The sequence below is a fragment of the Chrysoperla carnea genome, chromosome 1 (genome assembly GCF_905475395.1).
Source record: "Chrysoperla carnea chromosome 1, inChrCarn1.1, whole genome shotgun sequence".
NCBI lineage: Eukaryota > Metazoa > Arthropoda > Insecta > Neuroptera > Chrysopidae > Chrysoperla > Chrysoperla carnea.
The window spans coordinates 11,853,252-11,924,137 of record NC_058337.1 but is presented as its reverse complement, the minus strand read 5'-3'; the positions used below and the strand labels follow the sequence as shown (position 1 = coordinate 11,924,137).

Here is a 70,886-nt window from a genome sequence, read left to right as displayed (position 1 = left end):
TGTGCGTTCCTGTGGCGTCCAAACGCGTCGGGAGATTTTGAGGATTCTTACGTCAATCGATTTGTCTTAGTCTTGCGAGTGCTACTGAAGATATGAAAATAATGAAAATTTAATATGGCGACCACCAGACGCCATATTGTGAAAATAAATGAACTTCGATGAACTATGTCAGGTAGGGTATCATTGAATATTATTAAATAGACAAATCAATTAACGTCATAATCACTTAAAACGGATCACGCGTTTGTCTCTAGAACGCCTCAAAGGACCAAACATACATACATAGGCTGAAAATAAAAGTCGACAAATTATGGTATGTGGAGCATCGTTGAGCAGGTATTTGAAAATTATAACTAAAAAGGGTAACAAAAAAAACTATTTAAAAAATCAAAAAATACGAATGGGTTTAATATAAACTGAAAAGAAAAAAACAAGTCTAGCAGTTTACATAGCGACCTCAGTCGGGACCCATTATTGGGAAGATTCGAGTCGATGTAGATTTTAATGGGTCCCAACTGTTAAGGTCACCATGTAAACTGTTGGACTTGTTTTTTCTTTTCAATTTATATTTAACTCAGACGGGTTTTTTAATTTTTTTAAACGATAAAGGTATGTAGTATTATTGATGCTACTCTAACGGAACACGTCACTTGTAAGCTCTCTGTAACTAGAATTGATTATTTCAAAGCTTTTCGAGTTATAGGCGATAATATTTCTTGAAATTGCTGTGCCAATTCTAGAGAAGCAATCTCTTACCGACTAACAGTGTTCATAGCTTCAATTTATCGAAAAGTTTGACTTTAACCGATTTTTTTTTGTATTTTGTATGGGAATATCGCATCGTATGTAATATACCTTTTGGATCTATATTTATTATGCAACTTAATTTTTAGATAAATAATGTAAGTATGGCTAAGATAGAAACAATTGAGTTTAAGGAAGATCTTGTTCTCACCTGTAATTTGATTTTGATCTTCGGTGTTATTTATTAGTCAACTCAAGTAACTAACTAATAAGAGGTATAAGTACACTGTAAATTAGAAACTTTTTCTTATATAAAGAAGTAACATATTTTATTTGAAGCATTTGATCGAAAATGGAATATTTATAAATTGAATACTAAGAAGGAAATACAATTTAAAAATCAGTCATGGTCATTGTAGTTGAAAGAATATATGCCAGCCATAGAAAAAACATTCAGATAAAATTGTTGACGAGTTACACACAGCTGAGACGACCAAAAGTAATAATTTAGGTTTAAAATTGAATTTAATTGTACAATCTTGGCGCACATTTTAAAGTATCTTTATCTACTTTGTTATAATCATAATTTGAGGCGAAAAATCCCAGTTTTAACTTTAATTTATTTATGTGACTACCAAAACCAATTATAATTCTGTTCTGGTTAACATACATAAATAATTATAAAATTTTGTGGTTTTTGTATGCATTCTGACTATTAGGGTTATCATGAAACAAACATGTGTTTTAGATTTAAAAAAAATGATAGAGATACGTCTAATACCGCAAAACATTGTCAGCAAACACATGTCCTAGAAAAACTAATGTTTGACCTTTTAAATGCATTTTTTGTCCGACCAAGCTTTTCATAGTTGGTATACTTTGGGAGATTTTGGGATGTACCGTTTAAAATTCCACAACTTGAATATATGATTTTTGATAATTGAATGATTCCCTTAAGTTATATTTAAAATAATTGAATCATCTGATCCAGCGTCGGAAATTAACAAGTCTCGATTTACTGTAATTTTTAGGTATTTTGAGAAAGAGCTAAATGGTCAAAAACTGCCAAAATTTTTCAATTCACAGTTATTGAGATATTTGAGATCAATGCATATACAATGGAATCGTGAATAACAAATAATCCATATATTTTTAATTCCATGCATATACTCCATCTCTGGATTCACAACAGACTGCTCAAATTAAAATAAAATCTAAAGTGAGGCAAATATGAAGTATATTTTTCAACAGAGAAAATTTGATGAGAATAGCAGTAAAAACCGGATTATAAACACATTTTTTCAGTAATTTCTACTACTAAACTGAAAATGATAGGTATTCGTATGTAAGTATTTCAGCCCGCAGGTTCAATCTACAAAAACGAATAGTAAACCCTTTTTCTAAAACAAGACGTAAAATCGGCGAATGAAAATTTAAATAGCGAGTGCACTATTGGAATAAAAAAATTTTAAAATCAACTCAAAAAAAAAAAAAAAAAAAAAAAAAAAAAAAAAAAACAGAATTAAAATAATAGAGAAGGAACAAAAGAAAAGCAAAAGAAAAGGAATTTAGTTTTTCTATGATTAAAGATACAGGGGAATACCTATTCTGAATAAGAAGATACGGTAGTAGACCAACACACCGGCGTTAGTCACCGAATTGGACAAAGATGAAAAATTAATACAGAAGAAATGCCAGTGTGAATGACTGCTTATAGAAAAAATCCTAATTATGCAAAATAAATATCGATTGCGTAATACTACCATCTATATAAATGAGGATATGCCAAATTATTGAGTGAAGTACGTAATAAATTAATATTGCAGTTTACCAATGAACTGAAAAAACAGGGTGAAGAAGCATTGATTAGATTTGATAAACGTATATACAATTTTCGATGCATCACAGGTTACAGCGCTATTTGCAAACTCTAATTATAACGCAAACGGCTAAAGAAGAACAGGCAGTTATTGAAAATTGGATGAAACCAAATGTAAAAATTCAGAGAACGGAAAAATCAAAGAGGACATTATATAAATGAATTTTATATGTGCAAATTCTAAAACTCTCAACATGGAGTCAAATACCATTATATCTCAGATACACTCTCTTAAAAATGATAAAAACTGATGATGGCGAAGAAGTTTGCACAGACGACAAATCTACGAAAGAAACATGTAAAAAGAAATTACCGATTTCGGAAAGCACATTTAATCTAGTTCACTGAAATACAGAATGAATAAATAACTTAAAAAATAATAGACATAGTTCTATATCTGAATAAATCTAAAATAATTGCGGTGTCGAGAACACAGTTGGAAAATATTAAGGTATTCGGCTATAATGTAAAACCAAAACAAAGCCTTACGAAGATAATTTTATGGGAAGGAATTTCAGGAAGAATGTATTTTCAAGGTCACTATTTAATATTTATTATCAATACATAGTATAAAACAAAGTCGCTTTTTCTGACCCTATGTCCCTTTGTATGCTTAAATCTTTGAAACTACGCAACGGATTTTGATGCGGTTTTTTTTAATAGATAGAGTGATTTAAGAGGAAGGTTTTTATGTATAATACATCCATATTATAGTAGAGTAAGGGGTTGAAATAGGGGTTGAAAGGGATATGCTTCAAAAACTAAAAAAGTTGTGCATCGATTAAGCTCAAATATTGACACGATATACAACCAGCTTAAAAGATTTATTGTTTTTATCTACTTTTAACCTTCGGAGGGTAGAAAGGTGTAGCGAGAAAGTGGGAAGGAATTATCGAATATTTACAAATATACCTAAGTGGGGTATCAAATAAAAGAGCATGACGTGTACATTACAAAACTGTTATCCCACGCAAGGAAATGTGGAGGGAGAGGTGCAAGTGGGGATGTTGCCCAGCAAAGCGGGTAGTTCACAGCTAGTAATGAATATTTAAATTAAAATGTTGTGACCTGTAATGTTCATAGTGTTCCTTTGCGAACACAGTTCATTAAAAATGAGCAAAAAGTGGATTCAAAAGACCTCAAAACACTAAGATGTTTCGAAAACTCCAAATAAATCTCTTTCCGAAAGACTATATCCTACCTGTTAAACAGCAGTATTTGAAAGGTCCTTTATGATTAGTTATTTTACCTACCTACAATGTATAAGGTAATAGTAGTATAAATAATAATGATAAGCATATATCTTTGCCTTAAATTCGATGGCTATTTATTCACTGGAATCAAAACGATTATTTTTAATTTAATTATTTTATATTTGGAAAAAAATTTTTTGGATTAGTTTGGGACATTATTATTAAGAGCTTTAATATCATTCTCTTGAAAAGGGTCTTTCAATTTCATGATATGTAAATTATAAGAATTTTCTTAGCCTGCATCTTAATACATAAGGTATTGACCATTAATATTTCCAAAAATTCTTATTTTTGTCCAACAAGGGAAGAATTGTTCTTTTTTGAAGTTTTGAGCCGATTTACTTCAACTCCACGTTTCTTCAGAAAGAAAAATCATTAGTTTACCACCCTTTAGTTCAGTTTTATCTGATAATAATCAAAAGTACTTGAAACGAGTATAAAGTATTATTTGTGTAAATTGTTTTTGAGAAATTCCAGTAAGAAACCAGTAATATTTCTTAATTTTGAAAATCTAAACATTTATTTCATGATTTTATCTTTTAAAAAGAAAAACATACTTAAAGAATTTTCAAAAAGAAGATTTGGCTTACATTTCACATCGTGTTGATTTGAGGCGTGTAATGTATTTTAAAGGAGATTTTGTTAAACAAAAACAATTTTAGTTCAAATAAAACAGTATTTGAACAAACACCTTATAAATAAATTTCGATATTTGCCCTTATTTTCTTGATCGATTTCTGTATTATATAAATACGTATTTTGACTACGAAGTAGTCATCATCAGTATGAATTAGCTAATCGCAATTACTTGATTATAATTAATTTGTTGAGGGTCAGGCAGACACATTAGCAACGAATAAAATATCCTATTTACAAGAGTTATTACGATGAGCGAATTCATACTGATGATGACGACTTGGTAGTTGAAATACGTATTTATATAATACAAAAACTGACCTAGGAAATTGGGGTAAAAATCGAAACTTATTTCGAAAAATTACCGAGTTCCCATTTATTATCTTTGATAATACTTATAAAGCGCTTTATAGTTTTATTAAACTAAACTATTTCAAGAACTATTTATTTTTTGCCCTCCATTCATTTGATTAAAACTTTTGCAAATATGCGAAAATAACGAATGCACAGAATTATCGAACACTCTATAAAATAAGTACGGAAAGGGAACCGTATTTAAATTATACGTTAACACATAGCGCTGAATAAATTATTACATGTAGCTCGTGTAGAATTATGGATAATAGTTAGTTTCTCTTAAATAACTTTACCGTTTTAAAAATAATAAAAAAATTAACAATTTTCATAAATATACCTAAACAAATCTAGATATCAAACCTTTATTTTTTTGCAATAGTTAAGAATTGGACACTCACAAAAGATGAATTAAAAACTTGCATCCTTTTAAATTGATTAAAACTAACATAACATAAAACCAATAAAAACTATCACAAACATAAAATATTTATGAATCGGTATCCATTGAACATAACAATCACTTAAAAACACTGTATGATAAAATAGTATCGTAAATAATGGTACATATTGATGATGTATGATGAAAGTTGTTTAACAATACACAATACTACATGCAAATAATATTCTTGCAACAGCAATATTTAAGTACATATATATAGAGTACTCGATGCGATGTATAGCTTGTAATCACATATAAACTCACAATTTGTTTTTTTTCCTATTTCAAGTATGTATATGTGTTTGATAAGCGTCACGACGCACGCCACTCGAATGATAACGATATACTACTCTAGTTATATATACTTCTTACGAGAATAAACTGTATGTTTTTGAGATACATTATGAATTATTTTACACAGTTGTATATATATATATATGTGTAGAGAAGAGCATATAGACTCTACAACGACCACCGCAGTACGAATATCTATCGTTCGTTTGTTCGGCGGGGCCGGAGATCCCTGTTTAACGTCGCCGTCGCCGTCGTTAACGTTCACTCACGTTTTTGTATGTGTACAGATGGCGCGCGCATATTCTTCAGGTCTTCTCCAACAGAAACAACATACATTTGTATGCACGAACCAAACGAATATGTTATATATGTTCGTTATCTGCTACCCCCGGTTGATACTAAATTTACAAGGTTACATATTATTTTAATAGGTTAGATCGATTCGAACTACCGAAGAAAATGAAAACATTTATGTACGTCAAAAATTTTCTTGTATTAAAAATTTGTTGTCATTATATTTTCTTTATATTGGATGAATTTTATTTAATTTTTTTGTCAATGAATTATAAAAATTCAGAAAATCGCCCAAAAAGTAAAAAATAGCTCTGAATCAATATGCACTTTTATCAATAGTATATTTTGACTGACTTTTTTAAATCTGAAACAACTTTTTTTATGATCTTTGGGAAGGTACACCAGTAAACAAAGATTAAACCACTAAATTATTTTCTATAGCTCCGATTGATCTGAAAATTGGGACGGTTAGCAGATAAGTCCACAAGAAGAAAAAAGTTATATGGCGTCGAGCGGTGCATATGACCAGGGGTGGTACCCACCCCTTCACCCAGAGGTGGTACTACACCCCTTCTAAGGGGTGCAAAAATATAAGTTGCAAATGACAACGGGGCAGAATAATGAATTCAAAGATAAAAGTGTAATTTAAGTATATTTCGAGAAATCAAAAATTTCCGAGTTATTATCCATTGAAATTTGGAGTATTTATCGTTAGATACCTAAAAAATTGAACGTTTTTGAAAAAAAGTATTTCATACACTTTTTAAAGCACTATAGTCCTTGAAAATGAAATTAGTTTCAAGCCATTTGCACGGAAATTAACGCAGTTACAATGAAAAGAATGATACTCGTACCTTTTTTTATGTTTTATTCAGCACAAAAACTGATGCATTTACCACGTAATACTTGCCTATTTCCAATTTAATTAATATTTGCCTCTTTCCAATTTAGGTACTGACAACATGCTCAAAAAGTACTATTAGTTTCGGATATGCAGGGTGTCCCGTAAGTATCGCAAGTTTTTGTTGTATCAGGTAGAAAATAAAATTCTAAGACGAAAAGTCCTCTTCCATTTTTTGATCCGACGCACGGATAGTTAGCTACTAATTAAAATAGGCAGCCAATCAGAAGCATTGTAATTAAAAATTAACATCACTCAATTCTGACTGAGACTGACTAATTAATGAGTTTTGATAGATTAAAAATAAATTATTAAATAATTATTATTATTTAATAATTTATTTAAAAAAAAAAAAAAAAAAAAGTGAAAACAATTTTTGTAATGTCAGTTGCGCTGGGAGTTTGTTTTATTTGCCGGAATACACTTCACGAAGGTGAAGTAAAATTAGTGAAAACACGAGGTATCCGTTCGTTTATCGAAGTGAGTGTGAAACGTGGCCTTAATGAAAATTCAGATTTTTTTACAAACATTAAATGAAGACAATGTGCACGATTTATGCAGGAAAAAATAGACCTCTCAACGTAATGTTATAGCATCTGCTCGTCGTGGAGGTGATTCAGTTCCTCAACCATTTTCCACAAGATCATCAACAGGTTCCATGAATCTGCGGAGCATTTTCATCAGTTTCGACAATGGGATAAAACCCGAAACATGTTAACATATTTTTAAAATAAAAAGAGTGGAATTGCAAATTATATATAAATAAATAAATATTTTTAAATAATTAATTTATAAAAAAATTTTATTTTTTTTAAACCAAACTGCAGAGCATTTGTTTACTGTGTAGAGACAATATACCAGACGATTTTATCAAGCCCCAAACAAAACTGCCTCAATCGCGAAGAAATAATATACGCAAAGTTGAATCAATGAGTTTAAGGCAAACAGATCGGAAACAAGCAAATTGTCGACGTGATGAATGGGGACAGCAGACATCGTGTTTCAACTGTTAATGATCTCATAGCTGCTAGTGTCAGGTACCACTCACTATGTTACAAAAAAATGTACACTATGCCATCCAGTGTTAGAACGAAAAGAAACCATTCAGTACCAAATAATGTTTCAGAGTGCATGGAATATATATATATTCACACCTAGCTGATAATAGAGAGGAATGCCAATTTTCTTTGACTGACAGATATCCGAAATATAAAAACTCACCTAATGGAACGTTACGGCGAAAATATTAATATTACAAACGTTGGCCGCGGCCGCAGTCATCACACAATCGTTTTCTTCACGAATGTTGGAAATAAGATCCTTCACGACAACTGGTACCATGAAAAAAAGAGTGATAGTACAAAAAAGCGATTGAGGATGGTAGAAGCGGCAGCCGAGATAATTTTGCAAGATATTCGCTCGACTCTTTATGACACCAGAAAATATCCTGGTGTCATAAGAAGAAGAGCAAATATTCTTTGCCATTTCTGTCGGGGGAAGTCATGCCAAAAGGTCCCTGTGATAGAAATAAACTAATACGAGAACGAAGAAGAACATATCGAAAAACGTATGACTCTTGAATAATACTTATTATCTAACGAAGAACTGTTTCAAAATTATCAACCGGGATCCTCAAAAAAGAGTAAATTTTAATTTTTTTGTACCTGTTGTTGTTGGTAACAAGCCACAAGTGGTTTTAATCTATGGAGGGGGGTACTCACATTATGGACCTGCCGAGTCCGCCCACCCGGCACCTGGGGACTGGAATTTTTCGGCAAATTCGACTAAAAAATTTATTTTGCTTTCTTGTAAGTGATGTATCTTGTAAATGGGGCACTTTTGTATACTGGTGCTGTAGAACTTGCTCCTTGCTTTCAATAAGATATAGAAAAAGTATAGCTAATTTTTCCGAAGATTATTTTTTAACTAATTAATGGATCTATACTGTATTCATTAACACCGCAGCAATGTGATATAAATAAAATATTAGAATATTATGTATCAATTTTCAGCATCCGTGATTGAAGAAAGTTGGTGGGAGGCAAAGGGGGATCGTTTGATTATCAAGCGTTTTTATTGGATAAGTATGAAATATTTGACCATTTTCATGATGAAAATCTACAATGTTATTTTATGGTGGAGGCTGTGGGAAATTATTTAAATCGTGAATTGTTATCGAACGGTAGGTGGTCAAACGAAAATTGTGAGTGGTCAAAGGTGGTCCTAAGATTTTGAATCGATTGAGATCACAATTAAATTAAATTTCGTTCATGGGGGTGCGGTTATGTTCCCTATAATTTTCCCTATGATGGTCATGATGAAGGCTACGAGAAATAAAATTTTGAATTGTAAATATTTTCCGAACGGAGGGTGGTCAAAAGTGGTCCTACGATGGTTCAACGATTTAGCTCACAAAGAACGTAAAATTCGTTCATGAGGGTACCATCTTCACAAACCTTTCTAATGGAAGTGGTATTCTATCAGTTAAGAAACCGAGTTGAATTTTTAGTTTAAAGGTGAAAGTCAAAATCAAGTCTGTATATGATGGAACCTCGATAAATTTGCTTGTCAAATAATTTTATATCAATATTACGTTTCTATTTAAATGGAAAGCATTATGGAACATACAAAATTCTTTTCAATCAAATGAAAAATAATCGATCTTGTAAACCGTTAAAGATAGAACAATAGTTTAAATGAAAAAGTTATTCCATATAAAAAAAATTACTCCTACTATTAAATTACCATGTTCTGTCGGACGTTGGTTACCATGGCTTTCCATGAATCACGAAGATAGGCCATGTTAATTAGTTCAAAAGTCGATAAGTTCTGTATGTTGAGGGACTTTATAAACATTTTTCTTTTGCCGACAATTTTCCCGATATGTACTAAATGTTCTATCGACAAGTACCAGCCAGCTCGTGTAAAGGTACATCTCATCGCTAAAACTTTGCACACTAGTTAAATTAAGTACGTCTTCCTGTCGATTTTCCATGTTATTCATGTATGACCAAGAAGTGGAACAAAATATGATTATGAATATGCAACTATAACCATAACGTATCTATAACGTATATCCAAACTTCTACATAAATGTAAATTAAATCCAAACAATAAAATTATTAATTTTCAATGTTGTTTAAAATTGCTTTTGAAGCTCCTATCAACAAGGTTTACGAATGAATAAAATAGGAAAAAAAAATGTAAGCAAAAAAAGTAGTTTTCATACTTTAAAAGCATTTGGCAATTGAATGAAAATTGAATTTAAAAATTTAATGAAGCTGAAAATTATTTTTATTTAGTAATACGAAACTGGATATAAAAAGCAATATGCACCTATTAATGCATAATTAATATTGTGTATCAAGTGCTGTGTTATAACTATAGTCGCACAGTGGAGTATTTATATCAAACTAGCGGACCCGACAGACGTTGTCCTGTAGAAACGTAACTTCAATTCATTAATATCTATACTATGTTGAGCTGCCCGCTATGCCCGCTAAACCCACCCGTTAGCTCATCCCAACAGGCCAACTAAACCCAAATTTTACTCTTATCTATTACCTCTTTTCTATCCCGCTAAACCCCATCCCATCAACCTTCGAACTAGCTGGAGCCTTTAGTAGTGGAGCTCGCTGCTAAAAATGTATATTACATAGTTAGTTGTAATAAAAAAGTAATTTTAATATTAAATAACACCTCAATACTAATAAAAATGCATAGTATACAGTAAGTCGCAATAATAATGAAATATATTATTTATATGCGCTCCCACCATTTAATGAAATTTAGTTTTTTGGTGCGGAACCCTCAAAAACAATTGTAGCGGGCCTAATGGTGAATCTAAACCATCCTCGAATCAACTTGAACACACACACAAAATATCATCAAAATCGGTCCAGCCGTCTAGGAGGAGTTCAGTGACAAACACGCGCACACAAGAAATATATAAAAGATTTCTAGGCAAAATATAATGAAGGGATTTTTATACTCAAAATTTATTTAAAAGACTTCTTAAAAGTGAAACCTTTTATTTGACAAAAAAATATAAGTTTTTTAGTCATATTCGTCTTCAAACTCAATTATTCCATTTTCTTCTTCAAATTTTTTTTTGCTTCGGAGCCATTTTTTTTTATCTATGCTTACTTTTGTTTCCACGTAATGTGATTTTGGAATTATTAGTTAAAAATTTTTAGTAGAGTAGAGCTATCTTAATCTTTATCTATATGTTACAAAAAATTTTACCGGACAATAAGAGGTATATAAACAAAAAGCTTTGAGTTTCATAAATTTCATGAAAAAAAGTTACCCTTTTTTATTTTAACAGCAAATTTGAATCAGAAATATTTAATTATATTATTATATTATATCATATACTCATACTTACCAAATAAACGAACGAAATCAGACATGGCAGAATACGCAACAAAACGAATTAAGCACCATAAAACATACGTCGGAATTCTGGAAATCAAGTATTCAACCTGATAGAATATTTGAAGTAGCTCTGGTACGTTTGCGAATCGGACACACCAAGCTGGCCCATTCATATATTATGAAGAAGGCTGTTCGACCTCAATGCCACACATGTCAAACACCGTTAACAGTGTACCACATTTTACTTACATGCAACAAAAACAATCACCAAAGACAAGCACTACAACTACCCATGAACATAGAAGAAATCCTAGGAGATAATACTGACTCTACTAACAAATTATACAACTTCCTAAAAACTACTCAACTTCTAACAAAAATATAAATATTACGTAACATAATATTATATACATATTTTCCTTTTGTTATCTGCGCAAATAACCCTCACTGTTGCAAGCGTAGTAAAATATATATATATATATATTAATAGAAACATTAACAGTAAATACTAACAAATAACGCACAAACCTTCGTCTTAAATTTTTTTTAAAATCTTTACTTAATTACACCAACAAGTAACACAGTAAACATAAATTGAATGGCACGGTAAATCGAGAGCAACAACAATAATAACATGCATTCGTAAGAGCAGGTAGATTGCGGCTGTTTGTGATGGAGTGGTTATTTATCTAACTACACCAAAAAATGACTTTCAATGCAAAACAAAAGAGTTGGGTTTTCTGATTTTGTCTGAAAATTTGATATAAATAATCCACTGTGAGCCGTTTCTGTTAACAAAAAACTTGTTGAAAATACAACTGTTCCTATGCTCTCCGTGTTAACTCCGAACTTATTAAATTTATCTGGAATAAGACACGGTAAATGGTTTCTCCGGCCCATTATTGGACTGGACATCCAGTTATTTAAGTGGAAGACGGCAATTCGTTAATTTGGAATCTTCTTCTTCTTTTATCTATTTAGCAACTTCAGGAATACCCCAAGGTTCACATCTTGGACCGTTCCTTTTTTTGTTATATATTAACGATATCAAACCATTCTTACAAGGTTGCTCCTTTATGTTATTCGCAGACGATCTTAAATTATTTTTGCCTATTTCCTCTGATAATGACTGTGCAATTCTTCAAAACTGCATTAATCAATTAGATAACTGGTGCGAAATTTATCAATTATATTTGAATTACTGCAAATGTTCCATCGTTAGTTATTATAAAAACAAATCCCCAATTTTCAATCCCTACACAATTAATAGTCACACACTGGCTCGGTATGAGAAGGTGCGAGATCTAGGTGTAATTATGAGTCATTATTTGTCCTTTGCTCATTATATCGATACCACCTGTAAAAAGGCTCATCGAATGCTAGGCTTTATTTTTAGAACTTCTTCTAACTTTACAGGCATGAACGTTTTACTTACCTTGTATCTTGCATTAGTTCGTCCTATCTTAGAATATGATACATTAGTTTGGTCCCCGCACTATGAATGCTACATCGACAGAATTGAAAGCGTACAAAGAAAATTTTTGAGAATGATTGGTTTCAGACTTGGCTATACATTTGACGACCATAATTATGAGGAGTTGTACAGTAGATTTTCAATTGATTTGTTGAGTAAAAGACGAGATACAGCTGATATGGTATTTCTATATAAATTACTTAACAATACAATAGACAGTTCCTAGCTCTTAAATTTAATTAATTTAAATGTTCCTAATGTGAACTTAAGAAAAAATCAATTATTTAATGTTCCATTTGCCAAAAGTAATTATTTATTTCACAAACCAATTAATAGAATAATGCGTAATGCCAATATAACTTCTGTGATTCCATTGATTTTTTTCAACAAAATTTATATACATTTAAGAGAAGTATACAAATAATTCTTAGCCATAGCACTAAAATTCATTGCTTTAATGTAAAAGTTTTCACTTTCTTTTATTTTATATATACAAATTTTTTTTGTTCTTTTAAATTATATTTTATAACAATTTTTATTGTATTTATTGTAGATATTTATATCATTTTTTTTTTTTAATTATTGTATTTATTTTATTCCTACATTTATTGTATTTCTATATTTTATATTTTAATTATTTTTATTTATGTACATACTAATTATTCTTGTAAAGGGTTAGCTGTCCGTTTATAATAAATAAATAAATAAATCGACTTCAAATTATTATGGTAATTGTATTATAATATCAAGTTCAAAAAAAAAATTATTATCTAACATAATTAATCTACGGAGGCTCAATTAGTCGAGTGCAATTAGAAATTCAAATGATGCAACCCACTATTAGTGAATAGATTTTGATTTTTCTAGATTTTCTGATTTTCTTATACTAATAAGTAAAAAGTTTACTTATCGAAACCTGCCGCTTCCGTTTTTATACCCTGTGTATATGAATCGCAAGTTTGTTACGCTTAGAAATATTGATGATACGAACAAAATTTTGGCAAAGGTGTTCATAAAAATCACCCAATTAGTCAATTTCGCATGTGTTAAAGATGTTAATAAACACTCAATTGCCGTACCACCTACAAATGGTCCGACTACCAACAGCGAACACGAAGAACGTCCTGGTGCCCGGCGGTCGACGCGTGTACGACGACCAGTGGTAAGATTAGATGTATAAGATTTTAGGGTTCAATATTATAAGAGAATTATACAATAAGTTTTTCATGTTTATATAATTGAATTTTATATATATTGTATATAGTATATTTATGTTTTTTAAGCTAAGCCAGGGAGACTGTCATGTATTGCTATGGTTATGATATTTGTATGATATTTGTTTTATTTAATGTCATGTATTGTAATTAATATTAGACTCTATGATCACTGTATGAAGTACACACAGAATAAACGCGTGCTACTTTCAACCGTTCTATTTGGTACATGATTTACATCAATTATCCAAATCCCTCCATATCATACACAACAAGCAGCCTACAAGAGCTATGGCTATTGACCGGAATGGAAAATAAACGCCGTTTTGTGGAAGTTCACAAAATAGCTAATACTTTGGGTTCGGACAGATCGACTGCTATTCGTGGTTTTCATGCCTTTACAGGGTGTGATACTACTTCTTATTTCCATACAAAAGGGAAGAAATCATGCTTCAAAACGTGGTTATCACACCCTGAAGTAACACCAGCTTTGAAACAAATATCGCAGCCATTACAAAGTCTTCCTGAAGGAATAATGGCCATGCTGGAAAAATTCACTTGCTACCTATATGATCCTCAAACAACACATTCGTCGGTTAACTTGGTACACAAAGAACTATTTGCAACAAAAAATAAATTGGTAAACAGTATCCCACCAACATTGGCAGCATTACAAAAACATGCATTCCGTGTTGTATATCAAGCGGGCCACTTATGGGGCAATGCCCTTACTCTTGATGATGCCTCTGTGCCATTGCCATCCTCTTGGGGTTGGAAGACGTTTAATGATAGCTGGGACCGCAGTGGTCGGAAGTCAGTGAAATATGGCGTGAATTGTCTTACTTGGACCATTGCGGATGTAAAAAGGCTGCGAAACAATGCGCTGCACGTGTCGGCGAGTGAATCTACCCTGCACAGTCCAATGCATCATATATAAAGGCAGCTGCAAAAACGAACGGTATATAATTTTTTACTTACTGTTTATAAATTATATTAGGTATATTTTGAACTGATTTAGTATGAATTTTCTCTTCTTTCAGTTTAACCATATCGGACGAAAAAGAAAAAGTACGGATAATAAAGGAGTACGAATAAGCGGAAAAATATGATATTTATTATATGTATATATATTTCTCTAATTCCTCCAAAAGTTGTTAGAAATTCCCTGTGACCACTCCGAAAAGCATTCTAGGTTGAAGTTTTTGTAAATTGTGACCAAAACAAATTGAGTGTGTATCGGTACGAATTTATGCGCGAGTTCAACTTGCACTAAGCCGGTTTTCACAGACGTCATATCATGACAATACCATGAAAAATCATTTGCTATTTAAATTACTGAAATCAGTGAATTCGTTTTGATTAGACAATGCATCACATTACGTACAATGAAAGCTTTTAAAACCACCACTTTTTTGTAATGCGTATAATTCAAAAACTACTCGACGGATTGTGAAGAAATTTTTTTATTTTGTAGGTAATATTCTCAGGTTTTATTTAAATAAAAAATATTTGACCTTTATCATAGAAAATTTAGCTGTTATTTTCACTAGAATGAAAAAATTAATTGAAAAATTACACAATTTTCTTAATATTTGGCCGCCATCTTTAATTTTTCGAATGGTATGTTTTTCTTTTGATTAGAGGTGTCAATACGAATTTTGATTGACACCTCACTCGCTTAAATCGGTGCAACCGTTTTGAGTCTGTAAATTTTTTAAATTATGCACCTGCCATTTTGGAAAATGGCCGCCATCATGAATACCAGTGGATGAAAATTGTATTTCCTCGAATGAAATCATTTATATTGGTCCCTAGTATCCCTGGGCGAAGTGGCTTGCTTTCTGCATAAAATGCAGTTTCATTTTGCTAAGCCCTATGACTATTAATTGTTATTCTTTAATTGTTAAAAATTGTTTAATCGGATAGCTTTATTTGGTTAAAAAAAGTGATATTTAACTGTTTCTGGGCGGAGGGGTATATAAAAATTGTATTAATAGGGTTTCTGGCAACATTAATCTATAAAATTTTCTGAACAAGAATCAATTATAAAACTGTGGTGCTTGGACTTTGAACACTCAACTCTATCGAGCACCTGCTGTGAAGTTACTATTCTTATTTTCTAAGTTACTATGATTTTTTATGACCAAGTTGTTCCATAACCACCTTACATAAGTTATAACTAAATATTCATTAAATTAAAAAATAAATATTCGCTGCTTCGTTCAACACTTCATACAGGAGTACTCATAGGGTCCATTTTCAAAATGGACAAAAATAAAATCATAAATTAAGGAAATTTGAATTTGCAGGAAATACTTCGAGGTTTGTTTTTGGGACATTGAACAGCGCCCACAAAATATTTAATAATCAAATGTAGATCTTAGAGTTTCAGTGTTGAGTTTTGTTATTTTTGTTTATGTACTATTTTATTTCATTAAATTTATTTCATAGTATGCATGTTTTAATGTTTTACATATTTTAAGACAAAAATAAATTGAATAGTAAAGAAAAACAGTTGTTTTATTTTCATAAATGATTAATTGCACGGCATAGTGCCAAATAATTGTATACAAGTAGAAAAAAGATACTAAAACAAATCTGAAATTAAGGATTTCTATTTATTGTCTCATAAAAACTATTAAAAAGCAGAATGTTCACAAATAGCTATTAACGTGGATCGTATCAAAGCCAGATGGTCTCCAGAAGAGTGTCGGCTGCTTGCTGCAGCCGAAGCAGAAGCGACGGTTTCCGGGGTTAAGTTTATGAATCAGCATCTGATTCAAGTTTTCCCTGAACGGACTCTTGAATGTATCAAAGGTAGGAGTCGCTCTGCTTCTTACAAAGAGAAGGTTTAAGATGAAGTGCAAGCCCTACGAGTTCGCACGTTAGAAGCTCAACCGATTGCCCATGATGCTCACACTCAGTAGTTTGATCCCCTGACGAATTCCCAACATCTTACGGATTCGATTCGTTCACACCTATGCACGTCTTCCATACAGAAATCGTAAAAAAACTCCATATTCCCTGTGCTTATAATTATAAACTATGCCAAATCAATGAAAATCCCGCGGACATTTTTTTACAAATTAAGGGGCAATGCACAGAAACTTCGTGCAAAAATTCTATTACGGCGTATTGCATGGATGGTCCTTCGAAACATGAAATTACGTTTCATGTCTCTACAAATGACACTCGAGGTGTTTATCATTCAAAAAAAAGGCATTTACGGGGACCTGAAAGACTTAATGTAGTCAAAGAAATACAAGCTTCTTCCGTCTATGCTTGGCAGAGAAAAAAAGCAGACGAGCTTATGGAATTTGGAGATGCTGTCCCTGCAAACATTTAATTTGCTCAAGATAAGGAATTAGGTGTGGGTTCCGTTACTGGCACCTTACAGGGCATTATTAATTATTTACTTGATTTAAAATATAAACAGAAATTTTGTGGCTTTATCAAGGACGTATCAGCTGATCCTTTTTTTGTAATATATTACAGCCCTGAGCAAGTTTCTCTGTACAAAGAATTTTTGAAAGAAAATAAAATTAACAATTCTAATGGAATTTTAAGCATCGATGCAACAGGGAAAGTAGTACAGGCAATAACAAAACCTGATCATACAAAAAAAGTTATTTATTTGTATCAAATGGTTATTGGGTGGCACGGAAAAATTGCACCAATACTACAAATGGTATCGGAAAAGCATGATGCTAATATTGTATCGTATTGGCTTCGTGAGTGGCTCCGTTCAAAAAACCTTTGTGTCTCCCAGAAGTTGTGATTGATTATTCTTTCGCATTGTTTAATGCCAATTGCTTAGCTATTAATAATTGCGATTTGAATTCTTACGTAGAAAAGTGTATGAATTTCATATTCTATTCAGGTGACAAGCTAAATTATATATTGCGGATTGATATTGCTCCTTTCATGCATATATTTGGTCGCTCTGATTGTTTTAAGAAAACAACACAAACTGTAAAAGACTTTTTTTTAAGATGTATTGCTCTTCTTAGTCAATGTGACAATTTAATGAAATTTCTTGAACTTTCAATAGAAATATTAATTTATCACTTTCAGAATATGAGGATTTGGTCGCTGATAGCGCAAATCACTGTTTTAAGCTCAAGAAAACCTATATAAAAAAATGGCATCAACTGAAATTCAACCATTTAAATCTGAAATTATTGATGAACAGGAATTTGACACCACAAATGAAGGGTTGCTGATGGAAAAAGTGATAAAATATAATCAAAGATTAATTTATCAATTGATAAAGGTTTTCGATCAAATGCTCTTTACTGTCCAAAATTTGCAGAGAAATTACTTGGCAAACTAAAACACTTTCCTCTCTGGACAGCAATTGTTCCTGGATCTGAAAAAGTAGCAACTTCTGCAAGAAGTGAAGAATACTTCCGCGAACTTAAATCTTTAATATTAAGAAATCATTTATCCTTGAGAGCGGATAAGTTCTTGATAATGCACATGAGAGCCATTAATGGGTCTATGAAATTACTTTTCGAATTAGGTAAATCAAGCCAAAAAGTCTCAGGTAATGATTTAGAAACGGTTGCCTCAAATAATTCAATAGAATATTTAGATGTTGATAATGCGCCTAGAAAAGATGATAATTGGTTCGAAAATAAGGATCAATTGCCAGAAAAGAACGCTCCAAAAATAGTCCCATATAGTAATAATTTAGTTGCCGCCAACAATTCAAAAGGAATTTTTGACGCTGATGATGGGAATACGAATAATTACCAATGTCCAGAAAATGATGCTCATGTGCGTGAAAATACAGGCATTCAAACTGAAAGAGATGAATGTTTAGAGGAAACTGCAAAAATCGAGTATGATTTTTTGGACGAATTTATATATAATGTCAAAGCCTAAATAGTTCCTGCTTCTTTCCGAAAAATGATACAGTTCTTTAACGCGCAGGTGTATTTGTCCTTACCCTAAAGCAGTAATAAAATTAAATGTTTTTACTTCTTAAGAACAAGCGATCACCCCTAATTATGAGCCAAACATGCCACATCTAAAAGAAAACCTGTCCTTTATTATCTATGCCATGTAAGAGTACTCTGTGGGTTAATTAACATTGCCGAAAAGAAAACTTCTCGGAATACTGAGAAAGTCGTGAGTTGCAGTGTCTGAAAAAGAAAAACCAAGTTTTCTCCCTAATATCAAAGGTGCAATTTTGTTATCTATACCAGGCAATAGTACCCTATATAGACATAATATTTTAACTGAAGCAGAATTTCTTTAGAACCTTAGGAAAGTCGAGAATTGTAGTGTCAGAAATAGAAAATCTTAGATTTCTCCCTTATTTAAGAGGTACAATTTTTGTTATTGATACCAAGCAATAGTACTCTATAGACATAATATTTTGGCTACACAGAATTTTCCTGGAGCCTTGGGAAAGTCGAGAAGTGTAGTGTCAGAAATAGACAGAAATAAATTAATTAATCATATCGCTCCGAATTTTGCTGAATGTGTAACTGTGGTTGTATGGAAAGCGTAACTCATACGGTTTTATAACATCTTAGCTAAACGCTCACTACTTACGCAAATAGTACCCATGGTACACAGAGCAATCTTGAATTTCTTAATTTCCTTTATTTTAAATCCTTTTTACATTACAATGACCTCCACCGGGGCCTGTTGACCGCCTGTCGGGGATGTGACCGTGAACATGGAATTCCAGCATATGGCCATGACGAAATTGAAGTCGGTGGTGGGTCATGATCATTTGCAGCCCAAAATAAGGAGGTAGACCTAAGTGTTTTTCCTCTTTTTAGGTAGACCTAAGTGTTTAGGTAGACCTAATTAACCCGGTACGTTCACAAACTTTGGTTTATGAAATACTTGGATAGCCACCATAGTGGATAAATGACTGATCCTATTTAATTACGGTCATTGTCGTGTAAATGGGGAAGTATATATGCAGCCACCTCCCATCCGCTGATTGGCGTCTTTGTCGTATCATTTTAGGGGAAAGTCGCCAAGCTCGGATGGGGGGGGGTCCATTACTAGCACAGTTCGTGTCATCAAGGATGACTAGCACTAGCCATTACTAGCCATTACTAGCACAGTTGATGTCAGTCATCAAGGATGACTGACATGTTGCTTCAAGTGGACCACCGAACGACCATCTCTTCTATAGGCGCTTTTCAGGAACGTGATGTTGCTCCGATCCTGTGTTACCAAATTTCCATCTTCTTTTCATCGAGCAAAGTGACTTTTATCACTCTGTGTGTCAAAAGTGCGTTAGCTCTCGAGCTCAAGTCCGGCGCCTAGTTCACCCAGCTTCTTTATATATATATGGATATCTGAGGATATCAGAACTTCTAGTCCGGACAAATAGCAAGCGCGGGTAAACGGCGGGAGTAACTATGACTCTCTTTTGGGTCCAGTTAACAGTAACTGGGAACTGGCTATTTATGTATATATTTAGTTGGTTTGCATGAGGACAAGGTTCGGGTCCTCTGCCTAATTGTGCATGATTAGGTACGCTGTCTCCTCCTCGTGGGGCACCTGGAAACAAAATGTGTAGATGTATGTTATTAATTACATCCCCTTTTGGCTAAGAACAGTCAGAACCACTTCCTTAGAGGGTCAGCATCCCTCTTATGGATTATATTTTAAAGCTACTAGTCGTGAAAATGTTGCCTCGGATGACCCTATATTGGGTATAAACACTGACGACCGTGAACCGCGGTTCTCGGTCGCTAGTACAAGTGGCAACACGGCAGTACCTACTATACAATTCATATGTGAACTATGTAATAAACCTTATAACACTGAGAGAGGCTTAAAAGTCCATTTTTCGAAGGCACATCAAATTGAAGCCAACGCAGCGATTAATGTGGATCGTATTAAAGCCAGATGGTCTCCAGAAGAGTGTCGGCTGCTTGCTGCAGCTGAAGCAGAAGCGACGGTTTCCGGGGTTAAGTTTATGAATCAACATCTGATTCAAGTTTTCCCTGGACGGACTCTTGAATCTATCAAGGGTAGAAGGCGTTCTGCTTCTTACAAAGAGATGGTTCAAGATGAAGTGCAAGCTCTACGAGTTCGCACGTTAGAAGCTCAACCGCTCGCCCATGATGCTCACACTCAGGAGTTGGATCCCCTGACGAATTCCCAACATCTTACGGAATCGATTCGTTCACACCTATGCACTCTTATTGAGGGTATAGATGAGAATAGGGGTGATCACGGTAGTCATTTAAAGCAGATTGCCTTAAGTGCTATCGCAGGACGTGATGTCTCAGACCAAGTTTATTCTTGGCTCTGTGCAGCTTTCCCTGCTCCTAAAACGACCATTCAGATGGCGCCGAACCACAAGCTCAAAAAGCAAAACGATCGGGGACAATCAAAGAAATTGAAGAGAAGGGCGGAATATGGCCGGATCCAATCCCTATATCGTAATAATGTAGCGGATGCCGCAAGAGAGGTACTGGATGGTGCTTCTGAGAGTGGTCAAATCGATTCGAGTGTGTTCGGTGATTACTGGGCTTCTATTTTTGAAACTCCAAGTGCTCCGGGACAGGCTGGACGTTTGTTCCCTCATAAAGATCACCCTGAAGGTACTCTAGACTCCATCTGGTCTCCTATTCACGTACGTGACGTAAAGAACCAGAAGGTTAACATCAAGTCAGCAGCTGGACCTGACGGCATAAAGCCATTGAAGTGGAACACCGTTTCACCATTAATCCGCACGATTATCTTTAATATCTTTTTGTTGAACGCCAAAATCGACCAAAGAATGTTGAACACTCGGACTATTTTCATTCCGAAAATCAAAATGGCGAAATAACCATCTGACTTCAGACCAATTTCCATCGGGTCTGTTGTTATTCGTCAATTTAATAAAATTCTGGCACATCGACTCCAGAATCTTCCATTGCATGATGGGAGACAAGCTGCCTTTATGCCTGGTGACGGTTTAGCGGGTAATCTGTATCTTTTGCAGAGCCTGCTAGTCGCCTCGCGTAGAAATTGCAAATCTCTGCACATAGCAAGCCTTGACGTAGCAAAGGCTTTCGATACAGTTTCCCACTCTGCATTGTTTCAAGTGCTTAGAGAGGCTCGCCTCCCTGAGTTATTTGTCAATTATGTAGAGGGGTTATACAACGAGGCACGAACATCTTTGGTGCACGATGGAAGAATATGCAGGAATGTAAAACTAAGGAGGGGTGTTCGACAAGGCGATCCATTGTCACCCTTGCTGTTCAACTTGGTTATCTCATGCGCTCTAAACCAGTTGAACCCAGAGGTTGGTTTTCGATTGGATGGTAGTACCATCGTTGGGGGTCTAGCTTTTGCAGATGACGTTCTTTTGATCTCATCAACAACTGCTGGTCTCCAAGATAGCCTAGACCGGTTTACCGGCATACTCGATGTGATGGGACTTCACCTCAACACTAAGAAGTTCTTCGCTACAAGCCAGATAGCAAGTGGGCGTGATAAGAAGGTGAAGCATATTGCCGAACCCTTATTCACACGTTCGCGGGTGACTATCTTCCACAGAAATCTGTGCTCGATCTGTGGAGCTATCTCGGCATTAACTTTAGTAGCAATAAAGTCCGTTTCGGAGATAAACATCTTGAAGAAGATCTGATTAAGTTGACCAAGGGTCCACTTAAGCCGCAGCAACGTATCAAGATACTAACAAGTGTACTACTCCAAAGGCATTATCATGTTTGGGTGTTGGGACGTACAACTGTTGGATACTTGAACCAGCTCGATCTGCAGGTCCGCAAGTATGTTAGACTCTGGCTCAGACTTCCTAAGGATACCAAAGTCGAATACTATCATACGCCTGTTAAACAGGGAGGAATTGGTATTCCATGTTTAAGAATGGCTATCCCGCTTATGCGTAAGAGTCGGCTAGGATCGCTTGAGAAGTCTAGTTCCCCGTACTTCCAGGCCGCTTCCCGCTCGTGGTTGGTTTGTAATCAGCTCGAGTGGTGTTCGCGCGTCCTGCGAGGTTATGGTGTACAATTGACCTCGAAAGTGATTGTGAATAACACCATGGCAAAAGCTCTGCATGGTTCTGTAGATGGTGGTGGATTGAAGGATTCGCATCGGGTTCCCGCGTCTTCGGACTGGGTCTCGCATCGTTCCTCCTGCCTCACTGGAAGAGACTATGTGGACTTTCACCATATTCGAGCGAACACCATTCCTACACGTGCCAGAACTTCTAGAGGTCGCGACTTCGATCGACAATGTCGAGCTGGATGCCAAGCATCCGAGACGGCACATCATGTCATCCAGAAGTGCTTCAGAACCCATGGGGGTAGAGTTGCTAGGCACGATAAGGTGGTTAGTATCGCAGCCGCAGAACTTAGGCGTATTGGGTGGGACGTCGTCTGTGAACGTGCGTTCCTTACGAATCAGGGTAAGCGAAAACCAGATATTATCGCTTCACGAGATCGTCGTGTTGTGGTAATTGATGCCCAGATAGTAGGAGACGGTTATCCATTGGATGAATCACATCGGCGCAAAGTGTCGAAATATAAGGACTACTGTAACCTCTCGGAGTTGGTGTCTGCTGAATATTCTGTAGAACACGTTTCGTTTTATAGCGTAACAGTTTCATATCGGGGTATTTGGTCCGCGCTTTCTGCTGGGGCGTTCATGGGCTTAGGTGTAGGCCGTAGGACCCTCAGTACCATCTCTGAATGCGCATTACGTGGATCACATATGAATTGGGTACGTTTCAACCAAATGACTGATCGCTATGCTTAATTGCTTTGGGAATTAATCATATCGATCCGGATTTTGCAGAATTATAGTTGTTACTGTCGTGGAGCGTAACTATTATTAGGTTTATAACATCTTAGCTCCGCTCACTACTTACGCACATAGTACCTATGGTACACAGAACAATCTTGCGTCTCTTAGTTTCCTTGTGACTCCATCCTATTACACAATGAGCTTCACCTGGGCCTGTCGACCGTCTGTCGGGGACTTGGCCGTTTACGTGGGATTCTACCGTATGGCCATGACGAAGTAGAGTCGGTGGTGGGTCATGGTCATTAGCAGCCCAATATGAACGAAGTAGACCTAAGTGTTTTTCCTCTTGTTTAGGTAGACCTAAGTGTTTTGCCTCGCACTGAGGGTGCCCATTGGAAACATCCACTGACCCGGTACGCTCGCAAACTTTGGTTTGCGTGATACCAGGGTAGCCACCATAGTGGATCAACGACTGATCCTATTAAATTACGACCATTGTCGTGTAGATGGGGAAGTATATATGCAGCCACCTTCCGTCCGCTGATTGGCGTCTCTGTCTTATCTTTTTAGGGGAGAGACGCCAAGCTCGGATGGTTGGGTTTCATTACTAGCACATTTCGTGTCATATGATGACTGGCATGTTGCTTCGAGTGGACCACAGAACGACCACTTCCCCTACAGGCGTTTTGCAGGAACTCGTTGTTGCTCCGATCCTGTGTAATATTATTCCTATAATTTTTCATCGAGACTAAGTGACTTTTATCACCCTGTGTGTCAAAAGTGCGTTAGCTCTCGAGCGCAAGGCCGGCGCCTAGTTCATCCAGCTTCTTTATATATATAGTCGTCTGGAGGTATCAGAACTTTTAGTCCGGACAAATAGCCAAATGCCTCGTCATCTAATTAGTGACGCGCATGAATGGATTAACGAGATTCCCACTGTCCCTATCTACTATCTAGCGTAAACACTGCCAAGGTAAAGGGCTTGGAAAAATTAGCGGGGAAAGAAGACCCTGTTGAGCTTGACTCTAGCCTGGCATTGTAAGGAGACATGAGAGGTGTATTATAAGTGGGAGATATATATTTCATTTTTGGGTATATATCGCAGGTGAAATTTAAATAAAGATTTTTATCATGAAAATGATCAAATATTTCATACTTATCCATTGAAAAATTGGGCATTGGTACTGCGCGAAATTCTCTCGAATCAATTTATAATATGAAATATAAATATAAAGGAAAGTATGCCGGGTACATTAAGGAAATGGGAAAGGATAGGTTTTATGTTTTTTATTGAACCCTAATATAAATGTTTCTTTATAAAGATTTAATTAAACATTATAAAAAAAATGGCAAATGGAAACCGGCACTTTTTTTGTACCAACTTGTAATAAGGGGGGAAATGAAATACAAGACACTTTATCAGCTACTGGTTAGAGATTCTCAGAGATGGTGCTCCAACACCTTCAGCAATGGATTGCCATTATTCATTCAAATATTTGACTGCCTGTCCAAGCATTGACAGAATATATAGCAGACCCTTCTGTCGTAAAGACCAAATCTTGCTTAACGGCAATAACTGTAAAGTGATTACCATCGATAATAATCCAATATTTGTCCAAAACAATTGTGTATTTAATTGTCGAGGTGTTTAACACTACTGCTTACTGTAATTATAACAATTTTTAATTAACAGTCGATCCATCAAATTCACAAATTTTTAGTTTTGAGAAAAACATTCGCAACGGAAGGAGTGAGTCAATCTTTGTATAAGAAACGAGATTTTACGATCATCATTTCATATACAAAATAATCTCATGAATTGTTATGGGTCTTTAACATTATTAGTGAACTCTCTTTTAAAAGATGACCCTCTTTAGTTACAACTAAAACTTGTTTAAAATGTGGAAGAAATAAAGAAGAGACATACTAATAGATTATTTCGAAGAGCCATCCAATATTGTTAGCTTTAAACAAACATTTGTTGAATTTTTAACAAAGCCATTTAAAGAAATATCTGAATGAAAAAGCCATATTTAAGGATAGATAAATGTAAAATAAAAGTAAATGTTAACAAAACAGCAAGTTTAATTTTTGACGTGGAAAATTTACTTCAAGTTTTTATATCAAAGTTTCCAGCGGATATTCATTTAACGGATGTATCAGATGAAATTCTGATTCAGAACAATAAATACTTTCCTGTTAGAATTTATCGCCATATTCCCGCACATTTTACAGCCTTTTGCCGTGAAACAAAAGGCTTTTGGAAAGACTATGATGATCTTTGGGGGAAAAATCTCGAGGAGTAAGCTTTTAATAGAAAAAATTTTTTTTTCTATTTAAAATTAAATAGAATTACTACTCGGAAAAGCATGGAAGCTTCGAAAAATTCCGAGATTTCGGCTCAATTGAAAAACTTCACCGAACGAATGTAAAACGTTGCATTGAATTTAAAATATCTATTAAAACATTCTAAACCGTACAAAAATATGAATTACAAACAATTTCGGCCCGGAAAAAAGTGCTATCTTCGAAAAACTTGTCGTTTTCGAAATAAAATAACTTTAAATTGCCATTCATCGGTCTATAAACGTCAGATTCATTTTATATTTAAACAGCATCTCAAGAAAGTATTGCAGAATGTAAATCGACAAAGGAACCTCAACAAAATTACTTCTCGGATCAAAGTGTCATATTCGAAAAACAAGAAATTTTCGAAGAAAAATAACTTTAAATTCAGTAGGTCGTCTATAAACGTTAGGCTCATTTTATATTTAAAAAGAATCTTGAGAAAGTATTCCAGAATGTAAATCGGCAAAGGAACCTCGAAATTTCTTCTCGGATCAAGGTGCCATATTCGAAAAACATGAAATTTTCGAAGAAAAATAACTTAAAATTGCCGTGGATCGGTCTATAAACGTTTGGGTCATTTTATATTTAAACAGCATCTTAAGAAAGTATTCCAGAATGTTAATCCACAAAGATACCTCAAAATTTCTTCTTGAATCAAGGTGTCATATTCGAAAACATGAAATTTTCGAAGAAAAATAACTTTAAATTGCTGTGGGCCGATCTATAAACGTTAGGCGCATTTTATATTTAAATAGCATCTTAAGAAAATATTCCAGAATGTAAATCGACAAAGGTACCTCAAAATTTCTTCTCGGATCAAGGTGCCATATTCGAAAAATATGAAATTTTCGAAGAAAACTAACTTAAAATTGCCGTGGATCGGTCTATAAACGTTAGGGTCATTTTATATTTAAACAGCATCTTAAGAAAGTATTCCAGAATGTTAATCGATAAAGGTACCTCAAAATTTCTTCTTGAATCAAGGTGCCATATTCGAAAACATGAAATTTTCGAAGAAAAATAACTTAAAATTGCCGTGGATCGGTCTATAAACGTTAGGGTTATTTTATATTTAAACAGCATCTTAAGAAAGTATTCTAGAATGTTAATCGATAAAGGTACCTCAAAATTTCTTCTTGAATCAAGGTGCCATATTCGAAAACATGAAATTTTCGAAGAAAACTAACTTAAAATTGCCGTGGATCGGTCTATAAACGTTAGGGTCATTTTATATTTAAACAGCATCTTAAGAAAGTATTCCAGAATGTTAATCGACAAAGGTACCTAAAAATTTCTTCTCGGATCAAAAGGTGCCATGTTCGAAAAACATGAAATTTTCGAAGTAAAATAACTTTAAATTGCCGTGGGTCGGTCTATAAACGTTAATCTCATTTTATATTTAAATGGCATCTTAAGAAAGTATTCCAGAATGTAAATCGAAAAAGTAACCTCAAAATTTCATCTCGGATCAAGGTGCCAACTTCGAAAAACTTGAAATGTTCGAAGTAAAACTAACTTTTCACTATTTGGCACGCACAGCAAAGAAGATAAAACAAAATAATATTCCACACGCAAATATTCAAACTCTTTCTCATGTGTCTTTCAAAAGTGATATTACGTCTGTTTCTGTGCAGAGTGCTACTTCAATACATCCAAATGCGTTTGAAAAATGGTTTATGTTTGGTTGTGGAATTTTATTGGCAAATACAGAATCATCAGTTTACGAAAGGTCTGTATTCTGCGCCTTTCGACACTCCTGTTATTGAGAATACATCCAAATGCGTTTGAAAATGGTTTATGTTTGGTTGGGGAATATTATTGGCAAATACAGAAATATCAGTTTACGAAAGGTCGGTATTCTACACCTTTCGACACTCCTGTTATTGAGGACTATGAGTTTCAGATAAATTCTGAAATTTTTATATCGTTTAAAGGTAGAAGATGGCTTGACGGAAGCCTTATCGATAGCTATGCTGCAATGCCCAGTTATATTTGTACCCACAATGTTAACGTACAATATAATAGAAGACTTTTATGACAAGCCGTATCCGGAAAAATTATTGTCCATGCAAGGTGAAGTAAAAGGGAGAATTTTATTGCCTTTGCTGTTAATGTGTGTCAACAAACCATTCAAGTTGTCGACCCTAAGCAACAAACAACAGACAAAACAAGAACAGTATAAGCGTGGAAAAATTTTTTGAATTCCTCTGAAAGTAATAGTACATTTGGCAAATTAAAGTCCTTCGCATGGAAAGAGAAAAGTATTATAAACAGACCCTACCATTTTGATGACTGGAATTATGGACTATGTGTTCTGTATTATATGGAATGTATAAGGATGAATGCATCGATGTCGAAGTCATTCAAGCCCGATCGATGCCGAAGTCATTCAAGCCCGATCTATATCGGCACACTGTGGCCCAAACCTTATTATTAAAATTTAAGTCCATGAAGAACAAATGAATGTTATATTTTAATTTCCAACTTCAGCGGACTATAGTAATGTGTGACACTTGTAAGCGTTACACTGCACATGTTGAATGTTTACCAGACATAGGCCTACAAAAAACATTGGAAGAATGGCAAATGCCATCTGCCAAATACATATGTTTTCTATGTGAAACAAGTCCTCGGCCATGGATGAAGACTTAGAAGCTGTTGACCTAGGTATTATTATACAGTGTGTTCATTTCAGAAGTATCCACTCTTAATAACTCTTGATCTGATGTGAATATTGTTTGAGTGAAAACACGTCGATCTAGATATCGAGGGGGAAGTTCAAAAATGGTACCTAGAGAATTTTAGATTTCACCCCTTCTCCCCTGGTCACCCCAACTTTGAAATTTCAAATGGCACCCCTTACTTTTTTACCTCATTTGAAAGGGCATATATTTTTCTATTCAAAAATAAATTAAATCGATCAATTGGTTCTTAAGATTGACTGAACAAAAAATGGAAATTATTCACCCTTAACAACTCTTGACCTGATGAAGAGGGTCATCGTCAATAACGTTATCAGAAGAGGGATAAACACGTTTCTAATGCTAATTCTATAAATCTTCAACCAAATATCACGAAAAAATTCCAACCAATCGATAAAAATACTATTACTAAATTCGAATTACGTTTAGCTGTTTACGTTTCATGTCATTCAGCCATCAGTAAAGAGATAAAAGCCGTTAATGATTATGAAAATTATTATCACAACAACAACAATAACCAATAATATATATTTTTGCGATTTTGCATAATATTTTGCGACTTTCGATCACAGATGGGGCAGATGGGGATATAAAATAAATTATAATTTTTAAATCATTGATTTATTATAAATTAATAAGAGTTATTAATTTATAACTTATGGAACACATTACAACGTCAAAACATTCTTTCGTTGGTGAAGACTTTCTTGAGACTGTTCAGGGACACATTCCAAAATTTTTAAATAGATTTTTGGAAGAGTTAATAATGTAGGATGTATACTTACATTACACGAAAACAAAATTAAACAAAACAAAAATGGAATCAAAAAATGCTGCAGAAGATTCTGAACTATACTATTGTACTACTGTACAATCAACGAGTGTAATAAGGAAATTTTACAAGTCGTGGAGTGAAGAAAGACTATATAACTCATTTAATGGTACGACTGTACAACCAACGAGGATGAGATAATGAAAGTTTTACAAGGTGTGGATTGAAGAGTATATAACCGATTCAATCGTACGACTATACAACCAACGAGGATGATAATGGAAGTTTTACAAGTCGTGGAGTGAAGACTATATAACTCATTTAATGGTACGACTATACAACCAACGAGGATGATAATGGAGGTTTTACAAGTCGTGGAGTGAAGAAAGACTATATAACTCATTTAATGGTACGACTATACAACCAACGTGGATCATAATGGAAGTTTTACAAGTCATGGAGAGAAGAAAGACTACATAACTCATTCCTTTATTTAATGCAAACTGTTCAAGTCTATTTATTTCAACCCGACAATATTTATGTTATCATGAAGAGGCGGGTCACGCATCTTTTTCTATTCAATGAAATGTTAAAGAAACTCAAACATTATGATTAAATCAGTAGATACGAACGTCTTAATTATTTGTCTTGGCAATATCCATAAATTTGACAGTCTAAAAATATGGATGACCAATAAAAGTAACGTACTTGGATACGTTAACTGTACAAAAACCGCTGAAAAATTAGGCTCTTCACTTTTCCGAGCTTTGCATGGTTGCCAGACCTTTACAGGGAATACCAACATGTTTTTCAAAATAAATCTTACAGGAACAGACGAAATTTATGATAAAGAAAAAACAGATGCACTCCAAAAATTTACGAACGAACTTTATACAATCCATAACAATAGCGTTAATAAAGCGAGATTTGAATTATTTAAACAAATTTCCGCTAGTACCAACAATAATGATAAATTTTATCAGAGTATAATAAACTTCAATTTGAGCAAGTGACCTCCTTGTTGGAAATCGTTATCTCAAAAAATTTTACGTGCAAAATTCATAAATACGATGTGGGAGAATGCAACAGAAGAATCGTGCATTTCATACGATCCGACAACGTGTGGTTGACAACGTAACAAAAAAAAATAAACATAATGGATTACACAGGTCAGAACTCTTACCGTTGAAAAAATTGTTCAAAATTATCAGGATGAGGAGGAAAATCAGGAGGAAGATACAGAATTACACGGAAATAGATGCTGCGGTTGTGATGTTGTAGATGATTCAGAGTGAAGTTCAAAATATATACAAATCAATGAGTTTATCGATGCCTTTAGGTTTGTGAAGATGATACCCCATGAACGAATTTTACGTTCTTTGTGAACTTAATCGTTGGACCATCGTAAGGCCACTCTTGGCCAGCCTCAATTTTCGTTTGACAGCCCTCCGTTCGGAAATTATAAGTTCACGATTCAAAATTTTATTTCTCGTAGCCACCACCATGATCATCATAGGGAAAATAACATGGTAGCACCCCTATGAACGAAATTTAATTTAATTGTCGGTTCAAAATCGTAGGACCACTTTTGACCACTCACAATTTTCGTTTGACCACCATAATTTTTATGGATTCAAGATTTTTAAAGAAAAAAAACCATAATTACTATTTTAAAGTGAAAAAGTGTGCATTTCTTGCCGTAATCGTTGGTACTTTGGAATCGTATTTAAAAAAAAAAAAAAAAAAAAAAAAAAAAAACAATTTGTTTAACTAACGAAAAAAATAAAAGTTGGTTTCAACGGCTATGGCGCAACGAGGCGATCAGTGACATGTCCTTCGGGGACCATGAGCCACCTCATATTCTCCGTAGGGACACTTTGAGAAAGTTTAAAGAAGAGACTAACCAAAAATTGGGCATTGGTACTGAGCGAAATCCTGTCGAATCAATTTATTTTTTAAAGTATGCCGGGGTACATTAAGGAAATTGGGAAGGATAGGTTTTATGTTTGTTATTGCACCCCAATGCAAATGTTTCTTTATAAAAATTTAATTAAACATTACAAACAAATAAAAATTGACGCCACCGGCACATTAATAAAATCGTGAGTAAAAAGAAATAGAGAAAACTGACACATTTTTTTGTACCAAATTATAATAAAGGGGGAAAATGAAATACAACCATTGTTTCAAATGGTGCCGGAAAAACAAGACACTAACTATATCTGTTACTGGTTGCGTGAAATTCTCAGAGATAGTGAGTGCTCCAAGACCTCCAGCAGTGCATTGCGATTATTCACATGCTTTGCTGAATACAACTTCTTTAGCATTCAATGAGCGGAACTTAGAAAATTGTTGGCTTCGTGGAGAGCAGTTGCAACATCTTTTGAAATGCTATTTAAGGATAGATATCGCCCATTTAGTGAAAATAATATTTCACAAATATGTTTTTAAAAACAAATTGCCACAAACAAAAGACTTTTTTGTTCGAAGTTTGGCAATAATGTCTACATGTGACAATATAGACGATTTATCTGAGTTGGTGCTATAAATTTTCATTGTTGCCCTGAGTCAATACGATGAAACCGACGATTCAGTCAACGATGTTGTTTGCAAAAAAAAAAGGAAATAATTTGTTAGGCAAAATAAAACTTTTTAATTTAAGTAGTGACGAAAACAATGTGCGAAGCTACAAGCACTTAGAGAGTTGATGATTGTACGGCCATATTGAGTTTTTCTCAAAATATATATCAAAATTGTGTTAGCAAAATTTTTCTAACAAACACCACAGATACAATTGAATCTATTTCAAAGTTGGAAAGAGCGGCAGTAAAAAGAGGTCGAGAAAGTGCTGCTGTAGAGCAAAAACAAATACGTGTAAAACAAGGCCACAGCAAACCTTATTTAAATATTCAAGAAAATTGGTTTGGAAAAAATTTTGATGCTAAAGAAATAAAAAAATTAAACGAAGAGGAAGATTTACTAGAGAACAATAAAAAAAATGGGTTCAACATAGTTCAAAAAAAAAAAAAAACAACAACAAATTAAAAGGGTCAAATATTTGACTGCCTGTCCAAGCATTGACAGAATATATAGTCATAAAGACCAAATCTTGCTTAACGGCAATAACTTTTAAGTGGTTACCATCGAAAATAATCCTATATTTGTCCAAAACACATGTGCATTTGAGACAATTGTCGAAGTGTTTACCACTGCTTACTGATATTATAACATTTTTAAATTAACAGTCGATGTATCAAATTCACAAATTTTTAGTTTTGTGAAAAACATTCGCAACAGAAGGAGTGAGTCAATCTTTGTATAAGAAACGAGTGGAGATATTACGGTCATCATTTCCCATACAGAACAACCACATGAATTGTTATGGGTCTTTAACATTATTAGTGAACTCTCTTTTAAATGATGACCCCCCTTTAGTTACCACTAAAACTTGTTTAAAATGTGGAATAAATAAAGAAGAAACACGAGTAACAGATTATTTCGAAGAGCCATCCATTATTGTTAACTTTAAAAAAAATTTGTTGAAAGACATTTCAAGAAATATCTGAATGAAAAAGCCATATTTAAGGATAGATAAATGTAAATCAGAAGTAAATGTTAAAAAAACATCAAGTAAACTTTTAATTTTTGACGTGGAAGATTTATTTCAAGTTTTTATATCAAAGTTTCCAGCGGGGATTCATTTAACGAATATACCAGATGAAATTCTGATTCAGAACAATAAATATTTTCCGGTTGAAATTTATCGCCATATTCCAGCAAATTTTACAGCCTTTTGAGTGAAACAAATGGCTTTTGGAAAGACTATGATGAGCTGTGGGGGAAATCTCGATCTGTCAAAAACTCTCAAAGGGTAACCGTCACACCACTATGTTTAGTGCACGCACAATAAATTTAAAAAAAAATCAAAATATTATTAATTTTTGTAACATGTGTGCAATAACAGACCATATGACATAACAAAATTTGAAGTTAGAAAATAAAAATCTAAAATGTATCCCTGAAATCGTGTACTAAAAAGATATATAGAATTCGTTGCTTAATTTCTGACTGTAATATGAATAGACAGAAACGAAAACTTTCAAGAACAAGAACAGATAGCAACAGTGAACAAAGCGAAGATGAAGACGAAGTAGTTGATGAACCAGTTAGAAAAAATATTCCTAGTTTACTGGGGGAAAATAGTCATCGGCGGAGCACACAAGCACCAGCAAGGCAGGGTCGTACACGATGAGAAAACATTGTATTACATTTACCTGGCCCCAAAGGAGAAGCTAGAACAGATCAATCTCCTGAACAAGCTTGGAATTTATTATTTAATGAACAAATCAATGATATATTTTACACACAAATGAAGAAATTACTCGTAAGTGCAATGATATTAGAAAGCAGAGTTACACAAGACCAATAACTAAAACAGAAGTGAAGGCTTTTATAGGCCTGTTATTTTTAGCAAGTGCATTATTACGTATATCAAACTGTAACTTAGACAAACTTTGGTCAGTATTTGGAAATGGAATTTTTCGGGCGACAATGTCACAGCGGCGAGTTCAATTTATAGCATTATGTGTGAGATTTGATAGTAAAGAAACTAGAGCCGAAAGAAGATTAGTTGATAAATTTTCACCTATACGGGGACTATTCGACACGTTTGTGAATGTAAATCGTATTGCACACCATATGAATACTGTACTGTAGATGAACAGCCTGTAGGATACGGAAGAAACTTTCCGTTCTTAATAAACATGGCTAGAAATAATAATGCTGAATGATTCAAAAACATATTTTTTACGTTGGAAAAGTAACTACAGAAAACAATGAATCAGTACCGGCTTATTATGTTCGAAAACTTTCACAACCAATACATGGAACCAATCGAAACATCACAATAGACAATTGGTTTACGTCAATTTCCTTAGCTGAACAAATGTTACAACAGTTTAAATTAACTCTCCTAGGAACTTTGAGAAAGAATGAAAGAGAAATACCAGTTACCTTTGTCACAAAAAAAGAAGTAGGTTCATTACTATTTGCTTTTTACAAAAATAAAACTCTTGTTTCATACACTCCTAAACCAAACTAAATTATACTTTTGTGTCAACATTACATTCTGATGACTCTAAATGCCGTTACTGGGAAGCCCAATATTATACATTCGTATAATGAAACGAAGGGAGGAACATATACATTCGATCAGCTCTGTCATTCGTACACTACCTCACGGAAGACCAGACGTTGACCCTTACGAATTTTTTTCAATATACTTGATGCTAGTGGAATAAATGCAATGGTTTTGTTTTCCCTTTCAAATCCACTGTGGAGAGAAAAGAGAACCAACAATCGAAAATCTTTTCTAAAACAGTTAGGAATGAGTTTAATTGATCCATGATTACAAGAACGTTAGATGCTTCCTACTTTACAGAAAACGTTGCGACAAAGAGTTTCTGAAATTGTCGAAATTGAAATCACCCCACCACAGCATGATGTTCATTTACCAAAAAAAGTTAGTTATGCTGTGAGTGCGAACGCCAGGATCCAGGAAACTGAAGACCTGGCTAAGAATGATTAAGACTGATAATGCCAAAAAAAATTTTCACTAATTATTTAAACAATAGAAATATTAAATAAACTATTATAAATGATTAAAAATTGTTTTTAAGAAAAAAAATTTTTCAAGGCAATAATTGTAAAAAAATTTTTTTTTTATATTGAAGTAGTTAATTTACAGTAGTGATTTTAGAAGAAAAAATGTAAAATGAGTATAGCCATTGCTGTTAGCCAAATAGGGCAATTATTGGAATCCATTACTAAGGTAAAAATTTTTAAACTTTGAAAATATTCAGCAAAATGATATACCCACTCGTGGGGTAATTCGCCTTCCGCGGGTCTAAACCAGCAACATTATGTAAATATTCGACAAATGAACCAAAAAAGTATTCTCGACGTTTTTTAGTGTCGCTGAAAACGATTCCAAAGCCAGAACTCGAAAAACAAAAACCGCGAATTTTTGGGGTTGCTGCTCATGATTCCGTACTCAGAATTTCGATATAATCTCCCATCCTGGGGTAATTCACTCCGCTAGTCTAAAACAGCAATATTCTGTAAATATTCAACAAAATGAGCCAAAAAAGTATACTCGGGGGTTTTGGGGCCGTTGATCACGATTCCGGAATCAAAATTTCGGTATACTCCCACCTTCGGCATACTCCTGTCGTAATCCGCCCCTTCTGGTACAAAATAGCATATTCTGTAAATATTCGATGAAATTATCAATTATGTCATAGAGAGTTGAAGTATATCGGGATTCCGACTTCGGAATCTTGATCGGCGACCTAAAAAATTCCCGATTATACTTTTATTGTATTAATAAATGTCTTTTATTAATGCAAAAACAGTAATATGATGATAAATTTTCACAATATTACTTGAATTTTTCATTTTTTGTTAACTCAAAAAATTATTATAAACAAAGTATTAAAATTTTTTAAACTCTTATGCCGTGATCTTGTTAACTATATATAGCTATATATACAGGGTGACCCGTAAATAGCGCACGCTTTTGTTGCATCAGCTAGAAAATAAAATTATAAGGCGAAAAGTTAACTTCCATTTTTTGACCCGATGCACGGATAGTTAGTTAGCTATTAATTAAAATGGGAAGCCAATCAGAAACGTTGTAACTAAAAATTAAAACCACTCGACTCTGACTGAGACTGACTAATGAATGATTTTTGATAAGATTAAAAATAAATTATTCAATTATTATTATTGTTATTAAAAGAAAGAAAAACAAGAGAAAACAAACAATTGACTGAGTTAATTGTTGAAATACCATGCATAGACAGTGTTGATTACACTCTCACATTACACATACATGCATGTCACACATACATAACTAATATTCCCATATAATACATACTATACAACTCGAACTAACTTTTTACGCCCTAAGCATGCTATAAAAATGTCAGCTGTATATCTTTTTTCGTTTTTGAGTTATCGTGTACACACGCAGACAGACGGGCAGACAGACAACCGTAAATGGACTAATTAGATGATTTTATGAACACATATACCAAAATTTTGCTCGTAGCATCAATATTTTTAAGCGTTACAAAAATTATCAAGTATTCAGTTTGAGCCGAGAGCTTAAATTATTTCTATCAAAATCAATTATTCAATACTTTTTTTTATTAACAATAATAATTATTTAATAATTTATTTTTAAAGTATCAAAAATCATTCGTTATTCAATCTGAGTCAGAATTGAGTTTCTGATTGGCTGCCTACTTTAATTAAGAGCTGACTATCCGTGAAAATGGAAAGTCAGCAAACCAAAAAATGGAAGAGAAATTTTCGTCTTAGAATTTCATTTTTTATCTGATGCAAGAAAAGCGTGCGGTACTTCCAGGACACCCTGTATATATATATAGAAGGGCTCCTTTCCCGAAGCCAAAAAAATTTACACCAATTGTTTATATTTTTTTTTTTTTTTTTTAGTTTACTTTGAAGACGAAAGTGAGAAATTTTTGTTATTTAGCAATTGCTATTTTAGAAATACCTTCTTTTCTTCATCTATAATTGTTAATAAACGCTTTCGGTACATTTTTCTAGACATCATTCCAAATCCAATGAACTATCACACATATTTTCAAGAAAGAGCACTATCTGTATTTTTCACCATTTTGATCTTGTTGGCTAGACTATATACCACATTTTTTAAAGTAAAAATGATGAAAATATTCTATTTTGAAAATATAAAAACTTTATTTAGTTTTATGATTTTTACTAGAAAAAGAATAATTTACAAATTAACTTAAAATCAACACTTCAATAAAAACTTTATGGGAATAAAACATTTGGATTTAAATTTTATTACGAAATAAATTTATTTTAACATATTCAATTTATCAATTTGAAAGCGGCATTTAGAAAGAACTATGAAAATTTCAATCATGAATTAACCACTTGCTGAAGCAGCTTGTTTTTCATGAAATTTCCTCATACGTTCTTCTAATTCAGGTCTAAAATGACGAATTAATCCTTGTACTGGCCATGCCGCACCGTCACCCAATGCACAAATTGAATGTCCTTCAATTTGTTTACTTATTTCCCATAACATATCAATTTCTTCTTTCTTAGCGTTACCATCCACAAACCTATACATAATTTTATTCATCCAATTAACACCTTCACGACATGGCGTACATTGACCACATGACTCATGCTTATAGAACATTATTAACCGTGCAATTGCTTTTACAATATCAGTTTGTTTGTTCATTACAATTATAGCAGCTGTCCCTAAACTTGTTTGTACCGCTACCAATCCATCGAAATCCATAATTGCTTCTTCGCAAACCCTAAAAATTAAATCGGGAGTATTATAGTATACGAAAGTAAAATAGAACGCCATCGCGTGTTTTATTTTGTAAACAATGGTTTTGTTTTCTCTTTAATTCATAAAAATATCCAGGAAATCGGTAAAATTGCAATATTGTATTATAACTGGGTGTGTTTTCATAATTAACAACACAACCACTTTCGATTCGATAGTTTTTTACTCATTTTATTCAATATTAAATCATTAGTTAAGTCCATTTGTAACGTATGGTAGATACTTCTGGTAGGTGTTTGAAGCATTTTGAAATTCCTCAGATACCTCTCCAATAATATCCTAATTAGACCGTTAAAATGTAACATTTTTTGGGATAAGCGTGCGTTTGTCTGAGAACGCAATTTTTTTTATATATATATATATCAATGAGGGGTTAGTGTAATGTTAAATTCAAGTTAGTGGTGTTGTAGCCCTTGTCTCGCGACCGCCATCATGAACAAAAAAACAAACAAATGCTTTTTATGGTTTATCTGACAAACTATAGGCCTCATAAAAAAATTATTATAAACATTTTTTTTTTTTTTGCAAATAAAATTATCTAGAACTTGGGCCAAGTATCTTTTAGACGTAGAACAAAGCCTCAGGCCTCACTAAAAAATTATTATAACATTTTTTGTTGCAAATAAAATTATCTAGAAATTTGGTCAAGTAACATTAAGTCGTAGTCGTAACTTTTTTTTCTGCTCATTTTACAAAATAATTTTCATTATAGTCTACAGTACAAAGAGGGGGTATAGTTTCGTGATTAACACTCACTTCGTGAATGGCTTCATTTCAGTGTAACCTACAACGTTTACTTTTACGAAAACTTTGAAATTGGGGCGTTTTCAATGTGGAAGACCGAAAACAACATGTCATTTAAACGATCTATTGAAAAAATATGAACAACCATTTGCATTTTTTCTTGAATGCAAGAGAAATGAATATAATAAGAGAGAATAATAGTGGCCTATAAATATATTGGGCCCTTTGGTGTGACCTCCACCCCCCAACATGTCGGAAAAACGACGGTATAAAAATTTAACAACAGCCGGCTAATAAATAAATATTAGTAAAATTGAATGCTCATGCTGGCATACAGATTTCATGAGCAGTTTTTCGAAAACCTCCAGCACCCTCTGAACTTCTAAAGTTAATATTCTGCAGATGTCAGAAAGCAGCCCTCAAATATTTTTCAACCAGATCCTGAGCCGCAGCCTGGTCAATAAAAAAGACTGAGGACAGTGTAATCATGTCAATTAGAAAATGACGGTTTATTATGCTTACTGGGGCATAATACCAGGTAAAAAAGCGTGCCCCATACTCTGTCTCAAAATTAATTAATACAAATTGCATTATCAATAATTAAAAAGAATTTTGTTGGTTAGATATGTTGCAACACTCCACAAAAGTAAAAAATTTCAAAAAATACTTATTTTGATGTGAAAAGAAAAACCCCAAAGTTTCGCTGTCCGAACTTTTAATCCATACACAAGGCGTAATTTTACTCTACTATTATTAATATGACAGGAATCCAGTATTATATCAAGGGGTCGTTTTACCTTGAAGTTCAAGAATCAATAAAGAAAAAAATTTTACAGCTATAGAATTTGTTCGAAGTTTGGATAATGTTTAATACCCAGTGACTATCATCATACGGCATGCCCCAAAAATAATTAGCCAACCTATAATGTGTTCTTTCTTTGAAGGTAAAAAAGATATAAAAAACATAGATACCCTGAATACCCTGAATTGGATCCTGATCTTCAAGGGCTGTTAAAGATTAACTCGATTTCGTTACTGATATAAGACAGACGACCACTTTAAATTAGAAAATTTTTTTTGAATGAATAATTTTTTCGAAATATGAATTCGATTTGACAAATTACAAATCTGGTAATATTATTAAATTTTAGGACCAAATTTTAACTTTTAGCTCCAATTTTGGATTTTGAGGAGATTTTACAAAAACGCGCTCTGACAATTAAATATACATTCCAAAAACACATTTTATTGGCAAACAGACTTTTAAAATTACAAATTATTTAGTCGTATAGATAGATTTTGCCAAATTTCCGCCGAATATTTTCATTTTTCAAAAAAATGTTTCATACAAGAAATATTAGTTTTTTAAAACTTCTGGCGCATACTGTATACAAATATATCTCAAAATAGAAAATTTTAACTTACTTTTTAGGAATTAATGGAGTGGATGAACCACCAGGAATAACTGCAAGAAGATTATCCCAACCTCCGATAACACCTCCAGCATGTCGTTCAATTAATTCTTTTAATGGAATACTCATTTCTTCTTCAACAGTACATGGCGTATTTACATGTCCAGATATATTAAACAATTTTGTTCCTGAGTTACGTGTACGACCAAAACTGGCAAACCATGCTCCTCCACGTCGGCAAATTGTCTAAAAAAAAAGCTAACCGTTATCCAAAACCTTATCCGTGATCTAAGAATAATCACAAAGGTAATGATACTATCAATCATTTACTTTTATTATAAAATAAAAAAATGCCGCCACTCCTTTGAATTGCCACCAATAGAAAACTTTTCAAAGATTTTTTCTGAACTTTTTTAAGTTGCTTTTAAAATAACTTTTATATCGAACACTTTATTTCTATACTCAAAGACTGCAATTAACGAATTTCCCTTTTGATTAATAAATTTTGTTTTTCTATATAATCTGATCGCCACCTATTTAACTTTGGGCGAATTTTTTTTCATTTTTATAGGTCCCCGTTGTTTTTAGGTACATTCAGTTTAAAAATTACGATTTTTAATTTAAATATTTTAAAAGAAAAAAGTGCTTTTATGACTCGAAATCAGAATATTTAAGTATATTTTTACATAAATTTTAACTTTTTTCAAATTTCAGGATTGTTTTTGACTAACGATAATACCCTATTATAGAGATCAAACATAAAGGCAGTAAAATTTTGGAATATTCACAGAATCGAGCAAAACGTTAAATGTTTGTAAAAAAATTGCGAGGCTTTAAATCAAACATTGTTGTCATGATCTTACTTCCTTAAACTTATTTAATTCAAGATTAAAGGCAAATAACCGCATGGAAAAGTATGATATAATTTATCATTTTGAAGAGCAATCGCATGACGACCATCTGGTTAGTTAAATTTCTATTAGCATAGCAAAAGCTATTTTAAATCTTGCAAGTGTGATTAACAAAAACTTTAAATGATTTTAACCCTGTTGATGATAAAAACATTGAAATTATAATTTGTATTGTGCGAATAGACAGAAAATTTCCAGATCACTCGAAGACTCTTCGAATTTCCTACTTATGTTTCAGTAATTTTACAGATTAAATCTAAAAAATTAATAGAGAAATCTGTCAACATCTTTCACAGATACTTACTGGTGCAACTGCTACTGTTTCCACGTTAGTTACTGTGGTAGGGCATCCAAAGACGCCAACATCTGCAGGAAATGGAGGTTTCAATCTTGGTTTGCCTTGTTTACCTTCCAAACTTTCAATGAGAGCAGTTTCTTCTCCACAAATGTATGCACCAGCGCCACGATGCATAAAAACATCAAAATCAAAGCCTGACCCACAAGCATTTTTACCTAATAAACCAGCCTGGTACGCCTAAAAAATTATTTTCAATATTAAATCACATTAATTAAGAATATTTCGATGCTTTTTATTTAATAGACGTACTTCAGCGATTGCGACTTGCATGTTAGATGCTTCATTATAAAACTCGCCCCGAATATAAATGTAAGCTGCTTTAGCTCCCATTGCTTTACCAGCAATCAAACAACCTTCAACAAGTTTATGTGGATCATGGCGCATAATTTCACGATCTTTACACGTTCCAGGTTCACCTTCGTCAGCATTGACAACTAAATACTTCGGTCGTCCATCACTTGGTTTATTCATAAAACTCCACTTCATTCCTGAAGGAAAACCAGCTCCGCCACGACCTCGTAATCCAGATGTTTTTATTTCATCTAATAAAAGTTAATAATTAAAAACAATTATTAATCACTTCCAAATAAAAAAGATCTTTTTATTAATCCTTAAAAACATACAGATAGAATTGTGTGAAAAATATGTGTTATACAGGGTGGACTGTTTTAATCTATTATGGCTAATAGCTTGTTTTGTAACTAACCAATCAAAAAAAAACTTTAAAAAAAAGTTGCAGATTTTGAGAGAGAGGGGCATCATGTTCTGACATAAGATTGGGCAGTTCTTCGGGTTTTTTTAATAGTCAATTTAGAACCTAATAGGTAAGAGGTATAACACTTTAACTTAGGAAGTTGATCCTCATAAAAAATTAAAATTTTATGTTTAAAACTTATGCCATTATTGCATTTAATCGAAAGAAAATACGCTGAAAATTTAAAAATAATTGTAGGTCATACACAGGCGAATATCTTCTATTGCCCTTGAAAAGTTTTGACTAAAGCATTTTTCTATAGCTAGCGTGTTTTCTGTCGATAAAATGCAATAATGACATATTTTTCAGTTGCATTTCCTTCGAAAGTTAACGATTTTCGAAAAAAAGTACGTTTTTTTTTTTTTTTTTTTGAGGATCAACTTTCTAATTTAAAGTGTTATTCTTTTTCTTGCCTTTTAGGATCTAAGTTGTCTATTAACCTCATGATAACTTTTGTTCCATATATTTACAATCGTTGAGCCCAATTGACAGATAGAAAACATTTTGTTTTTCTTAAATTTTAAGTTGAATACTACAACTACCCGATAATTTGATAGTTAAAAATAAAGTTAACCGTTTTTCTAAATTTCCCGTACATGGCACAAAAAATCATAGTTTGTGATTTTTCGACATTTAAGCCAAAAATATTTGGGATATAAGTGATAAAGTGATGTAAAAATGAACTAAGTGGCTGATTATCATGAGGTTAAAGCAACCCGGAGAACTAGGTTCAATCTGATCTCAAAACATAATGTCCCCCATCAAACTCTGCAACTTTTGTTCAAGTTATTTTGTTATTGGTTAGTTACAAAACGAGCTATTAGCCATAATAGATTAAAATGACCCACTCTGTATTTAAAAAAATGCTAATTACATGTACTTTAGGGTAAACAAATCGACAGTTTCTTTTTGAAAATGGAACTATTTGCCTATAAAATGCTTTTTGATTATCTAAGAACTGTTTGCATTTTGTTCCGATACATGCGTTAATTACATTTGTGTTCGATTTTAGATAAAAATATAAAAAGTGCAAGTCAAGATTATAGATTTCAATGCTACCCAGAACGCCTGCACTATTATTTAAATACTTAACTTACTAAATAAGTCATACTTCCTCAAATTGTTAATTAAAATTACTAAGAAACATATTTTACCAATGAAACATTACAACAAAAAATATTTAAATGAAAAAAATATCATACTTAAAATCCAATCAACTCCTTTATCCAAAATTTCTTTAGTTTTATACCAATCTCCCCGTTTAAGAGCTCCTTTCAACCTCCAATCATGTCGACCATATAAATTGGTAAAAATTCGATCAGAATCTGCAAGTGGTCCAAAAGTTGTTTTTGTTTGTGGTGGAGGTGTTCCTGGAGGTGGAGGTCCCGCTGAATTGTGTCGCAAGGAAACATTTTTATATAAAGGAATTAAAATTCCTTTTATACCTAAATGAAATTAAGGTTATTGTACAACTTATGTAATACTAATGTAGTTATGTGAAAGCAGATTTTATAGTTTTGGTAGTAAAAACCATATTTTTTGTAGATTAGTTTACTAAGATTATAAATAAATTATTTGTAAAACATACCTGAATAATTCTTTGGTAGTGTACCACATCTAGCAATAATAACTCCTGCCATTTTGGCAAAAGTGACATAAGTGACGAAGACGGTACGATGAAACGAACACAAGATAAAAGCGTTTCAGTTCACAATAAACACTGAAGTTTATTATTGCGCATAAATACATTATTTTTACTCTAGTCGCCAGAACCAGTTTCATAGCCGATATGGACCACCAAGGTTACACATATTTCTTATATGACTGTTATTACACCATAGTTTATGTGCTTGTGTAATTTTGTATAAACTAATAAACAAATTCTAGAAGGATGAATTTTTGTTCAATTCGTGTTGAGACATAGTTATTGAAATAAATACCACGATCCTCGAAATAAAATTCGAATATAAAAATATATTCGAGTTTTGTGATATTTTTTTCAATAACTGCAAATTCTACATTTCTGGTTGAGAATAAATTGTGTTAGGTTTTTTTATAGGTCCATTTTAAACAAAAAACATTTCACCATTTTTTAATAAAATTAAATGTTTTAAAAAACCAAGAATTAATGGCGATTTTCAAAGTTGAGAAACCGAATGAAAAAGAGAAACTCATTTTAAGCTAGAAATGATTATTAAATTTTTATTAAAAATGTTTAGTTTTGGACATTAAGCAATGGACAATTTGATAAATTCGCTCCGATTAACACTGTGAATGTTTTTAGGTTTCTGAAATATATTGTGGTGAATGGAGGCTAAGAAAACGAGATATAGTATATGTAGCATCTTATATATTACTAGCTGTGAACCACTCCCTTCGCTGGACAGCTGTTAAACAATGTTTATGCAAAATTTGAAGCAGATTGGACCAAGGAAACATATTATCCCATACAAACTTTGCCTCCGTTTTTCACCCCCTAAGGAGTAGAATTTCAGAAAATCCTTTCTTGTTGGATGCCTACGTCATACAAAGAACACATCCTTCAAGTTTCAGGTCTCTACAATCAGCGGTTTAGGGTGTGCGTTGATCCATCAGTCAATCATTCACGACAAAGCATTTTATATGTATAGATTACTCTAGCAAGTTTTTTTCTGTCCTGCCCTCATTATCCTTATTTCTTTATAAAATTCCATTATTCACCCCTCATGTTTAAGCTTATTATGTCTAGGTTTGATGAAAAATATACTCACAGTCTAAAAATATACCGCTTAGGAAAAGACGTGCTAGAAAAATAATTTGAACGAAAAAAAAAATCATAAATTTAAATAATAAGTTTATTAGGCAAACATGTTAGTTTTTACAGATGCTGTCCTAATACTCTATACATATAATTACTGTTTTTAATACATATTCTCCTAATATTAATTTAAGAAATTTTGATTTTTTTTACCACTTTTATACGAAATTTGTTTTTTGTTGTTTTTAGCCACCGGTACAGAGTAGCCACGGGTTACGGTAGCTACGGGAGCGGAATTCCGTACGGGTTGAACTGCTTGTACTATAATGTAAGATGTAGAGCTCAGAGCTGTAACAAACCGTATGTACCGAAAACTGAGTAACGGATACGCTATCTTGTACCGAGTACTGAACTCAAATTTTTTATTTAGAATATATACACTTTGACTTATATAGTTGAACTATATAAGTCAATTGACATAAAATCTTACCAATTGAAATTTTATTAGGCAGCGACTACATACGGGTACTCAATTTCACGTTACGTTTACAATACAATATAAGGATAAAATTAAAAATATTATTTATATTTAAATTATTGGAAATGAAATATACTGCCATCTAATTAAGCCATCTAAGTTGTGCTTATCCAATTTCTATGATAATGTAAACACTGCAGTAAACTTTTATACGACCTTCGACCACGATCGGCCACGGGAAGTTGTTGGCGCCGAGAGTATATGTTTTTAAAAATTTACCATTTCTCCTTGAGCAAGTAAATTCTTGACAAGTTTCGTTTCGGTAGAATTATTTTTTCTAGATGTTACATATTCAAAATTAATTATAATATAGAAATTAATAAAAATAGCTTAAAATGATTTTGTCCTATAAATTGTACCATAAAATGTAAACGTACAAGAGATAGATAAGATTTATCTATAAATAAACCTTCAATTATTAAACTGTACCATATAATTAAACGTTTAAAGTTTAAACAGTCTAATAGGTACAGCAGTACAAAATAAAATATTGAAATGGCATCAGTGTCTTTAGCACATATTCCAAAAATTACTCAAATATCAAAAAAAATTATTCGAATACTAGGATGTAATCCAGGGCCGATGACTTTACAAGGAACGAATACGTATTTAATTGGTACTGGAAAGAAGTAAGTTTTAACAAAACATAATATAAATTAGAATTGAAGTCTCAGGTAGATTTTATGTTCAAATTTTGTAATTGCAATTAATCTGAAAATGTAATTAACCTAGATCATTTATTTAAAAATAGAAAAAATATAGTACATGATGAGGATTGAGGACAAACTATTCATAAAAATATTCTTTAAAATACAGAAAGTCGGACTTTTAAATGTGCTGTGACAATAGTAAAAAAGGCTATTTAGGTACTAATCGATTTTATTTCTGTTAATAATACTACAGATAAATTGAGGATCCCTGACATCATATTGAAAATATGACTCCCCTTAAAAAGACTGGGAGATAGTAACAGATTTGTTTCAACGACTTTCTCGCTTATGCCTCCGAAAATATTGAAAGATGTATAAAAACCGGGATATATCAAAACTGGTGTTATTGACAGAAAATTTGAAGAGCAGGGCACATATTCCATATATAGTATGTTGAAATTTTGTTAGCATCATGAAGCTATAAAAAACGAAGTTTATGAACTGAAAAAACGATTCATTCCATAATATTTTAATGTTGATTTTAAATCCAAATGTTCAAATTAACAAATATTATTAAAAGTTCAAGATTTATAGTTAGTTATGGTTAGGGGATCGGTTCGGCAGTGCCGATACTCACTCGAAAACCTGAGGACCATTGTGTTGTCCTATAAAAGGTAACATTAAGTCTATTTTCACCATGTTAGAACACTAAATTCTTTCACAACCAACAGAATTGATTTTTTTGGATTTCCAAAAAGCACGTTTTTCTTTTTGATTAAAATTTGTATTCTAGTACATACGCAACATTCGGCACATTCAAAACACCCTGAGACATAGATATCATAAAACTATTTTGTATAAGATATACGAATTTGAACGATCATTCCTTGTCATAGACAAATTGGATTATATTATTATTAACGTAGTGATTTCAGATATAATGTATAATTATATTGCAATAGATACGCCATTTCTTCTTTTCATTAACATTTTATCATGTTCACAAGGATTAACCCCCCATGCAGCTTTTATCATAATTGAGCTGCACCTAACCCTATCGTAAAAAGTGTAAAATTTTACTTTTTAACTTCCCAGTATAAAAAGTCATTGTAATAGGTCCGATTTTCGAAATCGTAATTTTCAACATATCTTTACGTTTCATTGTTAGGACGAGGCTTTAACACCCAATTTGGAGAAGTGATTTCGTTTTCGAAAATCGAAAAAAGAATCGAAAAATGTATTTATTTTTATTTTTTTATAACTCTTTATTATACTGGGAAGGATCGCACCAGACTCACTCCAAGGCTTGTTTCTTTTCTTTTTTGCTCCTATTTAATTTTAACATACCCCGATTGATTACAATACTAGAATCACATGCGAAATTTGAATATGTTTATAACTATCAGGTATTGAATCAATGGATCGACTATATAATACCAACTTTAAATTTTAGACGAATTTTGATTGATTCGGGTTCTCCAGACTTTCCAGAATATATAACAAATTTAAAAAGTGAAATAACAAAAGAAAATTTAGAAATTTCTGATATTATAATTACTCATTGGCATTCCGACCATATTGGAGGTGTTAAAGATATTCTAAAACACGTTTCGAAATCAGGTAAGGAATAGTCGAAGAACCCCAGGCCACTTTCCGTAATCAATGGAGACTCAAAGCTGCAATAATTTTTTGCAATAATTAAAACTAACAATTTTTGTTAAACATTTTTTCGAAAAAATAAAACACGCTAACTCCGATTCTGTGAATGAAAGAGAGAACGAAAATACAGTCAAAGACGTATTAGAAATTACTTTTTTTCTGTTTCTGCTATTTAATAAAATAATTTTTCAAAAAACAGCATTTTTTTGACTGAGTATCAGTATATTAAGGAAAAAATTATATGTTTTGGCCAATGGGCGAAAAAAGCTCATCTTTACCCACCTCCTTTCCATTTTCACTTTAAAATATGATACTCCCGGAATTACAAGCATAAGAAAAAACTTGCTCGCTATTCCGGGAGTTAGAACTTATAGCAAATAAGATTTCTCATAAAAAGTAAGTATTTTAGAATTAATTATACCAATTTAAAAAAAAAATCCCATAATTACCTCACAACAACCTATGATGCTTACTGCTTCTATTGCTATAAAATATTTTAATAATTATAACGTCAATTGAAAATGAGAGTTAAAAATAAATATTTCTTATTTTCCTTAATTACGTTAGACTCCCGTAATAAGGTCACAATATCATTAGGTTTTAGAACCTAATTACGGGTATCATAAAATCGATTATTTTTAATAAATAATTGAAATTGATGTGTTATCGATTGGTAACACAAATATTCAGATATGTCACTTCTTCTGTACTTCCGTATTCAAAGGTTGAATTTTAATCTTTTACAAAACAATAATAAATCGACAGAATTTTAAAATTTTAGGAAAATAATTATTCTCTAAGGGCATAAATGTACCAAATTTGATCTATTATCCCTTTCTTATCAAAAAATTTAATGGCGCTTAATCCTGGCTACATAAATTTTTAGTACCTGGATGACAGCTTATTATTTTTTGGTAAATTCCAGATTAAATTTTGGTAGATAAAACGACATTTTCTAAAAATGAAACGTAGCTTATAGATCGATTTTTCGCCCCCGAAACCCCCTGCATACTATATTTTATGAATATCGTTGGACCCGTTTCCGAAATTCCTGACAATTGCTCGTTTAAATATATAAGATAAACTATCAGTCCATGTACGTTGTATATTTGGCCTTTGACTGAAACCAATTTTCTAAAGTGAGTGGGTAAAAAAGGTTTTATAAATAGTTTGTATAACTACATACAAAAAAAAAATATATATATTTTTCAATTATTTGGTACAGTTCAAAAATATCTCTTTAATTAAATCTTTCAATTTCAATTCGTGCTACTGATTTCGCTTTCGTGTGAAATTGACAACTTACGATTACTATTTTAACACTTTTTGACACCGTTTTATGCTCAAGTACTTGAGAACATTGGCTTTAACAATCAAAATACGAAAGAAAAACTTCGATTTAACCTTAGACCTCCATCGGCTAAGAAAAGGGGCCTGGTTCCTAGTTTTATTAAAATTAATAAATAATAATTATTAATTAAAAATTTCTTCGTTTAAAATAGATTGTTCAATTTGGAAATATCCTAGATCAGATGAAGAATCATCGTATGATTTTAAAGTAAAATGGTTAGAGAATAATCAACAATTTCTAGTGGATGATAATACTTTAAAAATTATTCATACTCCCGGTCATACAACAGATCACATTGTTGTTCATTTACTCGAAGATAATGCTATTTTTAGTGGTGATTGTGTTCTTGGAGAGGGAACTGCAGTATTTGAAGATTTACACGATTATATGCTGTCCTTAAATTTAATACTTAATTTAAAGCCAAGCATTATTTATCCAGCTCATGGCAGTGTCGTCAACGTAAGTGAATTATAATTAAATCTACTACGCTGATTGAAAATCATGAAACTTTCGAACATCGCCAGTGCTCTAAAACGTCTTTACACCGCTCTATAATTTAGAGAGACAGACCTAAACATAATTTACACAAAACGTCAATTTGAACTTACCGGGTTGGGCTTTTGCATACTAAAAATCCATGTCCTATGGTTTTTTTCACCAAAGGAGGATACAAACATGTCCGGAAATATGCAAAACACAAAAAAGGATTGGACAAAAAATTTCAGATTTTTTTTTTTTTTTTTTTTTTTGCATTTGCATATATTTGAAATTAAATGTTTTTTCTGGATAGAAAATTCCACTTCCTCTCGAAATGTTTCAGATTCAAATGAAGATTTTTGGTAATTAACCTCTCAATTATACCTCGTGGCACAAATTAAGTCGCATTAGTAAAACTTTCTTAAGCAAAAAATTGCTGATATTACTAAAATTTGAAACGTTGACAAAAGCAGAATGGGTACTTTTTACACAAATTGTATAATTAATAGCGTAAACAGGATGTCGGAATCATGGAGACGAGGCGTCTTCGTATAGGAGGCGCTATTAAAATCAGATGAAGCTAAAGGCTTCTGTCGAGGCTAGATGCCATACAGAAATCCCACAGCTTCTCCGTCGGGATCTCTCCCAGGATAGGAGGATCCAAGGTTAGCCCTGCTTTTCAATTTATTTCGACGAGTTTCTAAAACAATTTATCATCAAAATTGAGCATATCATAAAAATGGCAACCGTTATAATATTCTGCTCGTAGATATTTCTATTAGTAATGTGCCGGATATTCGTATCCGACGGATATCTGCCATAAATAACTGATCAGTAACCGCATACGTTTCTTTTTGAACGGATCCTATCCTTAAAAACTAAACAATGTACTATCATTATTTGAAGACCTAGGCGTACAAACTATTTAGCACTTGTATTGCGTATAAAACAAAAACCAAGATTTAATGGTTTTGAAGCTAAAATGATCATACATGCTTAAACTAAAAATTTTTTCTTAGGATCCAGTTAAAAAACTTGAGTTTTATATTCAACATCGAAACGAACGTGAAAAACAAATATTAGAATGTCTCAATAAAGATAAATCAAAAATTTTCACTGAAATGGATATTGTAGAGCAAATTTACACATCAACTCCGAAACATTTATGGCCAGCAGCTGCCGTTAATGTATCACATCATTTAACAAAATTGGAGAAGGAAAATAAAGTGAAGTGTGTACAAAGTTTAGGTTTTAAATCAAATTTATAACAAATGTTTAATAAAAAAATTGCTTCTTTAATTTGAAAAAAAAGTCACATAATAAATATTCCTTCTTATAATTTTAATAACGTCGTGCCACTTTCTGTGGCGGAGGCATTATAGCTTGATCGTCAATAAATCGATTATGTTCAATAAAATCTAATAACAATTCTTTTGTAACCGGATCTCGTATACTTTGACATACACCTAAAATAATAAACATTAATACATGGTGTCTCCAAAAGGTTGAATACACTTCAAAATAAGTCGATTTAACTACATTTATTTTAGTACCAAGTTTCTCCGTTTGGAAGCTAGACATCTTTAAAGTTAAAAGTTTGAGTAATTTAATTTTTAACTTTTGAAAATGGAGTACCTACACGATTTTGTTAAAACTTGGTACATATGCACTGTTTTATCGAATATTAAAAACCTAAATTAAAATCATGATTATTTGGCGTAGAATGTGCGTGGTTTTGGTAAAAAAACCTCACAATAAATGGTGTAGCAATTCTTAGGGTTTTAGGGCTGAGGCCCCACGAATTCTACGCCAATAAATTGATATTAATCATGATTTTAATATGGTCCGATAAAATAGCTTCCCCTAATATCGTCCGTTAAAATTTGAAATTAGGATTTCCGATGTCTCTATTTGTACAGTATGAACGAACCATTTTAAATTTGAATTATTTCAACAATGTCATTTAAATAGTTTGGAGCTTCATGATTTATAGTTTATATTCTTACCTTGTGCAGTGTTGAAACTATTTGGGAATGATTTATCAGTTCGTTCTCTCATAAACACCCACTGATTGTTTTCATATTTGCACTCAATGATTTTATTATTCAGTTCTTTTAATTGTTTTGTAATTTTTATCTGTGCATAAGGTCGATCCAGTTGTCCAACATATAAATGACCAATTTTACGAGGTAATATTCTAAAACAAAATATATATTTGATTCTTTAAATTTCAACAACTATTGGATTAATTTTTATATTGGGCGCATCACCTCAGCGATGTGTAAAAGCTTATTCTATGCTTATAGTCCTTACAATGACATCACAAAATGTATAAGATTACCCACCAGCATTCATATTAAATAATGCAAGGTAGGAAGACGGACAATATTTCTTTTAGCACCTATGGCTGTTTCTTTAAATTGAGGAATAAACGATTGTATCGAACTGATTATTGTGAAGTTTCAGAATATAATTTTTCATAAAAACTGACTAAAGGTAAGTGAAAATTCCTCTACGCTAACCGCTAACGACATTTTATAAAATATTAAAATATGCAAATAAATATATTAATTTTATTTCGAAAAACTATGGAAAGTGTCTGGAAAAGCAAGTCAAAAGTTACAGCAATATTCCTTGAAAATCATTTTCATTGCTGTTAAACCTTAACTTATGTAGCTTTTCAAGCAAATTCACTTTAATTTTAACGTTACACAAAAACATAAAATAGAACTGTATGTTTTGGGAAATTTTAAGAACTTAAACTCATATCAAGGCCTTGATGTTGATCTCTCGACCTCTAAAAAGAGGTCGAAAGCTGTAAAAATAAGAATTTTATTATAAATTAGAATTCCGACTTATTTACAAGATTATTAAATTCTTATGATACCTAATAGTCCGTTGAATTTTATTGTTTTGTCAAGATGGGATTAGCGTAAGGATTAATTCATGCTAGTGGGGTAGCAACCCTTGTCCCGCAGCCGCCATCTTGTAAAAGGGATGCGAATGGTTTTTAAACTATATCGGGCAAACTATTCGTCAGCATCTAGATAGAGGGGTTAAGAAATAATTTTCATTATTTTTTTATTTATTTATTAGGGTTTGACAGCTCTGTAAAACTAACATAATTCTCCAACACTCGTAAGTATACATTCATATGATTGATTAGGCATAGTCGTCTCTCATCTTTCCATTATTATACTATGTACACAGGGTGGAACATTTTAATCTATAATGGCTAATAATAGCTCTTTAATTAACCAATCAAAAAATAACTTAAATAAAAGTTGTAGAGTTTGATGGAGGGCATCATGTTCTAAAATCAGATTGGACCTAGTTCTTCGGATTCTTTAATAGGCAATTTAGATCCTAAGCGATTAGATAGAATAACAAAATAATAAGTTGAAAGTTGCATTTTTGGATTTAATCGAAAGAAAACACACTAATTACAGAAAAATGCTTTAGCCAAAAGTTGTCAAGGGTAATAGGCTTTTTCATCATGTCATAAGCGCAAGTGCAGAGTTTATTTTTTCGTACTGACAGCAATAAGTAGGAATAAGATAGAAGATATTTGTTATTCATTTTATCACATTGGCTATAAATCATTTAGTACGAAACAAATGTGAATCGTGATTTTAAAATGAAAAGCCCTATAGAGGACATTCGCCTGTGCTCATGACTTTGAACTATACTTATCGATAAACTTTAAACGTATTTTCTCTCAATAAAATGCATTTGAACAGTCTTTGAATGTAGAATAAACTCTACATTTATCATTTTATTTTCCAAATTTGACCATCATATGGCAATGTTTGTACCTGGTAGTTATCAAATAAAAGCGCACCCAGGCTGTCACTAATTGCCATCTTGGAAATACGATTTTTATATGTACATAATGAATATTATTATGTAAATATCCTACACGGAATGTGTAATATTAAGAATAAATGATAAATAAAGTAACTCACCCTTCGCCAGCATCTGTGACAATTTTTAATTTAAAATCTACTGAATTTAACGTAAGAGGTTTCCATTTTAAAACGTCATCACATCTCCCGGCCGTATACGGCTACAAAAGAAATCAAATTATTATTTTTTTTGTAAGATTACACAAATTTATTTCTTACTTCTTTCGAAGGTTGAAAGATTAAGCCGTCAGGTTCATGTGAAAGCATTTTACTAAACTTATCGCCTAATAAATTAACCGTTTGAGTTATATCCCAAAATTCTTTATGTCTTATGCTAAAAGGTTCTTTAGTTTTATCGATATGACCTGCAATAATCGCTTGATGCCGTGGTCCAATTATTTCCTTTTGTATACATGTTAATCGAACTGGATAAAATGGAGATTTTCCAACATCTTGATTTTCGAACTTAATAATATCGTAGACTAAATATCGCGGTATCGCTTCTTCGTTAACATGATCAATAACCATTTCCTAAAAAGGTTTTTAATTTAAAGTTATTCGATTAAAACATAATATACAAAAACTTATTACATCTAGATATATAACAACTAACATAATTAATCGTTTTAGTACCAAATATATGGGCTATGCCCACATAGATTATTCCAAAGTGTAAAAAGCCATGTGCTTCAGGCGTATAAACAAAGAATAAAAGTCGCTTCAGGCTTATAAAAATTTATTTATGGTAGGCTGAGGCAATCGAGAAATTCTGGTTTATTGGATATTAATAAAATAATCTTATTTTGGCTGATAGCAATGCATGATGACATGCACCAAATAATGCACTGGTTGAATAACTCAATGATCTAAATTTTTATTTTCAAACCCAAAATTAAACCTTTTTTCAGTTTTTTTACCCGAGAAATAATCTAAAAATATATTATTGAGATAGCTTAGACATAAAGCAGTTGGAAAATGCTAGTTTTAATTCATAAAATAACAAAATAAATTAAAGCGTGCAAACAAAGGATGTAAAAAGTGAGGTCGGATTCGTAAATGAGTAACATAGGCCAATTGAGTCTTGGGTTCGTAGAATTTATCTTGTAAACCGTTATAGATAGAATAAAAGATTAAATATAAAAAATGTTCTATACAATTTTTGTTTGAAACATTTTCTCATAAACATCACTGTTTATCCGTGAGGGTAGAGAGGTTAGGTTAGAAACATTATATATTATGTATACAGGTATTGTATATATTTTTAATTTATCCCTAAGGAAATGAGAAAAAAGATACTCTTATTACTTTATGTGTAAGAGTAACTATTTCTCTTTACTTACATGGCGTAAGTAAAAACGATTGCCTATTCAACATAGACTATTCATGGTATTTCAACAATTAGCTCAGTCAATTGTTTGTTTTAATCTGTTTTTAAACACTATGAAAGAGTGGCCGGCCATGTTATTACGTCATACAACTGTTTAAATAAAAAATTTTAAATTATAAACAATTATCATACTTTTGTATGATAATTTCAATATTATTAGCGCATTTGTTTACACAGGCAACTGACGTCATGATTACAGAGAAATTAACATTATTCGAGCGCTTTCGTCAAATTAAACGCACAATCTAATTGAAACAAATTTTAAAAAATGGCTGTATTACCCTATTGGTATAAAATACGATATTTTGCACGCAAAAAAATTCACAATACGTTTATTATTCGACATGTTTTCTTATTATCTGCAAATTTCTCAATGCATGATTGTTATCAGCAAAAATTAATATTATTAATTCATACCCGAAATCACATTTTCATCGCTCAAAAACAGAATTTTATCGGTTACTTCAACCCACGTAACGCGCTAATCGGGTTAAGTTTAAAAATAAAATAAATAAAAATAATAATGAATAAAAAATGCGAAATTTGGAGAGAAAAGGAATGAGTTCGGTACTGAAAAAAAATTATTTTGATATCTTTTAGAAAATACTTTTTTCAGTGATACTTTAAGTGCTTATTTAAATCAAAGGTGAAAAATCAAAAATTTTCGAGACACTTTTTTGATATAGAGCCGAGTATAGTACAGTAAAACTTGGAGCACATTTAAATAATCACAATATTTCTTCCTTTTTTAAGAAAATTTCGTCATGAATTACATAATTATCAGGAATCATAAGATCAGGCCATTATTCAAACTCGCTATCCATAACCTTAAAAATAATCGAGCTTTGCTTTATATCCAAAATGATATCAGGGCATAGTAAACGGTAAAACCAATCAAAGCTATCCGATGCTCTGATAAACCTATCAAAGTTTTGAAATACATGCGGAAATCAAAATGAGGGAAGCAGTCAATCCAGTTGAAGCACTGAAACATTTATGAGGTGGGGCCAATTTGAAAGTTAGTACGTTGGTTGATGCTAAGATAATGTGGTACTATTCAATTGGATCTCATTTTGGCCTCATGTTAAAAAAAGTAGATGTTTATTAAAAATATTGATTATTTACTGTGTCCGTATTGTTTTAGCATACCACATATCTTGGGCAGAGTGTAACAAAAATTTGATATCGAAAAACTCTAATAACTTTATTTTAAAAACTTATCCCTTAGATTTGACACTGCAATTTATACTGTATAACGAGTTAGGTATAAATATTTTGTTGAATAGCCCAAAATTTAATTTTTGGTGTACTATGTCCCATCTTATTCTATCTCTTAAAACTAACCCCATCTAAAAGTGTATTTGTAAGATGCCGTTTTTCTTTCCGATGCGGAAATGCAACTCCTTCAACTTTAAATACATTGTGATCGCGATCAAAAAAATATACTTCATTTTCTTTATCAATCAGCATCATGTAACTGAAAAAAATGAAATATTTAATGCCAATGATAAATTTAAAACACAAAAAATTAGTTACCGCATTCCATCAGCTTTCCAAGATACACGATATGGTTTCTCATGTAACAAACGTATATTTGTACGATCCATAGAAACTGGTTGTGATCCAGGAAATCCTTTACTGAAATTTTACAAACATTTAAGATTTAAAAAATATTAAATTTGACGTTCCATAGAGAATTTTATTTATGAGGGTAGCAATTGAATTGTTCTCATGAAATTTTCTAGCTATTCAATAATAGGCCTATTTCCTAAACTTTTTCAATCGACGTTTTTTATCGAGCTAAAGCATCATGTGAAATCAATTTTTGGATAACATCAAAAACTACGAAAATATAAAGGATTCAATGTACAAATAGAAATAGAGGAAAATAGCACGGAGTGACGTCATAACTTGCCACTTCTATAGATGCTACATATCAAAAGTTGTTTTGCAAGAAAAAGATAGAAAAATTATTAAATTGCTTATATCTTTCATGTTTATCAATCGATTTTAATTTTTATTGCAGATCTACTCTCGCACATTTTCAAATTTTAACGAAAGATATATGAAATTGACATGAGGACATAGACCTATTACGCAAAAATTCCTTGACTGTTGAACTCTAACGCGTTTGTACTCGGATTGGTTTTAAAAAAAGACTTTTTGCAGACTATTCATATTTACCACAGATTTTAATGATATTGGTAGTATTCAATATAGAGTTCGTTCAAAGCAAAGTGGCACCTAGCAAGAGAGACTGTATGATGTATATGTATGTGCACTCTCTCTTGTTCAGTGTCACTTTGGTTTGAACCAACTTATGAACAATACCCGAGGCCCCACAAGAGTAGTGGGCTCTTGGACTACTAAAAGTATCTGTATAAAAAATAGTGATATCACTTCTCCTGTGTCTACATCATCACATTCGATTCCATGTATCTCAAGAAACGCTGAGATTTGAAAAAAAAAATCGATAGAAATGCGTTTCTAGCTAATATTATGGGACTGTGTATGTAAAAATAATTCGGGATTATTTAAATACAATTCGCCTTACCTTTTCCATTGACACATGCTTTGAGCTTTACGTTGTAAGTTAAACGCCTTTGGTTGTTCTTTAAAATGTGTTACACCTGACACACCTTCCATAAATGTGGCATTTTTTTGTTTCTTTTTTGATTTTTTTTCATGCTCTTCACTACTTCGACCTACTTCTTCTCCATCATCATCCTTATCATCGTATTCTATAATATGTTTTCCATAAGGAATATAAAACATTATTCGATATTAAAAAATCGGGTTTTAAAAATTGTTTAACTGTAAAATTAGGCTTAAAAAGCGAAAATTTGAAATGTTCTGATATTTCCATGGATATTTGGTTGTTAAAGGCTAGAACAAACTAACATAAAATTGCAAACGGTTTGTTACAAGTATTAGTTTAAGGACGGTGTAAGGTCAACCTTCACCCATCTGATAACCAGATGAGACATATTTTTCACCTCTCAACCAAAAAAAGGGTGTTATAAGTTTGACCGCTATGTGTGTGTGTGTGTGTGTATGCCTGTCTATGGCATCGTAGCGCCTAAACGAATGAACCGATTTTTTTTTTTCGTTTAAAAGGTAATTTAATGGAGAGAGTTCTTAGCTATGTTTTAAGTGCGTGTAGAGTGTTCTGTATCCGAAACAACTAAAAATAGGCGATGATCCTCAAATCGATCCAGTTTGGAGAAGACTCTAAGGAAAAAGATAATTTAATGGAGGGTGTTCTTAGATATGTTTCAAATGCGAGTTTAGCCAATCTTGGGAATTTCAAAGTGTGTTGTGTGGTCGAATTACGTAATTATTGAAACGAAAACGATGAGTTACAATGATTAGATTGAAATAAATGGAATTTGTTACATGCTTTATTTTTTGAAACAAAATTTTTTTTTTGAAACTCGTGCCATTACGATCTGTTTTCCAAAAGATAATGATTTGAGGAATGCATTGTGATTTAAAGAAGTCACAAACTCATTAGCTATTGGATAAAGGAAAATTTCTTTCCTTAAAGGTATTAATTTTTGTTCTCCGAACTATTTTAAATGAAAATAATGTGAAAAAACTTAAAAATTGCAAGTTTTCGAGGACCGTTCATTTTTCACACCGCGTTCGTATAGTGAAATTCATCGAATCAGAAATGGCATCGAATTAATAAGCACCATGTAATCTTGTAAAATGGCTTATAAATATATGAAAAATGGAACTAACCGTTACACCAATCAGGTAATTCAGGAGCCGGAGGCGCATCATCAATATCATCATATCTTCGATAAAGTTCAGCTATATAATCGTCTTTGTATATTCCAGGTGCTCTGAAACAAAATGCATTAGTCCTTAAAAATAGTTATTTTAACTGCGCAGTCTGTAGAATAAACATATTAATACGTTCATTTCATTTAATATTGCTAAATAAGTACCATACGTGCCGACTAAAAATTCGGGAACAAATAATAAATTCGGTTATAAAATTTGCAATAAGCTTGTCAGTGGTAAGTACCCACTTTCTGGTACATTTTTCGCTAGGAAGATCATTTAGGAGTTAATTTTTTAATAAATGATACGGATACCAGACCAAAGTCGTTATGTACACTTCTGTTTTCATTGAATTACTGTTAATTTAGCACCATGTGAAAATTGAAATTAAGTGTGACAAGTGTTACTACCAATTCAAACAACTTCAAGAATATTCGTTGAAGCTCTTCGCCATTCCTCGCTCCTTTAAGTTCGTTCAAAATTTTTTAAATTATCAATTTCTATTTGAAAGCTATTTTTTAAAGGAAGTTATTATACGGGAGGCTAACATATTTTTTAGCTTTGATGGAAACACCTTAAATATGCAGTACATAAAATAAAAACTTTGATTGCATGATATACAAAAATTTAATCAGAAATTCACTACACTTATAAAAATAAATTCCTTTTAAGAAATTGCTTTAGTTCCTGTAGTCTTTCTAAAAAATAAGACTTTACATATATATAATAATTATGTAGAAAGGCGGATAAAGGATTAATAAAATCCAAAACTAGCTGCAAGTGTGAATAATGAAAAAAATATGGCCTAAATAAAATTCCATAACTTTCTAGAATTCCATACCTGGTGGACATAAGCCCTACACATGCAGATGAGAATTAAGTAGTAAAAAACTGGTTCGCAACTCTGAAAATAGTTAAATCCATGTGTGTAGGCTCTGAGAAGCCTATCTAGCAAAGGAATACTAGAAATGATATACGATCCAAAGTTTTATATGAAGATTGTACATCATACAAAGATGCCGCATTTGCCACGTTTTCTAAGTGTTTGAACTGTACATTTCTACTTAATACCAAACGTACATGGATGAGGATGTTACTTAGATAATTTATCAACATTAAAAGTTCGTATTAATGAGTTTAATTGAATTCAATAGATTAAACTGACTGAACTAAAACAACGCCAAATTACTTACCTAACACTTGCAAATTGTGCAAGAGCACTTTCCACACTCCAATCTTGTTTTTCAATTAAATATGATGCAATTAAAAATCCAGTACGATTGAATCCGTGAGTACAATGTACTCCAACAATTTCTAATGGATGCTGTGTGATAAAATTATGAACTAATGATACAAATGTCGCCGTTTGCTCCAGCGAAGGAGTCTCACCATGTCCTCTACATTGTAATTTTATATATTTACAACCTTCCGCTTGAATATCTGCTTTGTCATAGAATCTAGTTGTATTAGTTAAATCAATCCAAAGGCCCAATTTTGCCTAAAATTTGTAATACTCTCATAGTAAATACATAAATATGTATTAGATTAAAAATAATTTACCTTAAATTGTTTTGTTTGGAATATCATTTTTGGGGGAAAACGACATTCCGGTGGTACATCCTTATCGAAGCGCTCGCTTAAGGGTGTTTTAAATGCCAAAAATTTATCAGCGATTAATCCACTAGATTTCCGAGGGCAATGCAACCAACGAGGGGGAACTGGTCCCGGGTTTGATGACGAGTTATTCATTTTTTTAATATTCGCTCAAAAAATTGCTGTATTATAAAAAACTTATGAAACATTATTTGCACACAATATACTTAATTAATAGATTTTTGAATTATCTTAACATTTTATTAATTTTCTTCTAATCAACAGCTGCATTACTTTCTTTTAGCAGTTGACAACTTTTACTGCTAGGTATTATAACCTAGTTCACGTCACTTATTCAAAAAGTTTGTCAATAAATTGAAATTAGAGAGATGTAAAATAAAAACTGGACTGTTAAAGTCGTTATTATTCCTCGGTGAATAAGGAGAATTAGGGCTTTATAAATGTGAGTAAAACGTTCGCCATTTTGATGCTATTCTTAAATAAGAAAAATATTCCCAAAACTAATTTTAAATAAAATTGACTTTTTTTAAATTAATAATGTATTATATCATCGAAGAAGTTTTATGGAATATACTTGATTTTTTTTTAAACATCAATGTCATACAAATAAAACATGTTGCCTAGGTATTAATATTTGAAGAAAAAAAAAAATTATATTTCAAGATATTTCAAAAAAAGGGTTTATTTTCGTGAAGCGATGATATATTTAATAAATAAATAATTTAAGGTAGCTCACTCGTTATAGTCAAATCCATAAAAACATTCTCGTATATTCGTGCGTTATTTGTGACAGCAGTGTACAATACTAAGAAATTGTACACTTTTCGATCAAATTTACGGCTTTTGATTTTTTCGTTAATAATCATTTGTCATCCAAAATCAACGCTTAATAATACTAAAATAGTTTTATTTAGCATAAAACAGAATGTTCAGAATCATGTATCGCCCAACTTTTGTTTGAAACTTTTTTCAGTTTTTGTATGATTTTCAAGTCCTTGATATTGTAAAAAATAATACATTACACACCTAGGGAGCAAAAGTAAAGATTGTCCCAGAGCTCATGCTCAATGGCGACAAACATGATATCTGAGACATTCTTTACTTGCTCCCGTGGTGTGTGAAAGTGGCATCTTCGTTTTGCACAATGGGCATAAACTTGACACTTTCTGCGTGGAGGGGAGAAAAATAATGTTTTTTTCTTTAAAAACATACCTTTACTTAAAAATAGTATTTTAGAACATTTTGTCTATGTGACATCATCAACCAAATGGCGAATGATATTACCCCAAAGATGTTATGTTATTACTTCTATGTCTTACCCACATATATAGAGCTCTAATATACCATAGAATATTAAACATAGAGAACGCGAGGGATCTGCTAGCCTGTAAGTGGATGCGATATGATGAATGAGAGAGAAGGTTGTCAGTGAGTTCCCCTGTGTCTTTGTCATAATCATATGTACATATCATAGAAGTAATAACATAGAATGGTAATGTGACCATCAAACGGTTGAACGTTATAGAGAGACCTAAAAAAGTACACGTATAGCTGCCTTCGTATATTACCTACCTTTATGAAAAACACAGACATGCACGTGTTTATATTTCAAAATATTAATATAGTGCTTTGATAGGCTGCGAGACAAAGAGGGCAAACGGTCCCTTTTTCGGTCTCTTTTTTAACGGTCAATAATTCACTTATTGCGTTTCCTTTGCTTTTAAGCTTCTATGTTATGTATAACCTCTTTGGTACATATATACTTATTATATGTATTAGCAAAGAATACAGATACATAGTATTAGTAAGTATATGTATTAGACAAGGACACGGGAGAACTTACTTACTAGTTAATCAATACAAAAATAACTAAAACAAAAGTTCCAGAGTTTGATGAAGGACATCATGTTTTGGCATCAGATTGGACCTAGATTTTAGGGCTGCTTTAGTAGTCAATTTAGATCCTCAAAGATAAGAGGTAATATAACACTTTTAATTAGATTTAGAAAGTTGATTCTTATAAAAAACTAACATTTTTTATTTAAAACATTATTTCGAAAATTGTTAGTTTTCGGAGGAAGTGCGACTTTCGAAAATACACTAGCTTCAGAAAAATATATACGTCATTCGTCTGTGTCAATAAATTTTAAGTCCAGATAAATTTCCAAGATCATTTGAATATTAAGGTCAAATAACCTTGATATTAGAATTTCATTTCAAAGTAATGGGCATAGGCCAGGGCTTCTTAAACTATGGGTCGCGACCCCATTTGGGGTCGCGTAGCAAAATTCTGGGGTCGCGAGAGGTAAAAATACAATTTAACAGAAAATGTTTTTTAACTTGTAAAATTATTGTTATAAAGATAAAATAACAATTATCGTAGATAAATATAACATAAAATCTTCTAGTTCGGAAAGATTGTTTGTACCTGCATTTCTATTAAGAGTATTATGATAACTTGAATAACATTTACTATGAATTATGAAATATTATTGGAAATGAATTTTTGTCAATCTCTAAAAGCCGAAATAATCCCGAGAAATAATTATCAACAAAATTTCTAGGTATTATTGCTAAAGAAACAGCTTTAACCCATATTAAATCCCAATATCGTACAGCGATAAAAAATGTTGAAGAGGTCTTACGTCCAGCAGTTTCAAACATTCCACCAAGATTTGACTTGTTATGCAATAAAAAACAGGCACATCCATCTCATTAAATTTTTAACTTATACTTTTATTTAATACTTACCACGCAATCCATTTTTATTTTTGAAACTATAATAAATACAATTTTATAATTTTTTGTGCAATTTTTAATTTTAGATGTTTCAAAACGAATTCTAAACTTATATATTTCCATATGTATATGTATATTTTTACCTAATAAATAAATCATCAAAAAATATTAATTTATTTTTCTTTTATATTTGTATGGGGTCGTCAAGAAACTCGCAATCATAAATGGGGTCGTGAATTACAAAAGTTTAAGAAGCCCTGGCATAGGCCAATGTCCTCTATTGCCCTGGATAATTTTTGGAGAAAGCATTTTTCTCTGTTAGCTTGTTTTCTATCGATTAAATGCAAAAATGGCATATTTTTAAGTAGCATTTCCGCCGAAAGCTAACGATTATCGAAAAAACTTCCTAATTTATAGTGTTATATTATCTTTTACCTTTTAAGGTCTAAATTGACCATTAAAGCTCAATGACGACTCTTACCTGGAGAACTAAGTCCAACTCGATGTCAGAACATGATGTCCTCCATTAACTTTTTAAGTTATTTTTTTATTGGTTAGCTATTAGCCATAACAGATTAACAAGCAAAACAAGCTATTAGCCATAATAGATTAAAATGGTTCCTGTATGTATATCTATATAAAATTTTTATGTGATTGTAGTCTCGTAGACGTTATAGCTGAGAGCGGTGGGAAAAGGATTAACAAAATCTGTTCGAATTAATGGACGTTTAAGATTATTGAGTGTTCGAGTTCTTGAGACTCTACTATAGCTGCTTTTAATATTAGGACTTCTAAATAATCCTGAGAAATTTATTTCCGTGCTAAATTCGTTTACTTCTGTTTTGAACATACTAAATTCGGAGGGTTTTGTTTCGTCGATTCATACAAGCCGAGAAAATAAAACTCCAAAAACTGCGATATTTTCGCGATAAAACCATGTTTTTTCGTAAAGTTTCGAACGGATTTGACATTAACTAGTTTCATTTTTTTCGTTTCTTTAGCTCTACAACTCTCTATTTTTTTTTTTTTTTTTTTTTTATTAAAATGCTTTTTCCGTATTTTTTTTTCTCCAAAAAACCCGTTTTTTAAGCAACTTCCAACACGATTTTTTCTAAAGTATTTTTTCTTAAAATCTACTGAAATCTTCGTTAATTTATGTTTAGGCACTGCGGTTGTAAAATTTAAAAAAGAAAAAACTTAATAAATTTATTAAAAGACTTAATAAATAAAATAAAATATACATTTATTTAAAAAATAATTATTTATTTTTGTCATGATGTAACCATTTGTGCAAAACCTTTTGCTTTTTTGAAAATATTTCCAATTTTCTTGTAGACATTGACGTCAATCATGCAGGTCAGTAATAAAATGCACTGCATTCTCATTAATTATTTTTTCTTATATTATCGAAAATATAAATTCTAATCCAATTTATAACTAGCACTCAAATTTTTAACAATTCTAGAAGCATTATTGTAAACATATTCCTCTCGTATTGCATCAAAATCAATTTCTTGGGTTCCACCATATTCTTTCGGTAGTATCTCAGGATTTACAAATTTATGCAATGACGACCAATCCGAGTAATGAAAATGAATCTAAAACAAGAATAACATAAAAATAAACTACAATGTAAACGTATATACATGGTTCACTTTTGTTGAACTGTGTATAATTATTAACATTATCAAGTGGCCATCATGTCCGACAAATTCCCTGCTGCGTTTTTTCAAAACGATAACTCAAAAAGGACGTCATCATACTTATTTGAAAACACAGCTTTTACGAAAAAAAAATCGTAGAGCAAAGTTTGGTAGACTCGTCAAAAAGAAGCTACTCATGAAGTTTCAAGTATGTATTCATCATTTAATAATTTTGTAGGAGTCACACAGACATGACTATTCGTAAAAGCTTGAGGCGCTCAATATAAAATATTCACAGTGATTCGGAGTATCACAAGCTTTTACGAATAGTCCTGTTTGAGTGTTTCCTACATAATCTATATATGTAAAAAGAGAGTGTTTGTTTGTATGTCCCCGATTTTCCCTAAAACTAACCATTGACCTTCGGTAGAGAATTATGTCATTGGGTAGCCCTTAGGCTCCCATTGTGAATAAGGGAGTTTGGTGGGGGTGGAATTAAAAATGATCTAGGAATTCATAGAAAATAGATTAAAAAAATAGTTCTAATAGTACAATAGGCCCCACTGTCAATAGTACAATTTTCACTAGATGTGTCTTTCGATTTTTCTCGAAAATTCTGGAATGTTCCATGGATTTCTATCGAATTTTCTAGAATTTTCTCGAACATTCTGGAATGTTCTATGGATTTCTATCGAATTTTCTAGAACATTCTCGAATATTCTCGAATGTTGTATGGATTTTTATTGAATTTTATCAAACTTTCTCGAACAATCTGGAATGTTCCATGGGTTTCTGTCGAATTTTCTAGAATTTTCTCGAACATTCTGGAATGTTCTATGGATTTCTATCGAATTTTCTAGAATTTTCTCGAACATTCTGGAATGTTCTATGGATTTCTATCGAATTTTCTAGAACTTTCTCGAATATTCTGGAATGTTCCATGGGTTTCTATCGATCTTTCCCTTACTTTTCCGTACACACAGAGAGTGTAGACATAATATTGGGATCGGCCAAAAAAATCTTACTGTTCCGTACACACAGAGAGAATTAAAAAAAAAGTCTTTCATTTAACAATTTTGATATTTAAATGTGCAAAAACAACCCAGCGAAGCGGGTTTAACAGCTAGTTATTTTCTAATTTTTAGTACAATAAAAGCTTATCCTTTAAAAAATATTTTTTATTTATATTTTTATTTTAATAATATTTTACTAGGTATGGCTTTATAATAGCAATATAGGTACATGATTCGAGTTTCGGTAGAATCTGCACTTTATATACTATATTATTTAGATTTAGCAACGATTTGTTAAATAATATTAAATGTAACTTACATGTTCTTTTGTATGAGTGCTTAGAAATGGAAAAACTAAAGCAATAGCTGCATTTAAAATAGGTGATGAGTTTACTACGTGTATGTGTAAATCTGTAAATGGTACTAAGTCAGCTTTTCTTGATCCAACGCGCATATTTGCTGGTGTTAACCACTTAAGTATCGTCCATGGAGTCTTAGATAAATCAATAATACTTGATAAACCATTTTTTTGTGTTTCTGGTTCATCTAATACTGCTTCGATCCAAATATCATCCATATGAGTTAAATCGAATAAAGACATGTTATTTGGAACTTTACCTTTGTAAAAATAGAAAAGTTTGATTAGTTATTTTAATTTAAGTGGAAATTTTTTGTAGAAGTATCCATTTTAATTATCATTTGGTAAGTAAAAACACAAATTCAATTTTCATTAATTAACAAAGCAAGTGAAAACAAACAATTGACTACAAGATGGGTCCTACGGACCCAAGACCCAATTGACTTATGTGGCTCATTTACGAACTCGACCTCACTTTTTACGTCCACTGCACGTTATAAAAATTTTCAGCTTTTGAGTAATCGTGATGACAGACGAATAGACGACAGACGACAGACAGACAACCGGAAATGGACTAATTAGGTGATTTTATGAACACCTATACCAAAATTTTTTTATAGCATCAATATATTTTTAAGCGTTACAAACTTGAGACTAAACTTAGTATACATTGGTATATTTCATATACATGGTATATAAATATTCCTTATGAAAAAATAAACAACTTTTGTCTGAAACATTTTTTGTAAACATCACTGGTTACTCGTGAGAGCGCAAATTATGCGTAAATTGTATAGTATGTATTATATGGGAATATCAGTTATGTATGTGTGACATGTATGTATGTGTAATGTGATAGAGTAATCAACACTGTCTATAAATGGTATTTCAACAATTAACTCAGTCAATTGTTTGTTTTTACTTGTTTCCAATTTCAATTTTCATTTAATAGATGCTTCATACTTTAATTCGATAAATCTCACCCATTTGTGTGATGAAAACTCGTCGACCTTTCAAGTCTCTATCTCGCAACACAATTTTCAACTCTGTGTTCAAGAACTCTGACAGTTTGTTTGGTGATTCTGTAAAGAAAAATTTTGGATTTTCCGCTTTTAATTTGTAATAATCAACCATCTGTAAAATGAAAAAAATGTATTCTAATTAGTAAATGAACAAAAATTATTGTGTCAAAAAATTACTCTTTTATAGGCGGCTTCAGGATCAAATTTTGTTGGGTACAGGAATCGCGTTAGCCAATTATCATCAGTACGGACATGTAAGTGTTTATCATCTGAAAAAATTAAAGAAATTATTATTATTAAAGTTATTATTATAGTTGAGTTCGTAGAATAAAGTATACTGTAGGAAATGAAACAATTAAGGATGCAATTCTAAGGAACAATATAACTTTTTATGGGACCCGGCTGAAAATGTTCGTATGAGTGTGTAAAACAAAGTCATATTGATTAGAAAGTATGCTTTTACTATGCGCTTAGACGTTCGTCCAAGCTAATTTTGCTGAAAAGTCATGAAACTTGAGAAAACAGTCATTACACCTTATATTTTGGGGTATTCAAAGCATTTTTTTTCCCATGAACTTTTTCCTAAAACTCACCGTTTTTGAGATACAGGTGATTGGAAAAAAGAAAACAAAACCTAATTTTGATGGAAATTTGATATTGTCGAAATTAACGATTTTTAATTTTTCAAGAATTTTTATTTAATTTAATTTTCGAAAATTAAGCGTTTAGAGAAAAAATCACAAGTGAACTTTTTTGCTTAAAACTAATCAAAAAATACAATACAATATTTTTATACCATGTATATATGAAATATACATACTAGATTAAGTTTAGTCCCAAGTTTGTAACGCTTAAAAATAATGATGCTAGGAAAAAAATTTTGTTATAGGTGTTCATAAAATCACCTAATTAGTCCATTTCCGGTTGTCCGTCCGTCTGTGGACACGATAACTCATAAACGAAAAAAGATATCGAGCTGAAATTTTTACAGCGTACTCAGGACGTAAAAAGTGAGGTCAAGTTCGTAAATGAGCATCATAGGTCAATTGGGTCTTGGGTCCGTAGGACCCATCTTGTAAACCGTTAGAGATAGAACAAAAGTTTAAATGTAAAAAATGTTCCTTATAAAAAAATAAAAAACTTTTGTTTGAAACATTTTTTTGTAAACATCACTGCTTATCCACGAGGGCGTTAATTAGGTGCAAATTTTATAGTAAGTATTAATATAGGAATATCAGTTGTGGGCGTGTCTATTTAAAAGTAAATATATTTTGTTATGTTACGTGACGTCAAAAAAACAAACGATTGCGCATCAACACTGTCTATACATTTTTGTATGTGTTATGTGATAAAGAAATCAACACTGACTATGCACGGTATTTCAACAATTAACTCAGTCAAATGTTTCTTTTCACTTGTTTATTTTGTATTTTGCGCATCCTCCACCCCTTGTTTATCGGTCGATTTTTATCATTAATAAATTTGACTTTTCAAATACCAAAACCCTTCTTGACACCAAATTTTATTCAAATCAGACTTAAATTGCGACCGCTAGAGTGTTTACAGACACATTAACGTATAGATGCATATATATACAGTGTGTCCACGGATAGAGGTAACTATACTTGTAAATTTTCATATATTTTAAGAAAAAAAAGTCATTCTTTATGAAAAATTTTGCTTATTTTGAAAAGTATTAAGGCAAACTTGGAATCATTATTTTCCTTTTTGGTAAACTACTTCCTTTTTAAATTGACAAAATGTAACTAAAATGAGTTGCTCGCAATTATCAATTATGACTCTATACAAAATATCAAGAAGATCCGTGTACTTTAATTAAAACATCATTTTTATAAAAGACTTTAGCCTATTAAGACTATTATTACTTTGTAAGTTTAGACAAGCTTTTTATTAATTGGCAAAGGAATTCTACAATAACAACTATCCGTGAGTGAATTTTTCTGTGAATTGTGTTAAAAAATTAATAAGATTATTTATTTTCTCGGAGTAACTTTTCTTAGTAACATTTTGCCAACTTATAAAAAGGAAGGGTAATTTGCCAAAAAGAAAAAAAAAAAAGAAAAAAATAAATAAATATATATATATATATATATATATATATATATAGGGTGTTCTGTTATTGACTGCAGATCGTCGGCTTACAGAATAAGCTCATAAAGACGAAGGACAAAGTCATTTTTGTTTGTTTAGGTTAAATTAAAACAACGCCTTTTATGACGTAATTTGTTTTTTTACTACGAATCTAATGTTTTCTTGGAAAAATATAATAAAAATAAAAAAAGTAGGATTTGACCAAACCAATCAAATACTTTTTTAAAATGTTTTTTCAAAATCATATAATCCAATTGAAATCAGTTCATATCCCTTCTTTAGTTTAATATTAATAAATGAAATATATTAATATCTACTGATTATCATTGGCTGCTGGTTATCGAATCATAGTCAGTGAATGAACAAATTTATCAATTTTTGCCATACCTGTAGCGCCCAAAGTAGGACTCAAATCCAAAATTGGTAAATGACTTTTTCCTTCGTCTTTATGAGCTTATTCTGTAGGTCGACGATCTGCAGTCAATTACAGAACACCCTATATATATATATATATATATATATATATATATATATATATATATATATATATATATATATATATATATATATATAAACTTTAACGATGGTCATTTTTGATATATATTAGGTAAGATCCATGAACATTTGAAGAAAGTTTTTCTAAATTCCTTCATCAGTACAAAAGCAATAGCTACATTTCCTTCAACAGTTCGCAAGTAAAATACTCGCGATTGCTCATGGTACGATTATAGTCTGGATTTTGAAGTGGCAGTAAGTGAAGAGACGCGATTCTGTGCATGAATTAGCTAGGCTAATTAATAATAATAATTATAAACAGAATGAATGGCTTGTGTGAAGGTAAACTAGTTAACCTTCAACAGATGTACTCGTTTTTATCCTGTCTGTATATTTATTATCAAAAATAAAATAAAAACAAAAAATTAAATTTTAAAAATTAATTTATATTTTTTAATACAATAAAAAACCTTGTAAAATAATATATTATTATAATATTACATAAATAATGTAATAAATAGGTACTATAACATTTTTAGAGTTCATTAGTGTGTTATAAATAAATTCATGCTAAAGGTTGCTTGCTAAAGGTTGACTTGAAAAAAGTTAAGCAAAAGTCCTTAGCCCAATTGTCAAACATAAAATTCTTTATCACAAAAAAATAAATATAATTAACTTAAAAAATTCTGACTCGTTGCAGTCCGGATAAAGCGAGTGCGGGGCCTGTAGCAAATTATATCAACTTGTTGTATGTATTTTTATTATTCAAATGCACGAGTCCTATGCTACTCTTGCTTTATGGCTAATTCGCCACTGCTCCTCGACATATAGTGGAAAATAATCCCCCTAGTCCGAAGTCATTAGGTATAAAAGCAGAAAGTTTTACGAAAAAGGGAGACTTATGTTAGTAAAACTGAAAATTTTTCTAATTTTAAATATTTTATAATAGAGCCAGTGAATCGAAATAAAGGTTCGGTTCCAACCTGCAGCCATTTTGATTGTCGAAATTAATTAATATAAGTATTCATTCCCTACCACATGCTTACCATATGGAAACAAAAAACTACAGACCATACCTTTGATGGGCAAAAACAAAATGACTTTTGGAACAAAGTTCCTTAACGAGGCTTGCCATGGTGAGCAAACTGGCAGAATTCATCACGTAACAATGTGAGATATGCTTTGTGTGTTTGTGTGTGTGCCATATCCATGACAACCAATGTTTACCTACTTTATATTATTTTTATACCATGTATATATGAAATATACATAGTATATTAAGTTTAGTCCCAAGTTTGTAACGCTAAAAAATAATGATGCTAGGAAAAAATTTTGTCATAGGAGTTCATAAAATCACCTAATTAGTCCATTTCCGGTTGTCC

At 32.1% G+C, this 70,886-nt stretch overlaps 4 protein-coding genes across 4 annotated transcripts in view; 1 reads left to right on the top strand and 3 right to left on the bottom strand.

The window, feature by feature from the left end:
* Positions 1-37,325: 37,325 nt before the first annotated feature.
* Positions 37,326-43,754, bottom strand: LOC123305269 (NADH dehydrogenase [ubiquinone] flavoprotein 1, mitochondrial). The gene is made up of 6 exons (XM_044886937.1): positions 43,604-43,754; positions 43,218-43,460; positions 41,511-41,803; positions 41,208-41,438; positions 40,006-40,238; positions 37,326-37,801 (listed from the first exon to the last, which is right to left on the bottom strand). Exons 1-6 carry the CDS (start codon positions 43,653-43,655, stop codon positions 37,399-37,401), a joined length of 1,455 nt encoding a protein of 484 aa, XP_044742872.1. The 5' UTR covers positions 43,656-43,754; the 3' UTR covers positions 37,326-37,398.
* A 1,854-nt stretch (positions 43,755-45,608) lies between these two features.
* On the top strand, positions 45,609-50,717 carry LOC123305034 (endoribonuclease LACTB2). The gene is made up of 4 exons (XM_044886636.1): positions 45,609-45,919; positions 47,394-47,560; positions 49,102-49,409; positions 50,447-50,717. The coding sequence occupies exons 1-4, from the start codon at positions 45,786-45,788 to the stop codon at positions 50,693-50,695; spliced, it is 858 nt and encodes a 285-aa protein (XP_044742571.1). The 5' UTR covers positions 45,609-45,785; the 3' UTR covers positions 50,696-50,717.
* Positions 50,712-60,445, bottom strand: LOC123305033 (mRNA-capping enzyme). The gene is made up of 10 exons (XM_044886635.1): positions 60,069-60,445; positions 59,702-60,006; positions 58,464-58,567; positions 57,274-57,460; positions 56,256-56,357; positions 56,064-56,196; positions 53,552-53,863; positions 53,393-53,493; positions 51,434-51,624; positions 50,712-50,893 (listed from the first exon to the last, which is right to left on the bottom strand). The coding sequence occupies exons 1-10, from the start codon at positions 60,255-60,257 to the stop codon at positions 50,769-50,771; spliced, it is 1,749 nt and encodes a 582-aa protein (XP_044742570.1). The 5' UTR covers positions 60,258-60,445; the 3' UTR covers positions 50,712-50,768.
* A 3,798-nt stretch (positions 60,446-64,243) lies between these two features.
* The window catches only part of LOC123305240 (alpha-tocopherol transfer protein-like), a 15,517-nt gene continuing 8,874 nt past the window's right edge, over positions 64,244-70,886 (bottom strand). The window contains exons 2-5 of the mRNA XM_044886904.1: positions 67,075-67,166; positions 66,859-67,009; positions 65,837-66,135; positions 64,244-64,459 (exon numbers count right to left, since the gene is read on the bottom strand). Of these exons, the coding sequence (XP_044742839.1) occupies positions 64,283-64,459; positions 65,837-66,135; positions 66,859-67,009; positions 67,075-67,166 (719 nt within the window). The 3' untranslated portion in view covers positions 64,244-64,282. The remainder of the gene's footprint in view (positions 64,460-65,836; positions 66,136-66,858; positions 67,010-67,074; positions 67,167-70,886) is intronic.

Bases quoted from the DNA above. Each gene is read 5' to 3' on its own strand.
- LOC123305269 (XM_044886937.1), bottom strand. From the start codon at position 43,655: ATGGCAGGAGTTATTATTGCTAGATGTGGTACACTACCAAAGAATTAT. The intron at 41,439-41,510 runs GTACGTCTATTA...ATAATTTTTTAG, and splicing joins TGCAAGTCGCAATCGCTGAA to GCGTACCAGGCTGGTTTATT. The intron at 40,239-41,207 runs GTAAGTATCTGT...CTTTTTTTTTAG, and splicing joins AAACAGTAGCAGTTGCACCA to ACAATTTGCCGACGTGGAGG.
- LOC123305034 (XM_044886636.1), top strand. From the start codon at position 45,786: ATGGCATCAGTGTCTTTAGCACATATTCCAAAAATTACTCAAATATCA. The intron at 45,920-47,393 runs GTAAGTTTTAAC...TTTAAATTTTAG, and splicing joins TTAATTGGTACTGGAAAGAA to ACGAATTTTGATTGATTCGG. The intron at 47,561-49,101 runs GTAAGGAATAGT...CGTTTAAAATAG, and splicing joins AAAACACGTTTCGAAATCAG to ATTGTTCAATTTGGAAATAT.
- LOC123305033 (XM_044886635.1), bottom strand. From the start codon at position 60,257: ATGAATAACTCGTCATCAAACCCGGGACCAGTTCCCCCTCGTTGGTTG. The intron at 58,568-59,701 runs GTAAGTAATTTG...ATTTTGTTTCAG, and splicing joins GCACAATTTGCAAGTGTTAG to AGCACCTGGAATATACAAAG. The intron at 53,494-53,551 runs GTAAGAAATAAA...TTTCTTTTGTAG, and splicing joins TCTTTCAACCTTCGAAAGAA to CCGTATACGGCCGGGAGATG.